This window comes from Medicago sativa, chromosome 2, assembly GCF_051527215.1.
Source record: "Medicago sativa cultivar Bolivia chromosome 2, Bolivia_mono, whole genome shotgun sequence".
NCBI lineage: Eukaryota > Viridiplantae > Streptophyta > Magnoliopsida > Fabales > Fabaceae > Medicago > Medicago sativa.
Genome location: NC_140750.1, coordinates 75,690,282 through 75,761,928, shown reverse-complemented (window position 1 = coordinate 75,761,928; position 71,647 = coordinate 75,690,282). Strand labels below are relative to the sequence as shown.

At 33.6% G+C, this 71,647-nt stretch overlaps 6 protein-coding genes, 1 long non-coding RNA gene and 1 pseudogene across 11 annotated transcripts in view; 2 read left to right on the top strand and 6 right to left on the bottom strand.

Annotated features, from left to right (window-relative positions):
* The first annotated feature begins 1,279 nt into the window (after nt 1-1,279).
* LOC146950792 (auxin response factor 10-like) lies at nt 1,280-5,323 on the top strand. 3 transcript variants are annotated; one of them, XM_085746766.1, is made up of 6 exons: nt 1,280-1,452; nt 1,539-1,740; nt 1,970-3,031; nt 3,807-4,696; nt 4,808-4,873; nt 4,975-5,323. In XM_085746766.1, exons 3-6 carry the CDS (start codon nt 1,991-1,993, stop codon nt 5,054-5,056), a joined length of 2,079 nt encoding a protein of 692 aa, XP_085602892.1. In that variant the 5' UTR covers nt 1,280-1,452; nt 1,539-1,740; nt 1,970-1,990; the 3' UTR covers nt 5,057-5,323. The 3 variants fall into 3 exon arrangements, with proteins under 3 accessions (XP_085602892.1, XP_085602891.1, XP_085602893.1); XM_085746765.1 differs by having other exon boundaries at nt 1,965-3,031; XM_085746767.1 differs by lacking the exon at nt 1,539-1,740 and having other exon boundaries at nt 1,965-3,031.
* A 9,460-nt stretch (nt 5,324-14,783) lies between these two features.
* LOC146950791 (uncharacterized) lies at nt 14,784-16,362 on the top strand. Its single transcript, XR_015025490.1, has 2 exons — nt 14,784-15,005; nt 15,554-16,362. It is a non-coding gene; the product is annotated as an uncharacterized LOC146950791 (long non-coding RNA).
* Nucleotides 16,363-16,845: 483 nt separating this feature from the next.
* On the bottom strand, nt 16,846-20,298 carry LOC146950790 (protein MAINTENANCE OF MERISTEMS-like). Its single transcript, XM_085746761.1, has 4 exons — nt 20,121-20,298; nt 19,136-19,588; nt 17,863-18,594; nt 16,846-17,655 (listed from the first exon to the last, which is right to left on the bottom strand). Exons 2-4 carry the CDS (start codon nt 19,307-19,309, stop codon nt 16,996-16,998), a joined length of 1,566 nt encoding a protein of 521 aa, XP_085602887.1. The 5' UTR covers nt 19,310-19,588; nt 20,121-20,298; the 3' UTR covers nt 16,846-16,995.
* Nucleotides 20,299-21,351: 1,053 nt separating this feature from the next.
* On the bottom strand, nt 21,352-24,371 carry LOC146950789 (uncharacterized). The gene is made up of 5 exons (XM_085748670.1): nt 24,110-24,371; nt 23,202-23,623; nt 22,976-23,156; nt 22,529-22,875; nt 21,352-21,474 (listed from the first exon to the last, which is right to left on the bottom strand). The coding sequence occupies exons 1-5, from the start codon at nt 24,369-24,371 to the stop codon at nt 21,352-21,354; spliced, it is 1,335 nt and encodes a 444-aa protein (XP_085604796.1).
* Nucleotides 24,372-26,934: 2,563 nt separating this feature from the next.
* Nucleotides 26,935-27,372, bottom strand: LOC146950788 (ubiquitin-like protein 5 pseudogene; annotated as a pseudogene). Its single transcript, XR_015027699.1, has one exon. The product of XR_015027699.1 is annotated as a ubiquitin-like protein 5 pseudogene (transcript).
* Nucleotides 27,373-28,506: 1,134 nt separating this feature from the next.
* LOC146950787 (uncharacterized) lies at nt 28,507-37,506 on the bottom strand. 2 transcript variants are annotated; one of them, XM_085746763.1, is made up of 19 exons: nt 37,280-37,506; nt 36,354-36,457; nt 35,515-35,601; nt 35,343-35,418; nt 35,169-35,243; nt 35,004-35,057; nt 34,788-34,847; nt 34,574-34,690; nt 34,062-34,156; nt 33,774-33,982; nt 33,504-33,601; nt 33,036-33,139; nt 32,727-32,892; nt 32,379-32,501; nt 31,744-31,826; nt 31,101-31,242; nt 30,904-30,933; nt 30,655-30,725; nt 28,507-29,605 (listed from the first exon to the last, which is right to left on the bottom strand). In XM_085746763.1, the coding sequence occupies exons 1-19, from the start codon at nt 37,316-37,318 to the stop codon at nt 28,783-28,785; spliced, it is 2,556 nt and encodes an 851-aa protein (XP_085602889.1). In that variant the 5' UTR covers nt 37,319-37,506; the 3' UTR covers nt 28,507-28,782. The 2 variants fall into 2 exon arrangements, with proteins under 2 accessions (XP_085602889.1, XP_085602890.1); XM_085746764.1 differs by having other exon boundaries at nt 28,507-29,602.
* An 8,879-nt stretch (nt 37,507-46,385) lies between these two features.
* On the bottom strand, nt 46,386-51,786 carry LOC146950786 (homeobox-leucine zipper protein REVOLUTA-like). The gene is made up of 18 exons (XM_085746760.1): nt 50,739-51,786; nt 50,472-50,631; nt 50,220-50,311; nt 50,039-50,129; nt 49,809-49,904; nt 49,587-49,700; nt 49,426-49,509; nt 49,181-49,336; nt 49,015-49,089; nt 48,816-48,922; nt 48,527-48,710; nt 48,230-48,418; nt 48,022-48,096; nt 47,791-47,925; nt 47,365-47,696; nt 47,166-47,271; nt 46,909-47,058; nt 46,386-46,784 (listed from the first exon to the last, which is right to left on the bottom strand). Exons 1-18 carry the CDS (start codon nt 50,963-50,965, stop codon nt 46,638-46,640), a joined length of 2,520 nt encoding a protein of 839 aa, XP_085602886.1. The 5' UTR covers nt 50,966-51,786; the 3' UTR covers nt 46,386-46,637.
* A 17,161-nt stretch (nt 51,787-68,947) lies between these two features.
* The window catches only part of DRB2 (dsRNA-binding protein 2), a 4,307-nt gene continuing 1,607 nt past the window's right edge, over nt 68,948-71,647 (bottom strand). Inside the window, exons 2-3 of the mRNA XM_085746762.1 lie at nt 70,881-71,100; nt 68,948-70,016 (exon numbers count right to left, since the gene is read on the bottom strand). Coding sequence (XP_085602888.1) covers nt 69,256-70,016; nt 70,881-71,100 — 981 coding nt within the window. The 3' untranslated portion in view covers nt 68,948-69,255. The remainder of the gene's footprint in view (nt 70,017-70,880; nt 71,101-71,647) is intronic.

Sequence of the window (71,647 nt, the reverse complement as noted above, 5' to 3'; positions counted from 1 at the left end):
TCAATGAATCAAAATCAATTTTACTGCTGACAAAATTTTTACTAACATAACATCACCAAATCCCACCTTTTTATTTTCCTTTAACTTGCGACATTTTCTGACAAAGTACCATCACATTATGGTAATTTTCTCTACCTATCTCTTTCTATTTTGGAAATTACCCACTATCTTTATCATAACATGTCATGTCATCATAATTACTGTATTTTTGTTTTTGTTTGGATGGTCAATCAATTACTATAAGGGTAGCGTTAACTTGTGCTCTTAGGACACATGTCAAGAAATCTCAAAAAAGAAATATTTCTTTAAATTTTGTGCATTCAACTCATTAAAACATTAAAGATTATATTTAATGCACGCATTTCAATACATTATTTCTACATTTGGCTTCTAAACTTGTGCCTTAAGGGCACAAGTTAACATTTCTCTTCCTATAAACATATGGTTAAAAAAAACTATTTTAAATTTGGAGGATGCTAGTGTTCTAAGGGTATAGGTTAAGTATACAAAACAAATAAGTTTTTATGAAAAAGTTGTGTAATAATTATTTGATCAAAAATAACATCTTATATTTTTAAGACAAAATTTATATTTGTAGATTCATTAACCATTACTCGCACTCGTTAGTAAAACCCTTTAAATTTTTGTTTGTCAAATGAATATCTTCAAAGCGCAACTATAGTCACTAATTTCTCAAATCGATTGAACCACAATTAACAACAACATTTTTGTAAGTGATTTAACATTGTCACAATTTTTAGAGTTGAATTTTTTTGTGATTTATTGTTAAATTAAAAGAGATTTGAATCATCTTATCTAAAGGTTTTTGATAAAGACTATTTCATTTGATCGTAAAATGTAGTTCAGCTGACAATACCAAAATTATTAGATTTAACACATTCATCTGAAATTGATTTTGAAACAAAACTTCGAGTTTCGATGATTATTTACCACTTCATTTACATAATAAAAAAACTATCTCATGAATTTTACTAAATTAATTAATGAAAAAAAATGTTTGGTTTGGCTGGCTTAGGAATAGGATTGGTTTGATTAATTTAAGGCATAATAGGCATTGGAGAGTGTCTAGTATGAGAAACACTTGTGTGGACTAGGATCAAGAATTTTGGTTTGGTCACACACACAAGATTTTCTCCTTCTCTCTCTTCTCTTCTCTCTTCTACATTTTCTCTCTCTTCTCTCTCTTCTCTCTTCTCTCTTTGTGTGTGACCAAACCAAAATTCTTGATCTTGGACCACACAAGATTTTCTCGTCTAGTATCCGTGTGACTTGTGAAAGACAAAAACTTGTCCCTTTCTTCTTTTTCTCTCTGAGATCTGAGAGAAAACCAAAGGATAAGAGACAAAGAAAACAAGCAGAAAAAAATCAGCTTAAAAAGTTAAGTTCTTTTGCATGATGAAGCTCGTGAGCCTTATTGATGAAGTAAACAAGGTATGATTCAGAATCTCTTGTACCATAACAATAGTACTGAATTGTTTGGATTCATAAAATTGAATACTCACTATCTCATTTTTCAGGTTCTGCAAAATCAAAAGACATAGAAAACCAGTTGAAAAAAGGAAAATTCAGAACAGGAAAAAAAAAACTTAAAAATCAAATTTTTCTCTATAAACAGTTGAAGTTTCTGTCTTTCTTTTGTGGGGTTGGAAGAATCACTTTGTGTAGCTAAAGAAGCAACCAACACACTTTTCTACCGCACTTTTTTCACTCAACTTAAAGGTAAAAAAAGTTAAAAACAGAGCACTCTGTTTTGCTCTGTTTTATTTCAATGGTTTTTTGTTTTTATTTGAAATCAAAAGCGATTATATAAAGAAGTGTTTATTAGTTTCTAATTATTCTTTCAACCCATTTTAGATCTTGTTTGATTTCATCACAACATTCATTCACTGAAAGTTTGTGTCACTGTTTGACAACTTTTTTTTTTTTCTCTCTCTCTGCCACAGAACAGAGTAATCAAAATTTGAAACCAATGAAAGAAGCTGAGAAAAGCTTAGATCCACAACTATGGCACGCATGTGCTGGAGGGATGGTTCAAATGCCATCAGTGAACACAAAAGTGTTTTACTTTCCACAAGGGCATGCAGAACATGCACAATCCAACGTTGATTTTGGAGATTCTTTCAGAATTCCACCACTCATCCTCTGTAGAGTGGCTTCTGTGAAATTCTTAGCTGACCCTGAAACTGATGAAGTATTTTCAAAGATAACTTTGATTCCCTTAAGAAATTCAGAGCTTGAAAATGATGATTCTGATGGTGATGGTTCGGAGAATTCAGAAAAGCCTGCATCTTTTGCAAAGACTTTGACTCAATCTGATGCAAACAATGGTGGAGGGTTCTCTGTTCCTAGATACTGTGCCGAAACGATTTTTCCTCGGCTTGATTACTCGGCTGAGCCACCGGTTCAGACGGTGATTGCGAAGGATGTTCACGGTGAGGTTTGGAAGTTTAGGCATATCTATAGAGGAACACCAAGGAGGCATTTGTTAACAACTGGTTGGAGTAGTTTTGTGAATCAGAAAAAGCTTGTTGCAGGTGATTCTATTGTGTTTCTGAGAGGTGAAAGTGGAGAACTTTTTGTTGGTATTCGTCGCGCGAAGAGAGGGATTGTTAATGGATTGGAAACACCTTCTGGATGGAGTTCTGGTAATGGAAATTGTGGTCTTGGACCTTATGGTGGTGCTTTTTCTGCTTTTTTGAGAGAGGAGAATAAGTTGGGGGGTGGAAGAGTGAAAGTGAGTGGTGAATCAGTGAAGGAAGCTATGAGACTTGCTGCTAGTAATCAAACATTTGAGGTTGTTTATTATCCTAGAGCAAGTACTCCTGAGTTTTGTATTAAGACTTCAGCTGTGAAAGCTGCTATGAGAATTCAATGGTGTTCTGGGATGAGGTTTAAGATGCCATTCGAAACCGAAGATTCTTCTAGGATTAGTTGGTTCATGGGAACTATTTCTTCTGTTCAGGTTGTTGATCCTATTCGTTGGCCTAATTCCCCTTGGAGACTTCTTCAGGTACAACTACTACTGCTACTACTCTCTTGTCCTATGTTTGGAATTTGTTTTTCTGTTTTTTATTTTGTTTTGGAGAACATGTTTGTGGTAATAAGTTTCATTTGAATTTTGATGATATTTTCAAGCTGTTTTGTTAAGGTTCATTTCTTTGAATTGAAAGACTCTTTTTTAGAGTTTGGTTATGTTAATATGTGTATAATATGTATAATGTATAACCAATGGTTTTGCTCAAATGCTTAACCAGTTTCTAGTAAATATTGAATTGATCGAGAGTACCCAAGTTCGAACACTAACTGAAATAATATTTGGTATTTACCTACCGGTCAAGCTCTTGATAGCCAAGGCTTAATTCATGAATATCTAAAATACTCTTGTTTATGGTTGTACTTATCGCTTGTTTCTTATTTCAAACAAGCGAATGGTTAAAACAAAACAAAAAAATTATGTAAAATAAAATTCTTGGAGCTCTTAATCCATGAATATATTTATGGTTGTACTTATTGCTTGTTTCTATGTAAAAATACTCTTGTTCTAGAGTTTGGAATACCTAATGTTTGTTGTTTACTCGGGTTTGTATTTAAGCAAACATGCATATGTATTTGGTCTAAATATAGATCAAATATATTTATATTATTGTTTATATTTAAGACTAGAGGGGATTTCATTTGGTGATTTGATTGTATTCAAACCTTAGTTGAGCTCAATTTGATCATAAAGAAATGCTTGTCATGCAACAACAACCTTGATTGAATTTATGGCAATAACACAACTGCAGGTCACTTGGGATGAACCAGATTTACTACACAATGTGAAGCGAGTAAGTCCATGGTTGGTCGAATTGGTATCAAACATGTCGATGATTCATCTCGCACCCTTCTCACCACCAAGGAAGAAACTCCGTTTTCCACAACATCCGGATTTCCCTCTCGATGTTGTCCAGTTTCAAATACCAACATTTTCAGGCAACCCTTTTAACCCTTTGTGTTGTATATCTTCTTCGGATAATTATAACGCTCCTGCCGCAGGCATTCAGGGAGCCAGGCATGCTCAAATTGGAATATCTTTATCGGATCTTCACCTTAACAACAACAAATTTCAGTTAGGTGTGTTTCCAAATAATCGAAAGACGATTTCTAATGTTAGCAACATAACTACCAACCATGATAATAAGAGCAAAGAAAGTATATCATGTCTGTTGACTATAGGAAATTCTCACAAGAGAAGTTTGGAGATTAAATCTGATAATAATGATAAGAGACACCAATTTTTGCTTTTTGGTCAACCAATTCTCACTGAGCAACAAATCTCTAGAAAATTTTCTAGTGATGATGTGTTGTTGTCCAAGAAAAAGGACAAAGAGAAGTGGTTTTTCAGTGATACTACTCAATCTTCTATTTCTGAACAGTTTTCACCAGCAAAATCTTCTACCACTAGTGCTAGTGCTGACTTTTGTTGGCAACTTGGATTAGATACTGGTCATTGTAAGGTTTTCTTGGAGTCAGAGGATGTTGGAAGAACCTTAGACTTGTCTTGTGTTGGTTCTTATGAAGAACTTTATAGAAAACTGGCTAAGATGTTTGGAATAGAAAGATCTGAGATGTTGAGTCGTGTACTCTATCGCGATGCAACAGGTGCTGTTAAACAAACTGGTGAAGAACCCTTCAGGTATTTTTCTTGTTTCATCTTTTTATCCATATGAATATGAATATATTTCGAGTTTAATTTATATGCATCGTCGACGTAAACTTTTTACATTGTCGGTTAATTACATTGTAGTGACTTCATGAAGACAGCAAAAAGATTGACAATTCTGATGGATTCAGGCAGCAAAGATACTAGAAGGTGTGATTAAAAAAAAAAACATTGTTATATTTAATTATTAGTTAGTGTCTTTAGATGTGTATGAAGGTACTAAACATTTTTTGTTGAATTATTATTTGCAGGGTTTGTATCACAGGAACTAGGAATGCTGAACGTGGATTAGATGCATCAAATAAGACAGGACCTATGAGCATCTTTGTTTAAGATGTGTTGCATTGCATCTCAGTTATTATTATTGTTATATGATTTCAGAAGTTGAAGGATATATAATCTTGTTATATGCACAATTACTATTCTAATGTTAACCAGCATTTGGTTTCCATCTGCAACTTTTTCAAATTGAATCCATTAATTGGGTTTTGTGTATGCCATGTGTATCTTAATTGTGGTTCATCGAATTGCTATCACATTAATCACAATGTTGTTTAATACATTATAATAAAAAAATAGAGTCTCTAAATTTACTTTCAATCTACCAAGTTGGTTCATGAATTATATATATATATATATATATATATATATATATATATATATATATATATATTTTTAGACGTTCATGAATTATCTTTATAGATGCTTTAATTTTTCACATCTATTCCCATGTGGAAATTAGTAGTATGTAGCCACAACTTTAATTTTCTAAATCATATCATTTCAAAAATATTTTCATGTAATGAAGATGTTTTTTTTATTCATTATTAAAAATAACAAGTCATGAAGTTAAGATTGTAGCAAAATGTCTTTGATATTTACAATGAAATTGATGTATGGTGCACCGACGAAATTTTGTTGAGATTCAAACTTATGTGACAACTAATATAAACATAAGGTTTGGCTATTTGTGCAAATTCAATGGGAATTTAGCTAAAAGAAGGGAGGATTCATAGAATGATATTGATGTGAAGAGAAGGCTAACAATGTGATTATTTTACTAACAATGTTACAATAAATCCTTAATGGGATCCATATTCTAATTGTAAGGTTTAGGAATTATGGTTTTAGAAATTGGCTTCTAGTTTTAGGTTTTGACTTTATTAGCACTTGGTCTAGCTTGCATTTGTAGCTTGTTTGGGTTTCAATTTTTATTATGTCATTAATTTGAGGTATGCCACTTCTCATGGTTTCCTATTCACTATAATGACATATGCATTTGATGAATAATAAAGGCACATAGTAAAAGGGTAAAAGGAAGATTTTGTCTCTTGTGAAGATATAGTAACTATGGTTACGTAATTATTTTTTGGTATTTGGAATTATGTGTTCCATCAAAATAAACCCGACATTGAACTCTTTGACTATTGACTCCTAAATTTTCAAATTCAACCAACACCAAGAAAATGAAATGAAAGCATCCTTTTTTTTAAAGTTGTTCTGAAATTGTATACACCTTCTCCCGTGACAACAGTATTATCACACCTTCTCAAAGCAAAAATAAATAAATAAATAAATAAATAAATAAATAATATATATATATATATATATATATATATATATATATATATATATATATATAGGTCTTGTTAACGAGTGCCCCCGGGGCACTCTTTAAGCATTCCAAATTAAGAAATCATTTATTAAAAAAGTCAAATAGTTCAATTTCTAAGGCGTTGAATACACAACTTTTCATAAAAAGCTTACTACTTTAGACCCTTAAAGAGTGCCCCGGGGGCACTCGTTAACATTTCCCTATATATATATATATATGGACAGATGCATGTTGGTACAAGTGTGGGTTTGTGCCTACACAAAATTTTTTGAAACAGTTTCTCTTTTTTAGTAGTATAATGTATCAATAGTTGATATTTTGACCATATGACCCACACTTATCAGAAATTATTTCTCTCTTAACCCACACATATCATCATATATCTCAAATTCTTTCTTGATAATATTCATATTATCAAGAATCAAATATGAAATTGTGTGAGAGATGACTTGTTAAATGATTGTTTAGTTATTTATATATAAAAAGATATTTTTATTGATATTGAAAATGAAAAATCATTCAAAATTTACATAATATAAAAAATGGCAAAGGATAATTTTATATATGGTGCCCCACTATTTAAAAATCCTGCATCCGTCACTATATATATATATATTAAAAGAACAACGCTACAAAATTAAATCATTGCATTGTTCATATTTTTATGTATAGAGTATTGTATGTTTTAATCAACAAGACATTATAATTTATAAATTTTATAAATATAATGGTAGTCCCGTCCCATCAGTGATTAGCCGTCAATTTATTAATCATCTAGAAATTGTTTGATAATAATGTCATTAAACCTAGTGTTTGCCTAGTTGGTGCTCTGGTGGCAAATTGATGAATAAACAAGAAGTGTTTGATAATAATGGAGTGTTTGATAGTAGAAATGGAGTGTATTTTAATAGTAGAAATGTTAATTAGTACCTTTAGATAGTTAAGAAGTTTAAACAAGAAATTTTGTTTTGGAAATAGTGCATTCAATGCATTGAAACTTTTATAAATAATTTTTTCTTCATAAAATTTACAAATTATTTATATTTTTGAATTCTTAGGACATTTGTTAGTAAGGCCTTTATTTTAATTAATCTTGTGGTATTTCATTTTTTCATTTTTTTTAACTAGAGGGTTACAAAATTAACTTTGTTACCACCCAAATAGTGTAAATCAATCACTTTATATTAAAATTAGTTTTAGCTCGAGTCAATTATATATACATATATATATCTTGACCGTTGACTATTTTTACATAATTTGAGGTTGTAGCATATCTCAATTGTTGATTTCAAACAGTTCATATTTTAACATCTCAAATGCTTATTTTGGTCCAAGACTCAAAAATATAATTGTGTCACACAGATAAGGTAGGAAATCCAAATATAAAATTTATATTTAGCATTGAATATACTATTATTCAATCCTTTCTTACATAATATAAGTAAACATATGTCAGTGTCACCTTACATTTAAGTTATTATTAGCTGAATCAATCATATATATCAATTAGTTAAAAATAATTTTAGTCATTGTATAACCAAACACACTTAAATTTAGCATATCCAAAACCATGATCATTGCTTATTAATATTATAGATGCATTTAAAATGAATACTTGTGTACATTTCTTTTACTATACTTTTCTTTTATTTATGAATTCTTTTAAGAATTGTAATTTGTTTCAAATTTGACGTGTATGAGAAAGTGGGCAGTGATAGTATCTGGTGGGATTTAGTATGACAAAGGAGAGTTGTTTCCCACCATGTGAAAATTAATGATAAAAACAACTTTCTCATGATGGAAAACAGCTCTCCTTTCCCATACTAAATCCAATGGATATCCATCCAATTCATTTTTTTTTTAAGGGATCCATCCAATTCATTAAAAATTGAATCGTGTGTTTGAAGAAAAAAAATAAAAATAAAAAATGAATGGAGTGACATGAGCATGATCATGATGAATTGAAACCTGTTTGCACGTGAGACATTGAAGAGTGAGTTAGTAGAGACAGGTTGTTGATACCAATCCCAAGAAAACCACCCTTAACATTAGGATTAGGTCATTGTTTAGTCCTATACCAATCCACACGTGGGAGTGGGACCGGACCAATAATACCAATGTTAGATGATTTTGACTTTTGAGAGCTGAATATCAAATGAAATTAACACAACAAAATTTCACAAACACTTTCACGTGATGTGTTGCCTTTTTGATGCCTGAGCCTTTTTCCTCATTTTTATGTCGTTGCACAATTTTGCAATTTGACATTTTTTTACTCCCTCCGTCTCACAAATATTATCCCTTTAACATTTTTTTTTTAAAATAATTGTCACTTATAATAGCAATGCAATATTTATTATTTTTTTCCACTATCATACCCTCATTTATTGAATTTCATCCTACTTAACTTCTTCACTAACTACAATTAATAAGGGTGTTTTAGTAAATGTTCCTAATTTTACCATTGAAATCAACACAATTAATCATTTCTTTAATAATCGTGCACAAACCTTAAACGACTAATATTGTGAGACGGAGGGAGTAATAGATAAGTTGGTTCTCCCTTTTATATTCTTTTTTAGTTTAAAATTTTTCTACGTAGTTAAAAAAATACTATTAAATCATATGGATTTTTACACAAAATATCATTTAACTTATTGCAAGCTACTTATTGAAAATTGTTGTTGACACATTCCATATGGCTGTGGCACACATGTAAAATACGTTTTTGCCCCTTCGGCAGTTAACTGCCGAGGAATTCAAAATCCGGCTGCAGTTAACTGTCGAGGATTTCCTCGGTAGTTAACTGTCGAGAAAAACTGTTTCATCAGGTGAAACAGTCATTTGCTCCCCCTACACACTATTTTCATCATCTTCCATAGAACTTCATTCAATCCACCCAAATCCAACATTTTTTTTAATCAAATCTTGCTCCAAAATGATCCAAGCATCAAGCATAGGATGTATCAACACACTTTTGACGTAAAAAAACAGGTATTGAGCATTTTAATCGGTATATTTTTTTTATTATGCAATGAGTTTCTGTGTCAGTTACGTAGAACCCTGTTATGGGGAATCTCGGTAGTATACTGCCGAGGAAAACCTCGGTGCCTTACTGCCGAGGGAAACCTCGGTAGTTAACTACCGAGGAACTCTTGGGAAAAAATTTTGGAACGAAAAAATGGCAGCTACTGCCATTTTTTCCAAAAAAAATTTTCTTTGTTTTTTTTTTGTTTTTTTTAGTTCATTATGGCATTGATGTTTATGCATTAGTAAGTTGTTAATTTATATTTTTGTGTTGTTTAATTATAATAATGACCGAGAACGCGGAAGATGTTTCGGGAGAGACAAAACGTAATTTTGTCCAAATTTTCGGAGATGTCAAACCGCCTAAGGTTGAAGTCAAACCAAACATTGATGGAGCTTCCGTCCATGTTGATGCTTCTAAATATGTTAGCCCCGGTGTCGTCCCACTTCAAGCCCACGAAGTTGACACGGCTAGGTTTTTTTCTGACGACATTAAGTTTCAAGATAGAGAAGAATTGCTTGGGTGGGTACGTTGTCAAGCAAATAAGGCGGGATTTACAATTGTTACACAAAGATCAAGCTTGATCCATCCAATATTGCGCCTAGTGTGTGAAAGGAGTGGAGCTCACAAAGTGCCTAAAAAAAAAACTGAAGCATGCGACAACGGGCTCAAGAAAATGCGGGTGCTTGTTCATGATTAGTGGATATCAAAGTACGCAAACAAAGGAATGGGGATTGAACATTCTTAATGGAGTTCACAACCATGCGATGGAGCCGGCTTTAGAAGGACACATTCTTGCCGGTAGATTAAAGGAGGACGACAAAAAGATTGTACGTGACTTGACCAAGAGCAAGATGCTTCGAAGAAATATTTTGATACACTTGAAGAACAAAAAACCACATTGCATGACAAATGTGAAGCAAGTGTACAATGAACATCAAAAAATATGGAAGGCAAATAGAGGTGACAAGAAGCCGTTGCAATATCTAATCTCGAAGTTGGAGGAGCACAACTATACTTATTACTCAAGAACACATGGTGAAAGTAATACAATCGAAGATATCTTTTAGGCTCATCCAACATCCGTTAAGTTGTTTAACAATTTTCCAACGGTTTTGGTTATGAACTCCACCTACAAAACCAACATGTTTAAGATGCCAATGTTTGAGGTAGTTGGGGTAACTTCGACCGATTTGACATATTCGGTTGGGTTTGGATTCTTGATGCATGAGAAAGAGGAAAACTTTGTTTGGGTTTTAAAAATGTTGCGTAAACTTCTTACTTCAAAGATGAATATGCCTAAGGTGATTGTTACCGACAGGGATGGGTCTTTGATGAAAGCGGTTGGAATTGTTTTCCCGGAAAGTTATGCTATGAATTGTTACTTTCATGTGCAAGCAAATGTTAAACAAAGGTGCGTCTTAGATTGTAAATATCCTTTGAGAAAAAAGGATGGGAAAGAGGTGAGTAATCGCGATGTTGTCAAGAAGATCATGAGGGCATGGAAAGATATGGTTGAAATGTCCACTAAAGAGTTATATGCAAATGCATTAGTGGAGTTCCAAGATGCTTGTAGTGATTTCCCACCTTTCCTAGCCTATGCCATGACCACCTTGAATGAAGTGAAGGAGAAAATAGTGAGGGCATGGACAGACCGTGTGTTGCATCTTGGTTGTAGATCCACCAATAGGGTAGAATCGGCTCATGCTTTGGTGAAGAAATATTTGGACAATAGTGTGGGTGATTTGGGTACATGTTGGGAGAAAATACATAACATGTTGTTGCTTCAACACACAGCGGTACAAACAGCCTTTGGTCAGAGCGTTACCGTGTTGGAACATAGATTCAAAGATGTCACTTTGTACTCCGGCTTAGGTGGTCATGTGTCTAGATATGCTTTGGACAACATTGCTATGGAAGAGTCACGTTGTAGGGAAACATTGTGCATGGACAAGGAAATTTGTGGTTGTGTTCAAAGGACATCTTACGGCCTACCATGTGCATGCGAAATTGCAACTAAACTCCTTGAAGAAAAGCCAATTTTATTGGATGAGATACACCACCATTGGCAAAGGTTACGCATGGGAGAAGAAAGTAATGAACTTGGTTTTTCTGTCGATGATGAGTTGAAGGGTATTGTTGAACGTCTCAAGAAACTCCCTTTCCAAATGAAGCTTGAAGTCAAAGAGGCTTTGCGGCAATTGGCATTTCCTGAAACCACCATGATGTCTCCACCACCACAAAAAGCAACAACCAAGGGAGCCAAGAAAAAAGTGGACATTGCGAGGTCTAAAGGAAGAATTACATCCACTAGTCGGATCCCTTCTTCTTGGGAGGTTGTTGATTCCCAAAATCCAGAAAGTCAACCGTCACCATCGCCAACAACATCATCATATAAAAGGAAAAAAGGTGCTCGTCTTGGTAAATCACCAATTTCCCCACTTCCACCACCTTCTCGGTATCCAAAGCCTAAGGTTATCCCGGTTATGAGGCCTATTGATTATATGCCACGCTTCATGCTTCCATTTATTGAAAAAGTGGTGGATGTTATTGGTGATGGACATTGTGGATTCCGAGCTATAGCCGAGTTCATGGGCTTAATCGAACAAAATCATCTCATGATTCGTACACATCTTATTCAAGAATTGAAAGATCATAGAGATGATTATGTTGAAGTATTTGCGGGTGAGGATCGTTATAACTACATTTTAAATGGCTTACATCCTCCCGCAAATACAAAAAGTTGTGCACATCTTGTTGATAAGTGGTTGACTTTTCCGGACATGGAGCACATTGTTGCTAATTATTACAAAAGGTGTGTGGTCGTGTTGACAAATCTTGAAGTTGGTAACTCGGAATCTTTTTTCCCACTAAGAGGGCCACCATTGCCGGGTAAGCAAAAAACTCCCATCATGTGCCTTGGGGTAATTCCGAATCACTTCGTGCTTATATATTTGAAGGATGGTTGTCCACTACCTCCATCATCTACGGAGTGGCACAATCACAAGAAACAAGATGCAGTGACTTGGGAAGATGAGTATTTGGATCAACATGAGTTGCTCCGAAAGCTCATGGCTATTGAAAGTGGAAACAAACCGCCGAAACCACAAAATGAATCAAACAAAGCGGCGCCTATTTTGTTGGACACTCCCGAAAAACCAAAGCAACAATTTGAAGTTATTGCGGAAGATGAGGAAGATTTTATGTCACTTGATCTTCTCCAATCACTTGGCCTTTAACGAGTGATTTTTTTGTCGGTGTTAGTCTTTTTTTTTGGTAGAAATTACACCGACGTATATTTTGGGGTCAAAATTGTAATGCCAATTTTTTGTGGCCAATATATAAGTAACATTATGTAATTTATATTGATATATATGATAACATGACTTTTATTGACTTGAAACTAGTGCAATACTTATTTATAGCTTATTAATGTTTACGCATTTGATTTATTCGTAATTACATTCCATTTAATTTTGTTCTAATCTATGATTATTTTGTTAAGGCTTTTGTCAAGTGAAACATGTCTGAGGTTGCAAGAATTGAAGGACGTGTTAGGTACTGCGCGTTTAAGAAGACGGTTAAGGTTATGATAACACCGACGGACTCTGTTGATGATTTGAAGACATAACTTAACACTTATTTTGAGCATCTTGGTGAAAATCAATATACACGTCACTTGTCTGCTCTAATGCCATGCATAGACCTAGGAGAAGATAGAGATGAATTCGCATGGAAAACGGCAAGCTATATGCCTTGGCTTATTAAAGACGATAGCGACGTCGGATTTATGTTTAGGAATATGGTGGAAAATAATGTATTATATATATATATATATATATGTTCGTTCCATATGCAATTGTAATGAATGTAAGTAGGGATTTAATTTAATGATGTGTAATGAGTTGTAATGTGTTGTTTGATTATGGACACTATGTTCCGTTTTGATGAATTTCAAACTTTTGTGTGGTTTGAACCAAATGTCGGTTTGATTTAATTATGGACAAATGTAAAATATATTGTATTTTTCTTGTTTATGACCGAGTTTCATTGTTGTATAATTTGAATTGCCTATGGAAATGCTCTGGTAAAATTACAGGTCAAAACTGGCCTAAAAACGGCTTGGTAAGGGTTAGCATTAATGCAGAACCTGCTGTCTGCATAAATGTTTTCCTCGGCAGTTAACTACCGAGGATTTCCTCGGCAGTTAACTGCAACCGGATTTTGAAATCCTCGGGAGTTAACTGCCGAGGGGGCAAAAGCGTAATTTACATGTGTGCCACAGCTTTCTCAAATGTACGAACAGAAATTTTCCTACTTATTTTATGGATTCTCATTTTGGAATATAAAAGTTTGATCAAGTCGTAAAAAGACACGCATTAGGTTATCATCCACACACTCTAAATTTCTGCAACCTAAAAGACATGCATTAGATTATGATACATCCACTCTAAATTTCTGCAACTTAAAAATTATATAAATATTTTAGATGGAAAACAAATACTATTTATGTATTAAATTTTTAAAATAGTTAAGCAAACATAAAATATTACTAATACTATAAAAATTTTGGATTGAAGAAAGTACTCTTAAAAGAGTCAATGTGATTGTTTATTGTGAACCAAAACTGAGAACACATTAATTGGCTTAATATTCATATAGTACCAGTGTTGTGACTTTGCTTGTTTCAACATATAGGTAACATACATGGGGATCACAAACTTTTTTTTTTTTTATGGGCATGGGGATCACTCTCTTGATTAGTAAAACCCTAATTTCAAGCTTTACCATAATCAAAGTACATTGCGGAAATTTATGGGTGATAAATTAGGTAAACATTAGTAGTACGAGTCAATTGGTCAAGGGGGCAAGCATTGGAAGTGTGTGTCCAAAATAGTAAGAAAATTATGGAAGCATGCCCAATACACAAAGTAGTACTACAAAGACAAAGAATGCTCGTTCCGAGGAGTTGAATTTCCTTGTTTTCAGTTACAAAGCCATGTAGTAGTAGTAGCTTATGGAGCTTGTTTTCTTTGCATTGGAATAAGGAGGCATCTTCCCATTTTAGCATCCAACGTTTCCTTCATCATGTTTTTCCATTTCTGCGGCATTGTATATTGCTCATCATTAACGCCAAAAAAAAATATTGCTCATCATTAATTTCAATTTTTATTATCTTTCATATATTCTAGCCTTTAACCTCAAGGAATCGGCCAAGTACAGCATCACATGTCTTGTATTTCAATTTTTTTTATAAACAAATATTAATAATAAATTGTTATAAGTATTTATTTTTAGGAAGTTTTGCACTTGGGTTCTTTACCTACTTCAACCATTTGCTCAAATCAATTGTAATAAGAAAATTGCTGTTCACACATTAGAGAAGGCTGGGACACACATGTAAACTACGCTTTTGCCCCCTCGGCAGTTAACTGCCGAGGAATTAAAAATCCGGCTGCAGTTAACTGCCGAGGAATTCCTCGGTAGTTAACTGCCGAAGTTTTCTGCTACAAGTCTGGCAGAAGCTTTCTCATCTCCATTATTCATCACATCTTCAAATTTTTTTTCTCAAATCTCTCTCACAAATCTCTCTAAAAAACCCAACCAAATCCAACCAAATTTATTCAACAAAATCACAAGTAAGTAATTATAATGCTATTAACTTAAATTTTAGTTGTTATAAATGTTTTTATTTTTTAGTTTTTGAGTATATTTATTTTATTTTAGTTTTTGAGTAGATTTACATAGTATAATTCATTTTTAGAGTAAAATGTTTGTATGATGTTTATGTTATAGTTTAAAGTTTATTGGTTATATTTTAATTTGGTGTTTTAAATTAATTTTTTATTTTAGTTTTTAATTAGATTTACATGTTATAAATAATTTTTAGATTAGATGTTAGTTGATTAATTTTGTTAAAATGTTTGCATGATGATTATGTTATAATTTAAAAATTTTAGGGTTATTTTTGAATTTGGTGTTTTATATTTTTAATTTTATTTTAGTAAGACTATATGATTTATTTTAAAAGTAAATATAATTTGAATAATTTTGCTATATTTTACGTTAATTTTTTTTTTTAGACAATTACATTTTAGGGTTATTTTTATGATTTTTAGAGTCTATGTATAATTTGCAATGTTTGAACGAGTTTTTCATTGATTCTTTTAAATTTCTATGTGTGTAGATTTGAAACAATGGCCGGATGGATCGACGTTCATGCAACATTCAACGGCGGAGAAACTCATAGGTTGAAGGTTCGGTGCCTTGATGTAGCGTTAAGAGGTCTCAAGGATCAACTGAATGAATTCTACCAAGGAGTCAACCCCAGAGACACAAGGAGGTTGCAAAATATTCTGTATAAACGTCCAAAGCTCGACGAGGGGAGCGTATCATTCACTTGGGTGGAGTTAAAGAACGACGAAAACGTGACGAGCATGTTTTGGGAGCACACCAAGTTCCAGTGGATCGATATGCGGGTGACGTTGCTGAGATCAACTAAAGATATCATCAACAGCTTGATTCCGCCAGAAGATCGTCATTAGTTAGGGTAAGGTGCATTCAAACTACAACATTTGTCTCACCTCTGAAATGGGGTAATTCAAACTTGCCAAACAGCGAGGACTCAAGCATTTCGCTCGCTATTCATGTTTTTCCTTTGAAAAGATTAAATTCTTGTTAGGCTGGTTTAGATGAAGGTATTAGGTGTCAAGGAATGGACCTCATTTCGGTGGCACTTGAATACCTTCATCTAAATCAAGCCTGACAAAAATTTATTCTTTTCAAAGGAAAGCATGAATAGCGAGCGAAATGCTTGAGTCCTCGCCGTTTGGCAAGTTTGAATTTACCCCATTTCAGAGGTAAGACAGTTGTTGTAGTTGGAATGCCCCATTTATGTAATGTAACGAAACCTGTATCGCAATATTTATTCGAACGAATTCATGCTATTGTAATATTTATTCGAATTCACGCTATCGCAATATTTATTCGAATTCACTCTATCGCAATATTTTAAATAACATAAAATAATTTTTAAAGAATTCCTAATAATATTCTAAACAAAATAAAACAAAAAAAATTTTAAAAAAAAAGACTCGGCAGTAAAGTGCCGAGGAATACCTCGGCATTTAAGTACCGAGGAAAACCTCGGCAGTTTACTACCGCCGGTTTCATAATTTCCTCGGCAGTTAACTGCCGAGTCGTTCTGAAGCCAGAAATTGGTAGAACTTGTTGAAGGCAGAATTACATGTGTTTTTACACATTGTAAACACATTGTTTGGATGCCAAAGCTAGTCAAAGAAAATAAATTTGGCTCAATTTAAGTGGCGCAACTGTGTTTAAATGGCAAAATAAATTTGGCTCAATTTAACAAACACTAATTAAACGAACAAACTAATGAATCAAATCATCAAAATGTCATAAACAAAAAAGAACATAATGTCATCAAAATACAAACATAATGTCATCAAAATACATACATAATGTCATGAAAATCCGAAATGTAAACAACAAGTCCTAATCCTACTGCTGGTCCTGGTCCTGCTGGTGCCTCCTCCTCGGTCTCTGGGCTCTCCTCCTGGTAATGATCGGCGCGATCTGCTGCCTAACATCCTGCAAGGCCGCATACAACTACTGAGGGGTCATGCTCATCACCTCCTGACCCAAAAACTCATCAGCATGGGCAACAGCGCCGCTAACCATGTCATAGGTGTCAGGGGAGCTTCTCGCCTCGTACCGCTCCCACTGCTCTGCAACGATCTGCTCCTCGTTTGGAGGCCTCGGAACATCTCCGGGAAGAAGTGGCAAAATCTGAGGGTGAGACATAAGCGTGTACCATCGTACATAGCCCTCTGCCATACGCCATGACTGCTCTCCTGCCTGCTCACCCCAATCAGCCTCCTTAAGTGTGTGAGTGCGGAAGTCCGAGAAGGCCTGCACAATCTCAGTCGGTGTCAGCGCTGGAACATCCGTCGGAGGTCTAGGTACCGACTGGACGTATCCGTACTGCCTCAATACCCTCTCCGGCAGGTGACGGTACACCCTACGGTCGCCGCACATGATCCAGCCAGAATACCAAAATACCTCCTCGAAAGGCTGGAACTCCCTGTGCCCTTCGTACGGCCTCCAGCATACGTCATCAAACGTAATGCGATCAAGCAATGACCGATACGTGGCCCCCTCTCCATGACCCTTCTGAAGAGTCCACCTCGCCGCAACCGGTAAATTTTCAATGTAGTCCGGGTTTGGATCAACAGTGTAAAACTTAGGGAAGTGCGACAAAAACCATGCCTGCATAAACCATACAAATCACATATAAATAAATTAAAGTTAACTAAAAAAATAAAATTTACAATTAACAAAAAAAATATAACAAAATATAACAAAATAATAATAGTTAACAAAAAAAAATTAAAGTTAACGAAAAAATATAACAAAATATAACAAAATAATAATAGTTAACAAAAAAAATTAAATTTAAATTTAATTTTTACTTACAGTGAGCAGTGTCACGCTTCCCCCAAGCTGCCTGTCTCCGGGCAAACAAGCCTGAGCTAACTCATCGTACAGGTATGCAAGTGCCATCCCTCCCCATGAATAAGCACGCATCCCCGCGTAGCCGTCCGCCATAGTCGTCAAATAAATCAACTGGATGCGCTTGTTGCTTCTATCCCCAAACAACAGGCATCCAACCAAGTATAGAAGGTAGGACTTCACACAATAAGTCCTAACCCTCTCCAACTCCTCCAGCTCCTCTGGATCCTGTGTATCCGCCAAAAGGTTGGCTCTACCAAGGTGCGTCGTATAAAACTCCCTCAGCTTAGGATAACTAATGTATCCACCATACTCAGTATTGCAGATTTTCTCTGCCTGCGACCTCGACGCACCCAAGTGAGTCATCAGTAGTGCCTCTCCCTCATGTCTCAGCATCTTCTTCCGGTGGCCCAACATCCGCCCTTCAATCGGGACATGCATAAGACATGCGACATCATCCAAAGTCACAGTCATCTCCCCCATAGGCATGTGAAAAGTGCTGGTCTCGGAATGCCACCTCTCGCATAGAGTCATCAGCAAAGCGTGAGGCACAGTGGCGTAGCCCAAGTATACCAAATCATGTAACCCACTCTGCATAAGCGGATCCCAAAACCATCTCTGATTGGGGTTTGGACGTCCGAGACTCAAAATCTTGGGGCCATGATTAATTGGTTTTACAAAACGCTTCTTGCGGCACTGCAAAAATAGAAAAATAAACATAGTTTAAACAATGTAAACATTTAACTAATAAATATTAAACTTAACAAATGCTAAAATAAAAATAAAGAAAACATATAAAGAAAATCACATATAAAGAAAACATATAAATAAAACATATAAAGAAAACATATAAATAAAACAATTTAAAGAAAATCACATATAAATAAAACATATAAATAAAACATATTTAAAGAAAGTCACATATAAATAAAACATATAAAGAAAACATATAAATAAAACAATTTAAAGAAAATCACATATAAATAAAACATATAAATAAAACATATAATCTAAACATATAAATAAAACAATTTAAATCAAGAAAGGAAAAATAAAGAAAATAATTAAACATAAAGAAAGGAATTAAAAAAAACATATATAAAAGTTAACTAAAAGAAAGAACACATAATTGTTTTTACTTACGTCATCCATATAAAAAAACACATATAAAAAAACACATATAAAAAACACGTAATTAAACATAAAGAAAGAACATTTAAAAAAAAAAAATACTTACGTCATCCTTATTATACCAAAGCGGCAATGCCACATGACTGGCATAAGAGTGAAGCAAAGACATGTCCTGCGGTCCTCCAGGAAAGGGAGCGTCCGTAGGCAACACCTCCGGGGCAGCCGCTGCTGCAATGTCATCCTCGTCTGGCTCCTCTGGCATATGCGGCTGCTCTGGCATATACTGCTCGTCGTACCCACCGTCGGTCACATCATGGTGATCCTGATAATTCAGGTACTCCACCGCCTGGGTCGGGTCAACCACCTGCGACTCTTCAGGCGGTGCCTGAGAAGCCTCAGAAGGCTGAGAACTCCCTGAACCATCCCCCCCCCCTCCGACCTCTTCCCCTCTTTGGGATATGTGCGTTTCTCCTCTCCTTCTCCTTCCGGTAGCTTTGTGTCTGAGCACGCCTACCACCTATCATCTTAGATGGATCAATGGGCTCCTGATCGGCCATATCTACACAAATTTTTAATAAATTAACATCAAGTTCCATAACATAATCAAACACATTAAACACTTACAATAAAATAAAATCATTCATACAATCATCATTATGTCCATCATTTCCATCATAACTTAATCATTTCTATACACTTAATCATTCACATCATAACCTAAATACACTAAAAAATCAATATACACTTAATCAAACTATAATTAACATCACTTCTATCATTTCCATAACCTAAACTAACTAAATAATCAAAATAATTTTCATTGAGGCATTTGATCAAACACTTTGTGTGCAAAGTATAAAACATATTCAAATTGTGTTCATTTGCCACCATTCAAAGCCACATTACCATTTAAACAGCATAGGCAACATCTACATTCATTTATCAATTCAAAAACTACACATGCAATCACCAAATTGTCTATTTTAATCATCAACTCATCATTAACCTAACCACATGCAAACTACTCTAATTTTTAAAAAAAATAAACCTAACAAACTAACATTAACATTGCAATGATTAAGGGTACTTACTTGTGATAATGTGGTGATGATTTGCTTGCAATTCGTGAAAATGTGATTTTGGAGAGAATTTGTTAGTGTTTGAAGCAAAATATTGAAACTGGAACTGCTTCTGTTTCGATCTGTTTATGTTCAGAAAACTTCGGCAGTTAACTACCGAGGAATTCCTCGGCAGTTAACTGCAGCCGGATTTTTAATTCCTCGGCAGTTAACTGCCGAGGGGGCAAAAGCGTATTTTACATGTGTGTCCCAGCCTTCTCTAATGTGTGAACAGCAATTTTCTTGTAATAATCATCTCTTCATTTCGTATTCACTACAAGTGAAGTAGGTTTCTAACCGTGGCTAACATAAAAAGGGTGTTTACCATTTTAATATTAATAACAAAATTTTATATTTTTGTTTTTATTAATCTTTTAATATTAATAAAAAGGTTCATCTGAGCTTTGCTTAGTTGGTATGGACAATGCATAAAATATGCAAGGTCTGGGGTTCGAATCCCGACCACCACAAAAAAAAAAAAAACTCTAGAAATAGCAATAGTCATTATCAAAACAAACAAACATTACAAATAACTTAGGTATGTTTTGAGGACGTTGGTTGGAAAATTAATTTGGATTTTGAATCAAAACAAACAAACATTACAAATAACTTAGGTATGTTTTGAGGACGTTGGTTGGAAAATTAATTTGGATTTTGATAATTGTTGGGATTTTGATAGCTAAATGAGTAATTAGAAGAATTTTAAGTGTTGAAAGGATTATTATTGGGATCCATTTCACTAAAAAGAAGATTAAAACTTCAAAAGAAAAGCTAATAGAAAGATAATAATATTAAGATAATGAAAATTTTCGTTTTCTTCTGTGTCCAAATCAAATGAAACAAGATTCTATTTATAGAAAAAAAAAATCATGAATTTTGGTAAAAAAAAAATCATTTGCAATGAAATAATTGAGTTCAGATAATTAAGATGAGATAAATCCAGCCAGCCAACCAGCAAGCGCCACGTGGCATTTCTTATCCACCTACCTTCTTTCTCCCCGTCTGGGGAACGCCCACTCGCGCCTGTCTGGCGCGTGGGCTGCACGCGCTCGGTCATGCAATAAAATGGCGCCACGTCGCCTGCTGTTGCCCCATCTTTGCCGATTTCAACATGTTGAGTCCTTTCAACATCTCTCTCTTCCACCTCATTTTTCCTCAACATTCAACACACCATTGCACGCTTTTTAAGAGTTGAAAATGACATTCAACACATCATTGTAAATGGTTGCGGTGTACTAGATCCACTTCCCTCAGATTGCTCAAAATCGGTCCAACGTTGAGCATATGTATCTCGTTCATCCTCAACAATCATATTACAGTAGAAACTCTATAAATTAATAATGTCAGGACCGGAGAAATTTATTAATTTAGAGAGTTATTAATTTATCGATAAATTAATAATTATTAATTTAAAGAGTTTTTAAGTAATTATACTGTACATACCAAACAAAAAGGCAAATTAGTCTGTGCCTCTTAGAATTACGTTGTAGCGAACCTTGGGACTCAACGTAAATTAGTAACTACTGTGTTCATATGCATTGGAAATAGGCATGGCAATGGGGCGGGGTGGGGACGGGTTTTACATTCCCCGTCCCCATACCCGATTCTCATATACTTACCCGTTACCCTACCCATATCCAACGGGGATGAGAAATTGAATCTCATCCCCGTCCCCGACGGGTTCGGGTATCCCCGCCCCATCCTCGTCCCCGCATTGAATATTTTTTTTTAATAAAAAATAGAAGTTTCTTTGCAACCCCTAGAGAAATATTGTAATGTTTTATCCAACATTATGTCCACTTTAACATTTGTTAGACCGATTGATTTAATTGCCCCTTTAAATATCAATGATAGTTTTTATACCACGACAATTATCAAACAAAATAACATGGCAAATCAACATAAAATAGTTTTCTGCATTCGAGACGGGTTTGGGTATGAGTTCGGGGTGGGTACCTATATACCCGTTACCCGTCCCATGCCCGTGTTTTGGAATCGGGGAAAACCCAAACCCATACCCAAACCCAGTCAAAACGGGGGAAACCCGTCAAATTGGGTTTGGTTCGGATGGGTAACCACGGGTATGGGTTTTGTTGCCATGCCTAATTGGAAATCAATAATGACTTTTGAACTTTAAAGGAAAATAGACAACTATTGAATCATATTTCAATAGAGTGTAATATATTTATTTCAGTTTTTATGAATTATTAATTTATGATTTTCTTGGGACCGAAAATTATAAAGGGATCTCCTGAAAAATTATTATCTTATTATATTATCGAGTTTTTCAATTTTTTACATTGGCCCAAGTCAGGGCCGGACAAATTTATTATTTTAGAGAGTTTATTAATTTACCGAGTATTAATTTAAAGAGTTTCTACTGTATGTAATATGATGCATGACCTCATGATGATACCCAAATCGGCTATGTCCCACAAGCGAGCTGGTTCACGGATGATTTTAAATCGAGCTTGAAGTACTCCAAATGCACGTTCGATGTCCTTCCGACATCCCTCCTGATGTTTTGCAAATAACTTATCGGGTTCACTTTGAGGAAGTCTAATCGATTTGACGAAAGTTGGATAAGAAGGGTAGATACCATCAGCTAGATAGTATGGCATATTATATGGACGTTGATTCACAAAGAAATTCACCCTTGGAGCCTTTCCCTGTTCCACATCATCAAACACCGGTGACCGGTCTAGAACGTTGATATCGTTCAACGTTCCTGGACATCCAAAAAAGGCATGCCAGATCCATAGATCATGAGATGCAACTGCTTCAAGAATAACTATGGTGGTTCCCTTCTCCCCCCCTGGTAAATTGACCTTCCCATGCTTTAGGACAATTTTTCCACTCCCAGTGCATGCAGTCAATACTCCCGATCATCCATGGGAACCCACGCATTTCACTAACATGTAGTATTCTTTGAAGGTCATCTTGGGTTGGTGCTCTCAGGTACACTTGCTCATACAATCGTATGATTCCTTTACATAATCTACGTAAGCACTCCAATGCTGTAGTACCTCCTATTTTGATGTATTCATCGACCGCATCTGCTGCCACACCATATGCTAACATTCGCATTGTTGTTGTACATTTTGCTAAGGGTGACATACCTTCTTTGTTGGCAGCATCAACTCGCTGGGTGATGTAGTTATCACTACTTGAAAGGTCTCCAATGATTTGAAGGAAAACATGTTTTTGCATCCGGTACCGACGACGAAACATTGCATCGTCATATGTAGGCTCATTGGCAAAGTAGTCGTCAACGAGTCTTTGGTTTGCCGCTGCATGATCTCTATTTAAATATTTTCTACTACGAGATCCACTACCTTCCTCTATTTTTTTTCGACGCTGAATAAATCGGTTGACGATATAAGTGTCTTCAATATCACGTTTTTGTTTGTAGGCTTCGATATCAAAAGGATCTATTGATAGTTTTTGGTGATATTGGAAGTAGATATGAATGAGATCTGTGATATTGGAAGTAGATATGAATGAGATTTGTGATATTGGAAGTAGATATGAATGAGATTTGTGATATTAGAAGTAGATATGAGTCCCTATATATAAGTACATTGTGTGGTGGACATTGACGGATTCAAAATAAGTTATTGTATTGTATTAAAGCAAACAGTGGGGATAATTATTAAAGTCACGGATAGTATCATTTTATTAAACAGTGGGCACACATTCCAACGAATGGAGGAAGACCTTCAAATAGTATGTGAAATAAAAGTCACGGATAATTATTAAAGCAAACACTGGGGACTAGACAACACTGATAATTATTAAAGCAAACACTGGGGACTAGACAACACTGATAATTATTAAAGTAAACCTTGGGGACTAGACAACATTGATAATTATTAAAGCAAACACTGGGGACTAGACAACGTTGTTAATTTTGACTGAATACAAACAAATATTTGATTGAAATTAATTTTCAAACAGCTCACGCTCCAACTTTCCCAACAACTCTTTCTTCCGCTCATCGAGATGCTCTTCGGAACTTAACTTTGGATACATTTTCATTTTCTTAGCTTCAGTCTTTTCTTTCATCAACTTGTTTTTCTGTTGTTTCACCAAGGTTAACTCTTTCAATTGTTCAATCTCTTGCTCCTTTAATTCTTTGAATTGAACCCACTCCTTTTCCACCTTCTCCAAGGTATCGTCCTTGCTTTTCTTTTTACCTTTTTTTTTTGCTGCCTCCCTACCCATTGGACGAGCACTAGATCCTACAGAGTCCTCGTGAGATCTCTTAGATCCACTACTTCCTGAGCCAACATTTCCTCCTACTTGACTACCATAACGTGGTTGATCACGGAGAGCGTGTCATTCTTCCTTTAAAGTAAATTGAACATTCTTCCCACATGCATATAATTCCTGCGCTTTTGCCAAAACATCATCTTCCGACCAACCGCTTCCTTGCAAACGCTTAGCGCCTTCATAAGCACCAACCCATTTATTTATTAATTTGCTTATATAATTAAAACGATTTCGGCATGCAACTACATCGTGCGGAGAATCGAATGAGCAATGCTCATTACAATACTCAGCAATTTTACCCCAATATGCTTCACCGTGGTTTAAAATGTTACTGTTTGTGAATCCGAACATGATGGAACCTTGGGGGAGTTTTTAAAGAGGGGAGTATATGCAAAGGATAGTCTAATGTCCCTTGAAAAAAAAACATCTTAGAAAAATCAAGGAACACAATCAGGACACACAACACAAACAAAAGTAGAGAAAATCTAAATTATTATCTAATGATATCGAGAGACACCACTATGCGTGTGTTTGGCCTAGCGGCTATTTGGACGTTGCTGCACATTTAGTGAAAAGCTTGAATATCCAGCTTCAGCAAATCACGGTTAAATGGGCACCGGGACGCGAGAATTCCGGTTTCAATGTGAAACCAAACAGGCCATATGTGAAATGTGTAATCAAAGGTTGGTAGGAAGGGAGTGTGATGAGACAAGTGACCCGCATATCAACCTGCACACTGCTTCCTCTCTTCACCAGGGCCAAGCCTTGGATGACCTTTTGACCCAGTTTTTGTGGGTTCACGTCAAACCAGACTCATTGCTGCATATCAGGACATGTTCGCAATGAAACAACGGTTTTTGTTCATCCATAGTTAGAAACAACGGGTTTCAAACAAGATCGATGAACCTGAAAAATCAAACCAAACTAAACTGAAAACTATTTTATCTCTTTTTGGTTGAGTTAAAAACATCGAACGAAAAGAAACAAGTTGGATTGGTTCAATTTTCCATCTAATTTTAAAATTTAGGGGAAATTACACTAACCTCCCCTGAGGTTTGTTCAAACAACACAAACACCCCCTCTAGTTTTATAATAGGCATTAACCTCCCTTAAAGTCTTTTAAAATATATGTGTACATCCCTTAGAAACTTAACACCGTTTGTTTTTAGGTTAACAGTAACATTTGGATTGTCTGGCCACGTCCCTCCACCTTCATGTGAAGGTCTTTCAATTTCTTTGCCTCTGGTACTGTTATCGGAATCAAAATAACACTCGCTACAAGTAACTCATCAAGACTATTATTTCCCGTCTCTTCTTTCACTAGTACCACCGTCGATTACGCAATGATATTTCATTACTGTGTTTGCCGCATCGAATTTGGTGGCTTCAAAATCAACAAAGTATCTCAATCATTTTACATCTTGTTCCCTCCCTCTCCACCTATCGTGAGCAAGAAAGAGAGTGTGGTTTATCTTAATTTGATTTCTTTTCAATCTACTGTTACTTCCATTTGTATTTCATTTTAATTTTTTGTCATGTTTGTTTTATCTTGTTATGTCGATTATGTATGTCTCTTTTTCTGGAAGAATAGGTAGAGCTAGTTTGAACTTTGAAGATGGGTCTTCTTATATATTTTCCCTTTTCGTATGTTTTAATTAGGGGCCTGGTTGTTGTTGTGGCTTCTATGTCTACGTGAGTTTTGTTTTCTGGGCAATCATTTAATTGCATTTGAGGCCGTGGGTGTACAATAGATTGATTTATTGTGGAAATGGATGAAAAGCAATTTTTTAATTGAAAATGATACATTTGCATTTTTTTAACGGAAGGTGGATGGAGACTAACAGTAGGGGGTGTTGTTGCTATTTGAGAAAACAGAGGGGAGGTTGGATATATTTACATAAACCTCAGGGGAGGTTTGTGTAATTTCCCCTAAAATTTAATAAAACTGTAATAATCGATAGATTTACTAAGAACACTTTGAGCTAGGAGAGGTCCGACATTTTACAAACATTATCACCCAAACAATTTCTTCGCGTCATCAAACGGTTCAAATTGTATTTTCGCCCTTGTACCCTCATATGTCTTGTATGCTAATTTATCACTCTTCTATTTCCTATTCCACCTTCTTTCTCTCTACACCTTAAACCTGAAATGCATGACAAAACCGTTCTCTCTGACCCTAACACTAACCTTGTTTATGTTTCACTTCACCCAAAATTAAAAAAAAAAAAAAGCCTGATGGATCTTCCTCAGGTTACAAAAATTATATTATATTATATTATTATTGGAGGTCATTTATGACACCATTGTAGATGTTCCGAATGCTAAGAATACTTTCTAGTAACGAAAATTACTTATTATGTTTTTTCTGAGGAACTGAATATTAGTTTGATTCGATTCCACTTATGAAAAACGCTAAAATCTGTAAATTTGGTTGTTTGTTTTTGACCGAAAATAAACCAAACCAAACTATTACGATAATAAGAATATGCAAGATCAAAAAGAAAGCAAAGAGTGAAAATGCATGCGTCTTACAAAGACACACTTTTGGTGGATAGTATAATAACAAAGAAATTAAAAATTATGTCATTCTCTACAAATAAGAGGGGAAATAAAATAATTAATCTACAAATTAAACATGAAAGTAATAATAAGAAGAAGAAGAAGAAAATTAGTTGTAGTAGAGTTCGAGTCCCATGCCATCATGAATCTCGTAATCAGAGAGTGTGATGTGATCTTTGTAGATTGTGTACCATTTCTGAATCCGAATTTTGTCAGGTCTTGTACCTGTTTGTGCAGCAACCAGTTTCTTCAAGTCACCGATGGTATCATCTTCGTTGCATTTCACACGTACTTTCTTCCCTAATCGATCGTTCAAAACCACCTCTATCATCTTCTTCTTCGATCGATTTCTCCAATGTTATGTTTCTCTTCCGCGTTCTGTTACGCTTGCGTTGGCAGTTCGATTTTTATACTAAATAAATATGTTCCTAAATTCGAAGGTTCTAGTTCTCTTTTCTTATTGACTGAACGAGATCCTATTAGAACCTTCTAGGGTGTACACCATTTCTTCCCTTTCCATTTGTGATTTTTTGGATATACACGTATTTATTTAAAAATTATACCATGACCAAAAAAGAAAAAATATACAAAATTTGCACCTTCAAAAGTATATTTACATGAGTAAAAATAAGGATATTTATAATCGTTCAAATAAACTAATTTCGTCCAAATCTAAACACATTTTTTAGATCAATTTATTACTCCAACTTTTCTTAGTAACTATGATTTTTGTGAAGTAGTCTTATAAAAAAGGATATGGAAAAAGTGTAATGTAATTGAGATTATTTTCAAACTGGAGCTACAAAAGTTCGTCATCTCTAAACTGAATTCATTATTGAGCTACATAGAAACTAAATATTCAGAACATACAGTTAGGCGTATTAAATATGTCTCATGAAGACTTAATTACTGAATGTTTGTTAAAACAACTTATCGTCAAAAGCTTCCAGATCCAGATAACGGATGTGCTTATAGCATGTGATGGGGTGCGGTTATGGTGCATAAAGAAATCCTTATGCACCCTGCATAAATCCAGAAATGGTTTTGGAGTACAACTCACAGAAACCATTTCCACAGTAAAATGGTTTTGGAGTACAACATACTATAATTTTATGCAGGGTGCTGGAAACCATTAAGTACATCTAATGGTTTTGGAGTACAACTCACAAAAACCATTTTTGGATTTATGCAGGGTGCATAAGGATTTTCCTTATGCACCATAACCGCGCCCCATGTGGTGGGCGGAAGGGTATGGATAGTCAATTGAAAATATACTGGGGAAACCAATGTGACAAACAGAAGATTTGGCAAACTACATAAAAATACACTGTTACATCAAAAGAAAATTTTAAATAATGTTGGTAAATTGTTTCAGACGCATTGTATCTTTACCAATGTTATGCGGAATTTCAGTTTAACCATACAAAACGTACAAGTCACAGAGAAGGTAGAAATAAACCCTCCGCTCCAGCGAACATTTAGGACCAGCCAAATACACGAGGGCTTATTAGCATCAACGTGGAAATGAGCCAAAAACAAAGAGCAGAGCGAATTCGATAAATGTGGGAAACCCCCATAAAATTAAATCACTCACTTACAGGATAAAAGCAAAACTTAGAATAATAAACAAGGTCAATATCTAGTAAGCGTGAAAAGAAATAGGACATAATTGAAACAAAATTATACTGTACATTAGTTTGCTGCATATGCGCCCCTGCAAACCAAGAATCAGGTCCATCGGTGTTGTTGATGTCCAACTTTCCATACAGCAATAAAGCATGATTTACCACCATTATGCTCATCACTCCAGAGCAGCAACCTCTTGGTCAACCCTCCAGTAATTCGCATCGTTGAATTCCTTCATCCCTGGGTTGCCGTCTTCAGTATTTTCCTTTTCTGCCGCTTTAGGGGACACGTTTCTTTTCAATGGTCCTGCTTCCCCGACTATTCCCTCTTTCAGAGCCTGTTCCATAGCTTTCTCAGTACCTTCTAACTCTACGCCTACAAATTCAACATCTTCCTCAAATAGTGATGGTACAGCTGCTGATCTTTGAGTTGAGTCACCAACCCCGTCAATCAAATCTTTACTAGTTGGCGAACCATTAGATAAAACAGATTCTGCTTTTGGAGAACTAGAATTAGGGCTACCTATTTGAGGCTTAGTTGAAAGGTTGCTACCAGACTCATCATGATCCACAAAGGGATTCATGCTTGCACCAGTAACTTGCATATCTGAAGGTTCACCCCATCCCACCCAATCAGGCAAAGGCCTATCACCAAAACTCTCTTCCTTGTCTGATGCCTCAAATCTGAAGAAACCCATATCATTGGCAGCACTTGCATTTTCACTTTCAAAGTTCAAAGCGCCTCCATTCCCGGAATTGCTACCTGGTAATCCACTGAAGAAGTTTGTGCTAGAGCTAGATGTGTCATTCATAGTATTTTTGCTTTCATCCAATTCTTCATCCTCTCCAACCACTACCTCATCGTCACTGTTGTTACCACCATTAGCAGCACCGTTCAAGTTTATCTCATCCATCATCTCAGATGATGTTGTGCCTCCGTTTGCATCACCCATTCTGTCGTCTTGGAATGCAAACCAGTTGGAGTTCGTAAACAGACTACTGAAAGAAAAAGTGTTATTTTCTTATATTGAGAATCAAATGTTAAGTACTCCACATCAAAATATTCACATAAAATTTGTGTAACATCCATACAACAGAAATAAGTGGGCAAATGAAGCTATTGAATATTTTCTAATTCTCAATAACATGAAAGAATAAACAAAAACATGTCCATATGTAGATAGCATGTAAAACAGATACATAATTATTATTTTGGTTTAAGCAATATTTCTGTGATTCTCATTATTAAAACTGTCAACAATAATTATATTTCTAAATTGAGTACATCTATAAAATTCTAATGTACATCGAAGCACCAATTGAAAACTAAATTGAAGTGATTCAAAACATGAAACCTGTGGTGTCCTTATGCTGTCTATTTTGATTGCATAGCCAACCCATGATATAATTTTTTAATATGATGGATAAGAATAGCATGAGAACAAAAAGTTACCAACGTGACAACATGAAGTAGAAAACTAAAACCGAAACATCTTCGGTGCTGAAAGAAATGAAAGAACGTGTTCTACTATAACCAAATGTGAACATTTTTAACCAATTAATTTTCTGACAGCTATACTAGAAAACTGGAAATATGATCAGGTGATAATCAAGAAATCACCCATTACAGGATCTATAAGCAATTTGCAAGTTAACAAAGGATCTATTAGAGTATGTTGTCTATTTGATATCTAGTACAAAACTCATTCTTACATGGTTGAATTTGAAGTGTATTTCTCCCTCTAATCAGTGATTAATATACATGACCTACTACTATGCAGTCATCTTGAAGTTTTCCATACAATGGATTTCATGTGGAAGATGCAGCATTTAGGAAACCAGGAATTTCACTCATTAAGATAGTGTTGAGAAGAGTATTAGAGTGAGTGTTGCTAGCCCTCCACTGATATTATTTCACTTATTTATCAAAGACAAACACCAGTTTACAACTTTACTTGAAAATAATAATATTACTCTGGTTGATTAATCTGCATGACAATCATAATCCAACAAATTTACCAATTATGCGACAAAAGAAACAGACTCACCTCCCCTGGTCATCACCGAGTCTTAGGGACGATATGACTACTTGGGCAGAGTCGTCATCAAAGTAGACATCCTGCATTTCATACAACAGATAAATTTGCTATCAAATTAGTAACCAAAAAGCCAAGTATTCCCAGGTGTTTTTGTCCCAAGACAATTTGGCTATGACTTGGGTGACACAAATTCTCAAAAAAACCAGAGTCAACCAAATGAATTTAAAACAGCTTCCGAGAATAAACCAAAATTAGTACCTCATCATCTCGATCATGGTTGCCACGTTCCTGCAACAAAGACAATCAAAACATTGGTCCAGCATTTAAGTTGCAGTGCTCAACTAAAAAGGAAAATAAGAGAAGCTAACTTAAAAAGTACAAGATTTAAAAATGCACATATGAAATTAGTAATATGCATGAAATGCAGAGGGAAGAGGAGGCAAACTACTACAAACCTCTTCATTATCCTCGTTCCCATAAATTTTATATCTAAAGGCCTGACTCAAATTATTGGCTAAAGCTGCAACATCATAGTCCCTGTCATGAATGTCGTCATCATCACTATCCCTCATCCTATCTTGTAAAGCAGTCGGGCGTCTGCACAGGAAAAGGAAAAATGAAAAGAAAAATCAAAATAAGACAGAACTCACAACAAAGAGATCACAAAACTAAAACGTAAAAGGATCAACCAAGGATTGTGACTTCCCTTGAGTTACTAAAATGAAAAAGTGGATAGTCCATATTATAGGTATTACATCTTTATGATAGAAACATATCATATATACGCATCATTATCATAACTAATGGCTTCTCACATCAATATAGTTAAAATCATGTATAACATTACAATTACAACTACTACTCTATATTTCTAATGTTATTTATTGAATATCAAGTCCAAACCTTTATTGGTCAAGATAACCGGGTCGCAAGACCAACCATGTAAGGGTGTGGCCTAGCCGCTGACAATTACAGTACTACAGCCAATTCAACACTTCCAACAAAGACTTTATGCATGAGAAAAGAGAAAAAAAACTCCAACCTCCTTGTAAAACGTTGCTAAGGATTTAGATCAAAATAAATGAGAACTGAGCTTACCCACACGCCCAACGGTTAACATTCTCAACCACATTACGGTCCTGAAGCACGGTAGCTTGCCATTCACTCCACTCACTATTTTCCTGCATGTTAAGAACACCACATTGAAATATATAAGAAAAAATCTATCCCGACAAATTAAACATGGAAGTTCAGCCTCATGGTCCTAGTCTCTATGATGCAATGCAAGGTTAATTCAACAACCAGAGGCTTTATCTTTAGATGCATGAAAATTCATTTGTTTTTAATTACATGTTTGCTGGTCCACAATTCAATATATGAAATAAAATTAAGAGATAAAAAAACAGCATGGGAAGAATGTTAACACGAGACACACGAAAAGCTTGATAAGGTGTATTGCGTGAACTATGATGTTGATGTCAATGTCAATTAAAGAACAACTAAGGTGTACTGCATATCAGGAACCCAATCCTTGACAAAACGAGCTTTAGAGGAAGAATATTAATAACAAGAGACACCACCACAAGCTTACTCCAAACAAGTATATAAGCAAATTTAACAATATCTAAGCAGAATGGTCAAGGATAGCAATTCAAGGCATTATTAACATTTTAATATATTAACGCCAATAGTACAAAATAATTGTGAATCGTGAAACTTCATGAACAGCTAACCTGAAGACATGTCAGTACGTGGCTTCGGCTGTGTGCCAAGTGAATAATTTTGTTAACAATTCGTGTAATATGGCCAATGTTTCCCGCCCGTGGTGCCTGTTTTCCAGCAGCAGGTACAGTTGGCTGAAAAATAACACAAGTTCAGTGAATTGGTTCCGGTATACTCAATGTCAGTTTAGAAATGAAAAACTGTGAAGTGTTACATATTGGTTATCTCCTTACATTTTAGGAGTGTTTTCTTTTCCATTCTAAATTCATTAAAATATTAGGAAAATCAAGATAATTTAATCTCAATTACAGAAATGACAATGGAAACATCAAATTTATCAGTTTGAAGCATCCATGTACCAGATTTCTGTCGGAAGAGAGAACAGATTGTTTATCTGCTTGGATAACCCTTCCAATTAAATCACAATCTTGCAGAAGATGATCAACAACGGCATCAGTTTTACTCTCCAAACATGATAATACAATACTTTCTACATGATGGTGTAGTGAATTATTATATGGATACCTGCATTAATAGATCACACACAGAATAGTTTAAAAAGTATGTTATCAGTAAAAATAAGTAATATCCATACTCACAAAAGATATAAATGTTTTTTTTTAACATCCACAAGTCTGTCAAATAAAAGAAATTTAATATTTGCTTACTCAAAAAAAAGATCAATAACTCGTTGAATGGTTCCTGAGTTGACCATTTCCTTTTCTGCAGCTTCATTTCCGGTTTTTAAGAGGACTGCCATGAACTCGACAATCTGAAAAGAAAAAAAAAATGTACAGCTTAGAAATATGGGCAAACAATTCACAGTAACAACTAAGAAATATAGAAACTAATCCTGAGAATAAACAAGATACTCAGACATAATATTAAGACGTTATAAAAACATTTTCTTATCATCTAACAATATTCAATGAATTTGTAAACAATAAGGATATACCAAAAAAACACTTGATGGGGACAATGTATAATATATGCAAGGTCTGGGGTTCGAACCCCAGCCACCACCAAAAAAAAACAATAAGGATATACCAATAAAAGATGTTTGAAACCATGGATTACGTAAGGTGGGCACCATAGCAACTCCCCAACACTTGATGGGGGAAATCATTGAAACTAACCTTTAATCTATGCTTCCCAAGCGGAGGTCTCAATTCTCCATATGTTGTAGGCAACACTTTCTCATCGGATGACACATTCAAAAGCATTAGCAACTCACCTGCAGAAAGGAAAGCCCTGATGATGTGATGTGGACAATAAATTGACAGATTTTGTACCATAACATTTGAAATAACCGGTTTTACACCTAAATCGAAAGCTTGGGTAATGAACAATTGAACATATAAACTTTTGACAACAGATATTAGAAGACAAAATTAAATCCCACTTACTGAGTTTAGGGAGCATTGCACCAATTGTCTCTGGATTTACAGGAATATGTGGCTCATACATGTGTTGGCTTCGGAATGAATGAAAAAGGGGCGATGATACAGAAGATCTTTTCGGATCCAACAAAGAAATACACACTGAAAGTGAGTTCACAAGGCTAGACTTTGATTGCGAATCTTCCAATGCATAGCCCAAAATTTTTAAGACGGAACTGCATGTTCATAAAAAATATATATAATAATTATCTCAGAGACATCAAAAGAAAAACCATGAAGCTTTTCGATGCAAACCTCGGGCTTGAGAGTTTAATTGCTAGAGTAGATGAGGCATTTCGTGTTATTGTACATAAAGTTTCAGCTGCATTGGCATTAACTTCAGCAGGACACTGGTTTAAATAGGGGAGAAAAAAGCTGTGAGATAATATGCTTAAAAATACAAGGCATTGAATAGCCTATGTAATTCAAACACATACAAAAAGTGAGTCACTACATTGAACTTTTCATTAATAACTTCTTTATGGAACAGAAAAATGAACTTCCGGGGGCAAACTCATGATGACACCGTTAGTAATCATTAATCTGAACAATTTAAAGCTTGTAGAGTAGAGAAAACCCAAAATCAAAGAGTGTGACCTCCAATGAGCTCATTAAACATGTTTTGATGGGGTACATCTAAGGGCATATGCATCATGCAGCTAAAACATGTCTGGATGGCTTACAGCTATGTGCAAATGCATCATATCATATGGCTAACATGTAAAGCTGGCTCAAAGAGCAAAAACTTGGATAGATGGTTCACTTACAGATGGACTTAATTTATCAACAATCATCTCAAGCAGGTTGCTCTCAGCCAACCATTGCATCACATCCATAAAATTGGGATACACGTGGTCATCAGCGCCTACTAATCGTACCAAAACCTGTCCATTGATCGAATCTCAGAATCCATTTTTACATATCAGCAAGATTACAGTATTGTTATAAATTATGATCAAGAACAGAAATATAAAAGTTTACCTCCATAATGGATGTGATTCCAATCAAATCAACCAATTGGCGAAAAACATTCTGATGGGCCTGCAAAAAGTATACTGAATCGTGAATGAAAAGTTCACAAAGAGACTATGTAACACACATGGTAATGGTTGAGTTTTTCTGTCTCCGTAATATTATAAATATCAAATAGAATAAGCAATATACAAATGTACTATATAAGTGCGTTTTTTAACTTACCTGAACATAATTCATAAGTGACACCGTCTTCCGAATCATTAGGCAAACAACAACCTGCAAAAAGGCATAAGAAAGCAGCATCAAGTAATTGGTTACATATTATCAGATAAGCAAGGTTGACAAAATTTCATGCAAATTAAAGTTCTGCTTTTATGTAACATGTACCTTGCTAAAGTAGCCAGCCAACAAGGCACTATGGGAACGATTAGGCTCCAAAAAGGAGAATAACAAGTTCATCAGCTGAAATTGCAAGAATAAAAGGAGGAAATCAATACAAGCAAAGCATATGTATACAGCTTCAATCACAAAATAGAGTAACAAACAGAGTGAAGTATAAACCTCTTCTTCATCAACCAAAGTCTTCAAGATGACATCAATTTCACATGTAAAAATCTCGCAGGCAATGAACGGAAACCTAAATTACAGTCAAATAATAATCAGATAGTACCAAGAAAGTTGAAATGATTAATTAAAGTTCTATTGCAGAAAAAACTATGTAACAGCTGCATACTTGAAGGTCCGTTTACTTTCAGCATCCTGTGGTGGTTCTTCGATAATGTAGCGTAACAATTGCTCAACCTGGGCTGGATCTCTCAAACTAAAAGGGAAAATATTGCAAATTATCAATTATTTTTTGTTGAATCGTCTTGATGATTGCCTATCCATCTAGTGCTTTGTGTACTTATTCAATTCCAACTATCATAAACATATAAATTGAACAAATGCAAAGGAGAGCCTTGACACGATGGTTGGATTTGCTATGTGACTAAGATATCACAGTTTTGAATCATGTAACAGTCATAAAAATGCCAACAATAAACCACAATAGATCTGGCCCTTTGACGGGCATTGTTGTGGAAGTTATCTGACGACACTAGGTTTGCCCTTTTTATAAAAATAGGACAGTTGCAAAAATAAAAGTAGTAAATGAGCATTTCAATCCCCAAATTGTAAGAACCGGACAATTTAGTCCCTCAAATTTTTGAAACATCGATTAATCCCTTAACTAAAGAACATCAATCAATTTAGTCCTTCCACCAAAATATATCTTTTGCAAACATCCATATAAACCAAGGAATGACTTTATTGATTTGAATAGTCTCTTGGTGCATCAAGAGACAAACATAGAACCCTTAAAACAATGATGCTAAATTTGGAATGGGGGCTAAATTGACTGGCGTTCAATTTTAAGAACAAAATTGCTAGTTTGCAAATTTGAGGAACTAAATTAACCGATTCATACAATTTCAAGGGCTAAAATGTTGATTTACTCAATAAAATGCACAAAACTGTTAATCTTGTCAGGAAAATGAATAAAATATTATAGGTTCAAACCAAATGGAAACATACAAGTTGATAAGACGACTGTTTAAGGCCTTGCATTCTTGGATTACTTCCTCTTCATCTAGAAGCTCTTCTAAAGTGAAATTATCCTTGTCTAATATAGCCTCCACCTGCACAACACAAGCAATGTGAAAAGTGCACTTGAACAGTAACAAAAAAGAAAGGAAACAGTGAAATAAGAAAATAAGCCGTGCAAGTTTTGAGCTACGTGAGAGTTAACACTTCAATTCTCAATTAAGTTACCCTCATAAAAAACTTGGACATCAGTTTCAAGGTGTTCAATCATAAAACCCCATTTAATGCAAGGAGTAAAAAACTTCTCTAGCACGGACACTGATTTAAGGTGTGAGCGGTGTCTGATACGTGTCAGTATCTGACACCAACACAACACTGACACATGTGGTTACATTCAATTATGTCCTTTTCTTCAATTACAATTGGTGTCAACGTGTCAGTGTTCATAGTAAATTACAAATACTGTTTGCATAAGTCGAAACTTAGGCAAAAACTTACACAGAACTAGATTTACCCCAAATCATGATTAATGAATTTTCAAACAGAAATCACCCAAACACTACTTAAAGCTCAAGGGCTTTTCATTGCTTAATATGCACATTATAATTCTAACATCCCATAAAATATGACAAAATTAAAGTACCCTTTACTGAAGAAAATAAATGAATCAATTAATTTGCTAAAATGGATCAAAATTTTCCAATTAAGATCCTCTAATCATCTATAAGTTGCTATAATACAGTTAAAATCGATCCAAAGAACGGAAATTAAGATTAATTAAGACGGGGCAATTAGCATGATATTAAAATAAGAATGAATTAATCGGTAATTAGAGAAATAAATGAGATTGAAAAACTGAATTTGGGAAAGTAAGTAAGATAATAATTGAAGTGGCGGAAGCAAATTGAAGTACTCACGGGGGAGGAAGCAGAGAGAGAAGCGAGTTTCCAAAACATGAAGGAAGAGATCTGGAATTAGGGATTGGGAAATCTAGGTCAGGTTCTGTAAACCCTAATTTGGTGGAAGAAGAGATCGAAAAGAAGCGAGGCCGTGAAGATCGAATGAATTATGAAAGAGTAGAGAAGAGAGAGAAAATTGAAACGCTAAAGTACAAATGAGGTGCTCCGGAATTGCCACACTGCCTGCCTAGCCTATCCCACGCTTAACAATAATGTTATTATATTTATTTAGGGATGTATATGGGATATGGGTTGGGTCGACCCAAAAAAAACCCAGTCAAATTTACTGGGTTGGGTGATTGAGTGAATATGGTTTTAAAAAATGAAAAACTCGTAAAAAATAATGGTTTTGAGTAAAATTGGACACAAACCCAATAAATCCATTTATCCAATATTACCAACATTTTTTTATAGGGAAAAAAAAAAGACATTCTTTATATGAAAATCAAAACATGTTAAAGTTACAAATTGCGATGTTGCAGTTTTTGGTTATTTTGATGTTAATGCAGTTTTAAGACATACAACTTTAGTTTGTTGCAAGTATTTTATGATCAAATTTATTATTTAATATTGTTATTTATTGAAGTGTATGTAAACCAATATCTAATGGATGAACAAGCGGGATCTTCAACCAGAAATGAAGAAGACACAAAAAATTATTGAATAAATTACACTAAAAGGAAAGAAGATTGATAGTTTCCCCTTTCCCGCAACCATTTGAACACAACAACGAACGTGAAGGCATCACTCCATGATGCATCAATCATCGTTTGTTGGAATCCTTTTATTAATAACTCTCGAAGCAAATAGCAACACTTTGACACGCACAACATTGTTTTATATTAAGTCCTAATGCAAGTCGTCACCTAATTGGTCATTATGACCAAGAATGTGATAATCACACTTGACAAGGTAGTCGTCATAAGGATCAAATTTCCAAAATCACTTATCAAATTATACTGTTGGTTGGATAAGTTTTGCAGGAATTCAAAAATGTTTAGAGAGAGGGAAAGCTAGAGAGAGTGGAAACTCTACGCCCGACCAAGGGTGGCCACGTCGTCGGTCATTGGTCATCGACATCGATGAACTTTGGGGGAACAAGATTTTTATGGTAAGCGAAACACCAGAGGGAAAGAGAATCGTGGTATGTGGTGAGATCACAATGTCGGAAAAGCAATGCAACCGATTTCAATATGATAAGACAGACAAGATGGGGTAGGTTTGACAACATGGGTAGGTTTTAAGGATTCCACGACAACAACAAGGTAAGGTCTGAGGATGGTCTGGGTCCGGGTGCGCATGAGTTGAAAGGCACGGTGAATTTATATTTACCAACATACCAAATGATATATCCCATAAAGAACTAAAAACGACTTTCTTAAACCTTGATGTTCCGATTATTAACCAAGTGTTAATCATTGCGATAAATAAATAATAATAATGTTATAGGTTTATAATGAAGCATAATTAACTTCTTCTTTTTCTGGTATAAGAAGCATAATTAACTTGATATGATGTATATAATATTAATTTGATAATGCAATTAATTAGAAAGGAGAATAAATTAATTGATGTTACATGAAAAAATATAAAGTGAGATTCATTCTAACATTTCTTTTTAGCTAATGTGACATTTAATATAGAAAATCATAAATATTATGGTACCAACGAACGATGGATCTAGCGGAAGAGAATAGACTTTCACAGTGCATGGAACTAATGTTTGAATTTTACTTAAAAGAGGCATTACTTAAAGGAGGCATTCCTATTTATGCATGACGTGCCTCACAAAGTAATACCTTCCATAGAGGGAACATAGGGGAAAAAAAATATCATAGTAGTGCATTGCTAATAATAATGTTAAATGCATTTTCGTATTTTTTACGATTTTTCAAGGATCATATTTATTATGATTTTTTAAGGATGCATTGTTAAAACTCTCACATTGAGTAGATAAAATTATAAGGTTATCTCGTTTAATGGATTAGTTTTTTGGTTGAACTCTTATTGATTTAAGTTCAATAAATTGTGTTTACATTGAAAGTTATACATAAATATGGTTGAACTCATAAGTTCTACTCCTAAGGTTGGAGTATTAAGGTCGGATTCCCCACTTTTCCTAACATCAAAAGTTATACAATATAATTGAGATCGAAAGTTATACAATATAATTGAGTTATTTAAAAATGAGTAGTGATATTTGAACAACTCATTTTAGACAACTTATGTGACAACTTTTTTCTCTCTCTTTTAATTGGTCAAAAACAATGGAGAGAGAGAGAGAAAGGAAGAGAGGGAATAAGAGTATAATGTGAGTATGAGAAAGAAAGTTGTCATAAAGTGATTGTACAAATATCATTTCTCTTTAAAAATATGGTTTTTACCATTAAGGTTGGATATTTCCTAACGTTGTGGTATATGGTTTTTACGATTTAAAATAGTATGATGATATAAAATTATTTATTGATAAATAATTGATGAGCCGTATTTAATAAATTTGTATGAAGCGTCAAGTTTAAGAGATTGAATGAGTACAAAATACTATCGCTAAAAGATTATACTCCATCCGTCCCGGTATATCTGAGTCAGTTTAGTTTTTCACACAGATTAAGAAAAATGTATAAATAAAGGGGAAAGTGTAATATATTGAATTGAGAATGATGAAAGTAGTATTAATTAAAGTTATATTGTATTGAGAATGATGAAAGTTGTATTGAAAATTGAAATGACTCAGTTATTTTGGGACACTTTTTTTTAGTAAATGAGTCAGATATTACGGGACGGGTGGAGTAAATGAATAACTTATACGACACAAAATTGGATTTATTTTTTTTTTTTTTAAGACAAAATTGCAAGTTTTAACGTGCGTACTGCGTAGACGTGGAGGAACATAAGTCTCATGCATATGTCGTCACCATCATATTCTCTGTTCTCCGTGACCCGTGTAGTCATGCAGTTCAATTTCAAGTTTTCTCATTTATCATTATTACAGTAAATTTTAAAATAATGTCTCTAAAATCCATTAAACCAGGAGTCTTTTCAACACCACAGCTATCTATAATTGACCTGAATTATTGACAAAATTTTAAGACACATATGTATCATTGCATTTATTTCAAAAAAAACATGTATCATTGCATCTCTCATTAACTTTACAACAATAATAAATGAATATTTCTAAATTATACAAACTCATTTAACATTTAATTATCTTTATATCTTTCATCTAAGTTAAGATTATCATCATATCTCTCATCTGAGTTAAGATTTTCTTCATTCGTTAAAAATAAATGGATAATCGTCCCGTGAGCATAGCTCAGTTGGTATGACAATGCATTATTATATGCAGGGGCCGAGTTTCGAACCCCGGACACCCCACTTATTCACCTTATAAGGTGAATTCTTGCCACTAGGTTACCTGACCAAAAAAAAATGGATAATCTCGTTTGGTGAAAGATAAATACTCCTCCGGTCCTATTTAAAAGAAATATTTTACTTTTTTGATTCATTGCATAAATGATGTATTTGGTCTATATTTTAGACAAGATACATTAATTACTCAATGAATCTAAAAAGTCAAAAAAAAATATACTCCCTCCGTTTCGGCTAATACTTTGGTGACATAATGTCACCGTGACATTAAATCTGGGCCACACAAAGAGTTGTGTTGTGTGGCCCAGATGTGTTGTATGAGTGACATTAAATCTGGGTCACACAAAGGTGTGTGTTGTGTGGCTCAGATTTAATGTCACGGTGACATTATGTCACCAAAGTGCCACCCCTCCGTTTCAAAATGAGTGTCGTTTTAGGTGTTTACACACATATTAAGAAATGCAATGATTAAGAGAAAGAGAATGGTTATTTTACCAAATTATCCTTATTAACTATTGGTTAGTTTTAATAGTTATACTTTTGAAGTAGTGTGCAGAGTATTAATTGGAGGGTACAATTGAAAAAAAAAAGTTATTATTGCATTGGAAACTGAAAACGACACTCATTTTGAAACAATTTTTTTTTGGCTAAAACGACACTCATTTTGAAACGGAGGGAGTAGTAAATAGAACCGTAGGGAGTACTGTAATAATGATGAGAGAAAAAAATTAAATAATGGGTCCTACACTAAGTGGGTCCCACTATTATTATTTATTTTCACATGTTTTTGTGTCTTTATATTTTCAAATAGAAGAAATAGAGAGACTAATAAATTGAGGGGTTAATTATGTTTCTAGTCCCTATAAAATAGCGACCTTGTAAGTTTAGTCCCTACTTAATTTTAATAGCATTTTTAGTCCCTAATTTTGTTTTTCTGCACTGAGTATTAGTCCCTACTCAATTCAAATTTGTTTAATTTATGCTTAAACTCTTAAATTTTTGAACAATTTTTTGCAGACATGTTTAGAACATTACTAAAAGTTCGTCCGCAAAAAATTATCGCAGAATTTGATTTCTACATCCAGATTTTATTACTTTTTATCTTTAACTTTTGTCGTTTTAAAAAATTCATATTTAATTCATTTCATGTCAGAAAATTCTAAATTTTAGTAAACGAACCTTTCATAGTGTTCTAATCTTGTCTCAAAAAAATCGTTCAAAAATTTAAGAGTTTAAGGATAATTAATCAAACTTTGTTTTAGCAGGGACTAAAATTATAATTTTTTTTATAGGGACTAAAAATGCTATTAAAATTAAGTAGGGACTAAACTTACAAGGTCGCTATTTTATAGGGACTAGAAACATAATTAACCCTAAATTGAGAGAATCTTGACTCCTCTGCTCCTATCAAATTTTCCTCTCTTTTGGATACAAATATCAATTGTTGCATTAATAACTTATAATTCCTTCTGTCACTATTATAAACAAAAATCAACTTTTTAGGTTCATTCATTAAATGATGTATTTAGTATATATTATTGACTAAATACATCATTTAATGGATGAACCTAAAAAGTTGATTTTTGCTTATAATAGTGACTGAATTGGAACCTTATTATTACCAAAGTTGATCAATGCAAATGTTATTTCTTTTTGCAATATAAGTAAGATATTAGCTAACTGAATCTCACAATAAATTGCAAGTGTATCATTGTAAGAATATTTTTATCTATAGTTGCTAAAGATATAACAGAAGATGACTCCAACAGTACTTATAATGATGCAACCATAAACATGAGCTGAATTTCAAATCAAATTATACATACGTAAGGAAAAAATATTTTTTGAGGAGGGGATTTTAATAGTCATGTGAGTAGTGAATATTGGTTATGAGAGTATACGAGCATCTTATTACATTCAAAAGTGGAGTGCAAAAAGAACTACTTTTTGTTAGGAAATAAAAAGATTTATTTTGATTGTTAAGGCATTATTGGAGAGTTTGGCTTTTTAACAGAATCTTTGTTGTGCATGTAATTATAAGGAAAGTGAATATAAGAGAGTTTGACACGGTCACAAGGATCAAGTGGTGGCACTTTAGGGGTGAAAAATGATATTCCAGTACAAGTAAACCTCATCAAATGATCTGAGAAAAAAGATAAAAGACTCCTTACAAATTGAAATTAAGTCTAATATTCAGTTTGGTCCTACTGAATATTCTTTACACTACTCATGACGTAGTTGAATCCATCTCTAAATGTGATTAAACCATGCTCCATTTTTATATGAATAGCATATAAGAGGCTTATGATTATTATTTTTCCGTTCTCATGGAGTCTGCAGGGAGAATACCAAAAAGATTAAAACGATCTCAATAATGATTGCAACTTTATAGTCAAAGGACGTGTCAGATAACGCCCTAGACAAATCACTGAAACAGTTACATGAACCGTTTCAGTGACTTTGGATGAGAACCAGGCAAGCCCTAGTCTGAAGAATTAAGATGCCGCTGAGTTTGGGAGCAGTCATGGTAGATAGCACTTTGACACTAGGTCTATTGCGGATATGGATGGTGTATTTGTTTGTCCTAGTTGTATGGAAGCAACTTTTATTTAATGTGACATCAAATATTACAATGGTTGAAAAAATAAATTTATTGCTCACTCCATAAAATGAAGTGTTTAAAATTTTAGATTTGAATATGGTTGATATTATACTCCATATATTAAAATTTGTTGAAACTTTAATTTGTTATAGAAACCGGTATTGATGTTCTTGAGGTTTGTAGTCTTTTTAGTGTGAAATGAAGTGGAACGTGTTCATAAATATGCTAGCAATGTGTTTCCGTATTTGGTGAGATTTGGACTTCATTTGACACAGCAAATGGTTAGAATATGCATCACTGCCCAGCGCTTACCAGTTTTCTAGTAACATAAATTTCATTGTTTAATTTTGCATGGTTCTAATACTAGACTAGAAGGATGTATAAAAAAAAAGTGTTGGTTTAAATAGTAGATTGTGTTATAAGTGCATAAAAGTATTTGGTTTAAGTTTTGTTTGATTTTCAATGGAGGAGGTATAAGGAGTGCCTTAATCCACCCAGCTATCGGTAGAGCGCCTTAATCCACCCTAGAAATAGCCATTAGTATGGCCCACCTCGCAATAAAAGCACCAATTGTTAGGGATGGTTGTTCAATAGGCCGCTCAAATTGTTCACATTTTATGAAAAAGCCAATCGTTGGTTACGATCAGATTGAAGTTTACACACAAAATTGCTAATAAGAAATTACCACCCGATTAGTTCAAGGGTTTGTGAGTAATCCAATGAGCCTATTGAGCAACCATCATTGTCAGGACTTAAATACGAAAAAAAATTCAACATAAGAAGCACCAAAAAGCAACACTAATTCAATGTTAGGTATCAAGTACTTTCATAAAAGTACATACAAAATGTCACTCCTTTGATAATAGCCTTGAAACCAACATGTTCGTAGATAAGTGAACCCTTAATCTCCACTCATATTTATGATTAGACAGGATTTGTTACATTTTATCTTTCCATTACTATAGTTTTGAAGAGGTTTTTTTTTTTTGTTACAACGTTTTGAAAAGTTTTTAAGTGTATAAAGAATTATCAAATATCACATTATTACATTAGATAATGAAAAAATAGAGGGTAAAAAATGGAGAGTATTACTTTTCCCACTCTATGCCTTTCCTCGCACGCCCTATTTTTTTTCCAAAATTACCCTCGGAGTTTTTCGGATTTTATAATCCGGAATGATGTTTTTCCAGAATTTTTTTGATTTTAAGCTTTCTATTGATGTGGAATTGGTTATGTACAAACTACAGATTTTAAAAATAACGGCGCACTTAACATTTATGGAGAGAGGTATATTCTGCAATATGATTTTAAATATAATATGAATGATATTACTGAGTTGTCTTTCTTAATTTCTTTCTTCCAAAGGCATCAGCACTGAATGAAGTTTTCAAATACTTGTTAGGTCATGATTCTAATGCTTTGAAGTGAGTATTGAAACTTTACTTGTCTCATTCATCACAAGAGTTATGGATATGTCAACTTCATACTTTGAGCATTGTTATGTAGAGAAATAAGTACTCCAACACCGGGTTCCAAGGATTTATTCTTCCCGACAAAATATCCCAACCATTTTTTATGCAATTCAAAGCTTGTTTCTGGAAAAAAGTATTGGTCATACTAGAGAAATCCTCCATATAATCACATTCCGGATTACAAAATCCGAATTGTTTAACGTATTCCGGATTATGTAATCCGGAAACATCATTTTTCACCCTATTTGTTGACTTTCAACGTGAGTTACGGATTTTTCCGGATTTTGTAATCCGGAAAGCTCAAAAAATAGGGCGCGTTACATGATTTTTCGGATTACATAATCCGAAAACCCCCCAAACACCCTTTTTTCATGGTGCTAATGCAATCCGGATTCTATATTCCTGAATGCACCAGCACCAAATTTTTCATATGTAACAAATCTTCTAAAATTCTATGTACATCTAAACTCTTAGAACCAGGACAAACTTTAAAAGTAAGAGTCCTTAACGATGTTGAATTTGCAAGTACGAACTGTATCAAACTCATTGCATGCTGAGAAATTCTACATGCTTTAACATGGATATTCACCATCTGCAGATTATTAAGGCAATCACTACTGCATTCCAACTCTTCTGAATGATCCGACACTTGTACGGTAGAAACATCGATGTAACTCTGAAGTGTAAACATTAAAGTGTCAAAATACAACAATAAGAAATAAGCTAAGAAGCTTAGGTAATCATGTTTACATGTATAATAAGTTCAACCAAGTCATGAGCACATTGGAGTGCACTAACAATATACAAAAGTTCTCTTCTATCATTTGCTCCATGATTTTTACACCAAAAATTCAAAATTCCATCATTTATACTTTTTTTCATGGTGCTAATGCAATCCGGATTCTATAATCTGGAATGCACAAGGGCATTTTTGGAAAATTTACAGGGCGCGGGAGAAGACCATAGGGTGGGAAAAGTAATACTCCTATTTATATGGACACCAAAGAAGTTTAAAGGAGATCTAGGATTCAACTTCTGCTCTAAGCGATTCACTCCTCCCCTAACAAATCAACCACAAATATTTGCCTATTATTTGAAGTAGGTATGTAAATAGGCTTTCAGGCCAGGTGTGTGCGTATCTCTATATATATATATATATATATATATATATATATATATATATATATATATATGAAAATGGATTTCCATGCCTCAAAGTTAGTCTCTAACTTAAAACTAAAGAATGTGTTGATTTCGGCCAAAAAATAATAATTAATAACTTAAATAAACTTATAGAGGAGATAGCTACTTCACTTCCAACAATGACCAGCAAAACGACATAATGAGGGTCATGGTATATATGGACTTGCTAACAAGTACCCCCCCCCCCCCCCCCCCCCCCCCCCCCCCACACACACACACACACGCGCACATATGATTGTAACACACGTACCCTACAATGCACAAGAAGACAAACTTCTTTAGCATCATCAAGTTAATTATCTGTTTTTTAAGTTAGCACTCACTTTATTAGCATGCATCACCCATGTACTATGTTCTTACATGAGTTGTCAGATACTACAACAAACAAACGAAACACAAGCAAACAAAATCTATGTCATCAAAATCCCCACTTCATTTTATTAAATTCTAGTACGAACAAAATTTTACAAGATCAAATCATTTTGGTCTAAGTACCAAAGTAACAAAACTAATCCAATGAAAATGATCCAAACATGATCTTGTAATGTGCATTAAAAAAAAAAAAACTGAATTCTTTTTCCCTCTCAAAATTCTATCCTGATTGTACCCTTGTTTTTGTATTCAACATGTGGGAAAAAAAAAGTGGGGATTTAAATCCTGCAATAGGTCATATAAATGACCAATTAATGAACGAGAAAGCCAAGCAATGAACACTGTTGTCTTCAGCATGCACTTTCCACGCGACGGCTTGATCATATGAAGCATGTCGCCCCATTGTTGACATGCAGATCCCAGCTGGCATACAAGCAAACCCCTGAACCAAAAAAATGCATGCAACAATTCAGCCATCTACTTTAAGAGCATAGCGTGTTGTTTAAAACAAATTTGAGGTTGTAACGATAAAAAAAAACTAATGATGCCAAACTCGAGGATATTACCTGCTGCATTAACTTCGCAAAATATGCAATCAAATTCTTGCGTGCAGATTCATCAAATATTTTGTCCAGTGTGATATCCTGTAGAGCCACTAGAGTTGTTTCCAACATGTCAAGGCCAGCCTGGTTAGCAAAGATGAATACGGGCACTTGCTGCAAAACCAAACAGGATAGAGAAGTTACATTAAAATCTTTGAAGGACTATATCATTTATACACTTCCAGATTCAATTGTACCCTAAAATGAGATCATGGACATACCTTCAAAGAGCAGCATAAAATAGCATCTGGATGATGCCACAAATGTTTCAGTAGCATATCACCAATAAGAGAATCAGATCTCAGCAGTTGCGCCCCCAGATAATGACTGCTTTCAGACAAGAGATATAGAAAGAGAGGTGAATAGAGAATCATGTTAGAAACTTTGAAAGAGAACATTAGAGATTCATGCACACTTTACCTATAGCTCTGGCAGATCCATTGAGCTAGTGTAAGTGCTTCTGGAGTGCCAGGGGAGAGTTTTGCTCCACCAGAAGTGTTAACGCTGGATGGAGATATAGCCGTTGCAACCGCCTGCACAGCGGAAACTACACGCCGGACATACTGACGTGCCATGGCTGCAACATTATCCTGCAAACCGCTCTCAAAAGGAAACTGGAAGGCAACAGTCAACGCACATCGATTGTTAGAACACGATGCATCTCCGTTAGCATGAGCTGTTGCCTGGCTTACTTCAAGACCAGATGTCAAATCCAAGGTTCGATTTGCTGCTGTTATGTTCTTTGTATCACCCTGAAACACAATATGACGTCAACTAGATTACTATGCTTCATATATGAACGGTACCGGTTAGAGAAAAATCAAATACAAAGAAACGTGACTCAACTGGTTGAGAATTCAACAGGACAATGCGGAAACCAGAAGGCACCAAGGGAGCATCTTCTGGGAACATGTCATCAATTGGAGCAAATATGAGCTCGGAACAAGCCCCCACAGCATTCTCATCAATTCCAGTACATAACTGTTCAAATGATGATGATGGTGATCATAAGAATTACGCAACAAAAAACCAATAAACATGCAGGTAAACAAACCATAACACGGGTAGAGGAAGCACCTGTAAGAGATGAACATCCCTAGAAACAAAAGAATCATCTTGAGCAAGACCTTCAAGGCGGATAATTTCTAGCATCTGGAATTTCAACAGAAATCAGTATAAACCAAATCATAGAAAGTACATAAACCAAATCTTAGCCAAAAGCAAATATGCATCTACCATCATAAAAAGACATGGTCAAGGTCAAGCAAGCAAAAAACTCTCATACCTCTTCATGTTCAATTGTATGTCCAAGAGGCATGATTGCTTGATTGCCGGTGAACCTCGTAGACCTCATTCCAGGATAGCCATAGGAGCCAGCTTTGAGTGATGCAGCAGAAAAGGCATCAACACTAAAATCAGCCCACTCCGAGCGATGCTCCCTCAGAAAGCGAACTAAAACAGCAGGAGTGGTGTTCTGCAAGTAAAGCAAAGTGAAAACTTTCCGTGTAACGATTAGAAGAACTAAATGTAAAATTATAGAAGGACCATTTACTGCACCGTGCCAATGGATTTACGCACTTACTTGGAGTAACATAGAAGCTTTTGCACAGACAATTCCTCCAAGGAGTGAAAGGGAACTTGCTGGATTAGAAGTGCCACTCAAATTCTTGATTGAATTCACTGAAATAGTAACACCCTCGGCACCATCACAGTTCAGAACAGACCAGCCATCATCATTGAATCCATTGACAGCGTCATTGAAACCTCTGCAAGAATGATGTTTAAATTTATTTTTACCAACACAACAGATCATTCTGCAAAAAGCAGGCTGAAATAGGTTTCGAGGCATAAATTTATTTCACGCGACGTACCTGCTCAACCGTTGGCTAAAAGTTCTAAGAACTGCAGGTTGCCGACCCATGCTATACACCACTTCACCACTTGTTTCTTGAGCTACTTGCCTGATATAGCGAAGTGCCTGCACAAAAGCCATAGTATTGATCACATTAGTCTACCAAAGCTTGCAATAGAATCCTACATCGTGAATTAATAATACTATACTGTGCTTACCGCAATTGTCAATCTCTGAGCTACCATTTGCGACGATTCATAGAGCGGCCGCAGCACTTCTGGCACACTCCATGCCTAGAAGAAAATATTAATCATGTTAATTAATGTATATGAAAAGAAAATAAGAATATAGTAGGCATTCTAGCTAATGGTCAAGAACTCAGACCTGCAGGTTTAGGTGGTCTACAATGTGGATGATTGATCCTCCACCTTCACATGGTCGAATCAAGTAGCCACTAGGGAGCATTTCACCCCTCGCAAACTGTGAGGCAGCTGCAGCATTAGGACCAGCACCAGAACCAGACAGTGACCTTTCACAAACCTTCCAAAGTGAAATTATATTAAATCGATGCAGCTAGATATATAATCCCATGCAACAATAGCAATGCATTTGACAACAAACATACTCACCACAACACTGCCGTTTTCCAAATTTGTAGTGTATCTTAGAGTCCAGAAGTCGCGAGCAGCAGCCAGCGTCATTGGAGCATATGTCTGCAGCAAACTAAACGTTTATGCACAAAGCTCAATAAATGATAAATAAAGGATCCTATTCACGTTTGATTCTTCACCTGTGTGTAAACAAGTTCAATTGTTCCTCCATTTCCAGCTGGGAACATTGTGAAAACTTCTGAACTCCGACAATCACGATACCAAGTTGGGCGATCTTTTAAGATCTCCACAATCTATTGAAATTTTTCAGCAATTCAAAATTCAGATAGCTTACAAACTTCATAAATAATATCAAAAGAAATTACTGAAAATATCCATCCATATGTCCCCTTTTTAATTACCTTAGTAGGTTCTAAACTAACAAGACCACAGGCTCGAGCTGCCACTCCGTTGCCACCTTGAGAAATGGCAAATATCCCAACCGAATCCGGACCAGGCTAACAAACAATGGTTGAAAGTAAATATAGTATGAGATATTGGTGGAAGGAAATTTACCTCCATGTCATAATCATCACAATATCAAAATTGTAAAAGCAAAAACCAATTGTCCACTAGAAGCATGATTCTCTACCTTCATCCCAGGCATCTGGACCCAATCGACAGCAGTTCCTGTAGCCTTTGAAAGGAACTCTGCCAATGTCTCCTCCGCAATTGATAGGAATCTGCAAAGATCAATCAAAGAAAGCTCAACAAGCGAAATAAATAAAATAAAATAAAATAAAAAGCACTCAAATCAAGAACTTCAAAATTACCCAGCAGGGCTATTAGCATCTCTCAATGAATTCATAGGAGCAGCAGCCGCAGAATCAACGCCACTACCGTCAGCATTTGGAGCTGCTGGGGTCTGCAATGACATGACAGTAAGTAACAACACAAATTAACATTTGAAATAATTCAAATCATATCATACAACAACTACATGCCTTAATCAAACAATGACAATTATCAATTTGCAAAGAAAAAAACCATAATAATGAATGAAAATGAACAATGATGGGGCTTACAGTGTGTAATTGCTGGCGCATAAACCCATTCTCATTCACCAGCTGTGAAACCTGCTTCTGCAGCCTCTCATTTTCCTCCATCAACAGCTTATTCATCGCAGAAAGTTTCCTGTTCACACTCTGAAGCTGAGAAGCCTCTTTTCTCTGCTTCTCCCTACACCTGCAAACCAAAAAAGCCACAAATCAAATCACAACTAAAAAACCCAAAACTTTTCACACAACACAAATTCAAAACAAAAACAAAGGGTGAATCAGAATCTCTATTACCTCCTATTCTGAAACCAAACCTTGATCTGCTTAGGCTCAATGTTGGCCAAAACCGGGCACTCCCGAATCAGCTGTTGCCTTCTCAATGAACTAGGCTTAGGGCATTCCACATAAACCTTTTCCAAAGCTTCAATCTGTTCAGCAGTGTACCGCACATATTTGCCAGACGAATCAAGGTGTCTCTCAATGCTGTTATCTCTTTGTTGTTGTGCAACAGCCATAGCCATCTTCTTCCTAATCTCAAATTAAAAACCTTAAACAATCACACCCTAAAATAAAACCAAAAGAGGCAACACAACACAACACAATACAATACAATACAATACAACACAACACAAAACACTCTTGAGACCCCAAATAAGGTTTGTGTTTATAGTACACTACACACACAAAATACAAGTACAAATACAAATACAATTACAATTACAATTACAAAGTATCACAGAAACTTGAGAAGTGAAACTGAACTAAACACCAATAGTTCCAACTAGTGAAACATGAAATCCTTGTTCATACAACCTTAAAAACCGTTACTTTTTTTTTCCTCTTCTGGTTTTCAACAAAACCAGTGGCAGCAAATGTTTTTTTGTCTCAAAAAAACCGGAATTTTTTTGCTGTCTTATCTCTAGAAGAAGTAAAAAAAACAGTTTTTTTTTGGACTTGGAAGCTTCTCAACTAAATTTACGCGTTTTTCTTTTATTTGGGCAAAAGCCCAATGTAAAAGCCATAAAAAAAGTCGTAAAAATTTGAACTTTGAACCGACCCTTTTAACTTAAGTACTTCTTCTTCCTCTATGGAGCTTGAGGAAGAAGAAAGAGAAAGATGGTATGAAGAAAAATGAAGTTTTGAACTAGTTGGTAACTATAAGAAGAAACGATGAATGAAGAAAGAAACCCTAAGCTAAGCTTGTTCAAGAACATCAACAACAACAACTACTGAGTTCAAAAAACTTGAAGAGAGAGAAAGATGAGACAGTGATCTGAGCTGAAACAGTGGGAATAAAGTCAGGGAAGAGAGAGAGAAGAGAGAGAGTTTGTATTGCACGCATATCGATTTCTCAAAACAGAGCTTTCTTTTTTAGTTCAACTCATTTACGTAATTGTCCTTGTTGTTTGTTTCTAATGACATGTTACATATCCCTACACTACTCATGTCATTTTCAACATTCACCACCTTTGTTTTTGTGGATGTTTTAAAAATCCAACCGAAAATAGAATGGATGAAAAGTTTAGGTTATGGTTCAATCGATTGAATATTCTTTTAATTATGTTTCCATCGATTGAACCATATTTGAATTAGATGCTTAGCGAATAATCAATAAAAAAGATGAATCATTTGAATCTTAATTCAATTCAATTAAATTTGGTTTGATGTCGATCTCTTAAATTTATAACAAATTATGATTGAACCAACCGTTGAAATGGACGGTTTTTCGTTGATCCCTTATTCAACCAATTGAATCAACCAGTATGGTTTTGAAAACCTTGGTTTATAAATTACTATGTGATTCGATTGGTTGAACCATATTTAAATCAGTTGAGTATTAATAAAAATTTGAAAAAAGGAACAAGAAAAAAAAATGAATCGGTTGAATTGTGGTTCAACGTGTTTTGATCTAATCAAAGTTTAGAGTGAATTGTGGTTGAACCAACCGATTAAATGGTAGATCTATGGTTCAACAAATCAACGTGACCCGATTTTGATAACAATGCCTTTTGCATTGCTATGTGGTTCACTTGATTCAATCGATCAAACCAAAGTTAAATCAAATGGCTAATTAAGAAATAAGAATTAATAAAAAAATGAAAAAAAGAGAAAGCAAAAAAAAAAAACAACAAATCTATTGAACCACGATTCAACATGTTTTGATCTGATTCAAATTTAGAGTAAACCGTAGTTGAACCAGTCGAAAAAAATGACAAATATGTGGTTCAAGTGATTCAATTAGTTGAACCACTGTTGAATCATATGACTAATAAAAAATTATAAATAAAAATTTTGAAAAAAAGAAAGAAAATGAATCGATTCAACCACGGTTCACCATGTGTTGGTCTAGTTCAAACTTAGAGCAAACCGAGCTTTAACCAACTAATGAAATGACAAATTTCTGGTTCAATTGGTCGATTCAATTTGATTTACAAAATATTGATATTTGTATTTTTCTTTTGATTTTGTTGTGAATTTTTAAAAAAAACCTATATTGAGAAATTAGCAACCAAAATGACATCAACTATCAATCAATAAAGATTATCAAGAGAAGAATAAACACTATGGAGTATAAAAAAAAACACAAGATAAAGTTGAAACCTAGAGAATAGAGATATGTGCACACCTTTTTCTCAAATAGGGTTTGAGAAACTAAAACAAAGACGGTTGTGTGTGAGTAAAAGATGCTGAGAATGGCCAAATTTATAGAGAAAAAATATAATAAAATAAGTATATAATATCGTTGAAAATTCAAACATACACTGTTTAATTTAATTTTTAAATATTAAATAAATTGACCTATGAATAAAATCACCCTCGTTCGAGAAGAGTCTTGTGTTGAAATTCAAAATTAAAAGTTAAAATAATGTTGGTCAATTAAAAAAATATTAATTATTAGTATAATTACTCTCGAATAGAAACCGAACTTCCTCCCTCCGTATAACTTTGATCTTTTTTTTTTCTTTTCAAATAGTCAAATTTCAGTATTAAATTAATGATATTTTAAGATCCTATGAATGAGATGTCATCGAAAAAAATCACTTAGAGCATATGCTTGTTAAAAACAAGGACTAAATTGGTAACTAAAATTTTAGACAAACCAAAATTTGAAGGAATTTTTTAGATGGACTAAAAATGAAAATTGGTATATTTATAGGAACAAAAAGCATATTTAATCATTTATCTTTTAACATTGTCCACAAACTATCCATACAACTCCTAATTCTCATCACTTGGTTATATTTCTTCTTCTATTCAGATAACCTAATTATTGTATTAAATTAATGATATTTTAAGATCTTATAAATGAGATGTCATCGAAAAAGTCATTTGGAACATGTGACATAAAATTTTGTTAAAAGCAAGGACTAAATTGGTACACAAAAATTTAGAAGGATCGAAATTTGAAGGATTTTTTTAGATAGACTAAAAATGAAGTTTGATATATTTACACGGACAAAAAACATTTTTAATCGTTTATTTTTTAACATTGTCCACAAACTACCCTTAGAACTCCTAAAATAGTGTTAGATACGAGTCAATGTTTTTATCTTTAATTTCTTTTAACTTTGTTTGTTGTATACAACTGGTGCTTATCCATCAAGTATTTTCCATTAAAATTTGGAATGAAACAGAGTCCGAGAAAAAAACAATAAAGAGAAAAACCAAATAATCAAATTTATTGAAAATTAAACTAAAATAATTTTATGGTGTAGTTGCAAAATGCATACTAACACCTTATTATATTTTATTTTTATTCAATAAACAAATTCATTTATAATTACAACCATCATCGTTCGACAAGAAACTTTTGTTACAATATTGTTGATTATATTATAAAAAATTTTACCTGTTATTAGTATAATTATAATTTTGTTTAGAGTGGATGTTTAACATTCTCTCTTCTTATCATTGTACTCTTTAAGCATCTCACAACAATTATCAAACTATCTTTATAATTTTTAAAAGAGTGTGGATAGTGCCCTTAAAAAGAAGTAAATGTAAAACCAATTATGAGTATTTTTAAAGTACGTACCTAGGTCTTTCTTACTTTAGACGGGAGCACCAACCACTTACTATAAACTTTTATTATAAATGATATTGTGCTGAATATGAAGCAACATTATTAAAATTATTTTTCTTTTAATTTTATCGTCAAACTATCTTTATAATTCCTGAAATAGTATCTAAAGAAACTCCAAAATAGTGTTGGATATGATCCCATGTTTTTAACTTTTGTTTATTTTAATTTTGTCGTCTGTGCATAATTGTTGCTTATATATCAGGTATTTTCTATAAAATTCTACATTGAGATAGGGTTTGAGAAACACAAATGGAGGAGAGAGAGAGAGAGAGAGAGAGAGAGAGAGAGAGAGAGAGAGAGAGAGGGAGAGAAAGGGGCGACCAAGTTTATCAAGACTATATTTAGATTGGTGGAATGAGACAAAATGAAATGAAATAATGTTATGTTCTATTGTTTGGATTGTAAAAAAAATTTGTTGAATGAAATGGAACCCAGTGGTACCTATTTCATCTTATTATATCGCTTACACCGATTTTTTTCCCCTCCAATCAGAGAGAAATAAGAAGGAATCACTAATCATATATTTTTTATGGTTATAAAATTACTTATTTGCCTTATATTTATCTTTGCAATGTTTTTTATTTTGTTGTTTTCTCTCATGGTCTTGCATCTTCCTCTTCATGCAGAATCACGACAACAACTCCTCATTACTTTGTTTTTTATATGTCAGTATATATTTTCTTCATGTTGTATTTGTATTTCGTTCTAATGAAAGGTTTTCATCTGGAACAAAAATATCTAATATGATTGATGCCTTGTGTCGTCATCTCTTCTCTGTTTAACTCATTTTAGTAACCATTTTTCCTTTGATTATTTTCAATTACATTTTTGATGCAAGTATGACTAGTAACACATTTGTTGTTTGTGTAGTGTCTAGTTGACGACATGTCATCTTACGTTATTCTTAACATGTTATTCAGCCATTTTCAGTAGGTTTTTCATCTAGAATATAGGAGTATTAGAATAATTTCTTATGATTCTCGGATATTTGTAATGTTTTATATATTTGAGTCATTTAATTCTATTCTTCCCGAAACATATCAATTTTAGGGCGTTTTGATGTAATTCACGAAGATATCATGCAAATCAGCAAATCAAGACATATTAAGACTTCTGAAGATCTTGGGAAGATCAAGAATGAAGATTTAAGAGGCCTCATCAGATATTACAAAGGGAAGAATTTTGTTTTCAGGTCCCAAGACATCTTATATGGAAGCAAACATCTAAAAAGGTGAAGAAACAAGCATTTCTTCACCGTAGAGCACTCATGTGCACCCCGAGCATGGCTATGCGTCTGGCGCATGGTCTAGGCGCCTGGTTTTATGCACTCACATGCGCATGGCACATTGAGTTGTGCGCTCCGAGCATGGAAAAAACGGGCCATAACTGGATTTTGCTACTTTTAATCGGGAAAAAACCCGAATTTTTAGCTCAACTTCATATGGGAACTCTCCTTATAAATAACACTCCTCTCATTCATAAATGTTCATTCATAACGAAGTCAATCAAGAGGAAAGCAAGCACTAGGAGCTTCCAAGGGATGAGTTTCTCTCATCACTCTGAGTCTCTATGGTATGTTTTAATTCTTTTGTAATTTGTCTTTAGTTACCATGTGTAACTAAATATTTTTATGTTAGGGTCTTAAGATGAACCTCTATTCTGATTGTTGGGTATTTTATTTAATTTAAAGTCTGTATTCAGTTATTTTTTAATGCTATTTAATCTACTGTCGTGCGTAAGATTTGTCTCATTTGAAGCATAACCCTGATACATAAGCACTTAAAGAGGTGACATACTTAATACTAGTGTATATGTGTAATTGAAACTAGATCATGGACCCGTGCGACGCACGGGTCTAATGCACTATTTTATTATCAAAGTCAATTGTTATTTGTAAGTCAACAATCATCAAACAACACCTATAAAACCGATCTTTAAACAAAACATTAGTGAAAATTCCTTTAAAAAATAGTAAGAATTATATCAAAATTAGATTTAATAGAAACAATCAAGTAAAGATACTCTCAACATTATTATTATTCCGGAAATTTTTTCTCATATACCATTTTTGAAGTTTCATTAGTAATATTTGCCTAAAAAAAAAATTACATTAATAAGAGCTTGATCGTGGGATGGACATCTTGTGTAGTTCCCTTGTTGGGTATCATTGGTAGAATATGAAGAATTATTACCACTAATTAGCACAACTGAATTACAATTAGTGACTCTTAGACCCATTCGTCAAATTGGGGACGACATGGAAGCGCCATGATACATAAAATTCCAAATCGACCAAATAAAAAAAGATTGTATGCAAATTCAATGATATCTAAACAAACAAACAAATGAGAGTATTAACCATAAGATTAGTGGATAAATCAATTCCATTTTGCCAATTGCTTGAAGAGCTACTCTATTATAATTATAAACATTTATTCAAGTAAATTGAAAAATGACGACAACATAAAAGGTATGGGAATCGTAATTCATTGCCATATTCTTCCAACATCGAAGGTGATGAAGTAATTTCTCCTTTTCCTTTCCAAAATTCTAATACTCAAGATAAAGCAAAAAAACATAAAAAAGTGAGCAATACTTACAACCTACAACAAATAAAATAAAAAAGTAAAACCAAAAGGAAAGATAAAAATAATCCACAAACACTTAAATTTAACTAATTTACTCCTTCAGCTGTCACATATATACTATTTAAGAGTATTTGGAAGCATTAACAGAGTACATGAAATGTTCTTTGAATGGTAGTCTACATGTATTGTGCAGTTCAAGAGCATAATTATAATGAGATACGGTTGCTTCCCAGTAGAAGAAATGCCTCTTGTTTCTATAATAACAAAAAAAAAAAAAAAACAAAGATGACTTAGAAGGGAATGTCTTGGGTCCTGGTAAGAATTAATTCAAAGAAAGGAAAACCATGTCAACCCAAAGTTTCTTTAGATTGAAATGAATAATAACCACGCAAGGTACCTGTAAGACACCAAGTTTCGTGTTATATCCTGAATCCAGCATAGCAATTTGAATAGTACTCTCTTATACTGATTTTTGAAGAGGCATGCATGCAAACAAAAAACGACAATAGATAAGTGCTTATTTTTAATAACATAAAAAGTATTTCCAACAGTCAATCCTTCAAATTCCAGAACATGAACTCAATGACTCCTCAATTACATCCAAAAATAACTTAAAAAAACATGGAGTAAAAAATAAAAACGGATCCCCATTTCTTCCTCATGTGAGATAATAAGAAAGCAATACATCTTTCATGGAGAAAAATAAATGTCTAAATGAAAAGAAGGTAGGACCTACTCTAAGAAGCAAACAACAATCAAAGGTAGAAAATCTAGACATGCAAACCTTTGTTAGGTCTAGCTATTGCAGAGTGTAAATAACAAAGATATTTAGTATGAGTAATATTGAGATGGCAGCATGTATATATAGGAAATAGGAAATAATTCTGGCTATGTAACCGATGCATATGCATGGGAAAAATAAGAGAAGTGCTTAATGGATAACTGTGTAGTTTTCATGGGGTATATCAATAGACTTAATTAACATCAAATTACACCAAAAAACGGAGGCAACTTATGGACAGATACCAAAAAAGCCACCGAAATTATTTGGAATGACTCAACACAAAATTTGAAATTCAAAATAGCAATGACTTTGGAGGGGAATTTTTTAGGGCTAACATTTAGCAATTAATGATGGCTAATTAGAGGGAAAAAAGCTAGGTTTAACAATTGCTTAACGTAATAAGCTTTAAGAATAAGGGATAAAAAAGGATCTAACCCAAAATCTACTATTTTCTTTATGTATTCTTATAGATAATAATGTTCCTATTGCAGCGAGTTTGTTTTCATCTTAATGAGATTTAACAATTTTTTAATTAGTAATTTAACTAATATTAAAAAAAAGATAAAATAGTAAAAAAAATAATTGTAATGAATCTTCTTCAAAAACTTTCTTTTTAATAAATGATACAATTGGAAAGTGAAAAAGTCAATCCAATTGTTGTATTTTCTTTATATATAACTAACGTTTAGACGGGCACCCTGTGCCCGTCTGTTCCGTCTTCTGATTGCGTTAATGTGTATAAATTACGAACAATAATTTTTTTATGAAATTTTAATTAAAATTAATTTAATTTTGACTAAAATTATAAGGACTAGCGAAAAGACGGGCACTCACGTGCCCGTCTTTCCGCTCTTTTATTGCGCTAACGTTTAAAAATTATGAACTGTGTTTTTTTTTATGAAATTTTGATTTTGATTAAAATGAAAAATATAAATGTTTGTTGTTTCAAGCTATAACAAACAAAACTAACCATCGTTATCTTTTTCAATGATACCAATAATATAACAAAAAAATATAACATAAATTCTTTTTTTAATGACACCAACAAACATCTTTATTATAGAAAAAGTTGTTTGAGGGTATAAGTGAGATAATGAAAAAGTAAGTATAAATATACTTATCAGACGTACATAATGTTTTTTGTTACATTTTTTTTAATATTTAAATTTATTCTTATACTAAAAGATATAAATTTATATTATATTTGTTAAATTACCATTGTTATTGAAAAAGATAAGCATGAGTTTTTATGTTTGTTGCAATTTGAAAGTCACAAATATTTGTACTTATAATTTTAATAAAAATGAAAATTATCTCTAAAAAAAAATCAAAATGAAAATTTAATATAAAATAATGTTCATAATTTACATGCATTAGCGCAATAAAAAGAGTGGAAAGACGGACACATGAGTGCCTATCTTTTCGCTAGTAAATTATAAGTACAGTTGATATTTTGTATTGACTAAAATGAAAAATTCTTCTCTCTCATCACTTCACTCTTTAAATTTCACGATAATTAACAAACTATTTTTATCAATTATAATTCCTAAAATATTGTTGTATATGAACTAATGTTATTAACGTTATTTTTCTTATACATAGTTTTAAAAAAACATTATTTTTTTTTTTAAATTTTTCCTCAAACTATCCTTTGAACTCTTAACTTGTTCTTAGATATAAATAAATATTTGCTATTTATTTTAATTTTTCCCTTTTTCTACAATGGGGATTATATATCAAATATTTTGTATAAAAAGCTATAAGATTAATAAAGTCCTTAAATTAGATAGTTTGAGTAATGGAACATTAAGTGAGACTTAATTGTGAAATTTCATTAACATAAAAATAATATTATTAGAAATATCCGTAGTCAAGTTTTAATACAAGTTGGGATAGTAATAAAACATATAAATTATTATGTATGTGGACCGATGACCACGTCTCACGTGTCATTTTGATTAGATATTAAGTCTACACATAGGTATACATATTTATTGGTCTGCATTTATTTAGACAAAAATATAGATGCAAATCGGTTTAATAATATGGTTGATCGATTTTAAAATCTATTCTCCGGCAATTCAGTTCGGTTCCTTCTTTTAAGAATTGCCTGTTAACCATGCACATCAAAGTTAAGGTAAAAAATAAAATAAAAGATGGGATGGATAATGCTTCGTCCACTTCAGGATCATCCTCAACCAATTCTCCATCTTTTTTTTTTTTATCTCAAACGAACATATCTCGCCCAAATCTAGAGAGAGGTAAGCAAAGAACTTGCCAAATTACGATCAATACAATCATCAAACACTTCATTTTTTTTGTAAATAACCTCATATTTTAAAATGCTTCAAGATGGTATGAATTAGTTAAAGTGCAACGACAAAAATCATCAAATTTCGAAAGCATTGTATAAATAAAAATACAAATACCTCTCGTAGGTATAAACCTTAGTCTTGGGAGCTCGCCAAGTCTTTGAATTCACAAGTAACCACTTTCATATTACTCGCCTGACACACACCAGACGAGGTATATACTGATGTACTCATCACAAGTACAGTTGGCATTGCTAACGCAAACTAACGAACAATACACAAAAATATATTAAATATAAAAGAAAAGATATAAGAAGTTGGAGGAACATAAAAACCAAGGGCAGTAAACCTAAATATGGGGGGGGGGGGGGAGGGAGAGAGTATTCACAAAACTGTAATATATCCAAAGACCTGACCCACTCTGGTTCTTGTGATTATTGTACACACAATTTAAGTCAAATAGGATGGTCTGACGACCCTCTCTTGTTCGATCCAACTAAATAAATGAGCTATTGGCCGACTCACTTGGTTTTTGACGGTACATTATTAAGTTTGGTCTTACCACTATGGGCTATGTGGGTTAATCGACTAATCAGACCCATTTTATTTTTTCTCGTTACTTTGATATACTATTAGTTTCCCGTAATTATCGATTAAGTTAAATAATTTTAAACTTTAAAAAAATTTAAGGTAAATGTTTTTTCTTCTGTTAAGTATACATATTTAAATATTTTTTAATTAGATGATAATTTTAAAGTTTTTATTGATATTAATTTTAAAGTTAAATTCTAAATAACCTAAATGGAGTTTAAAGCCCCCACTATTTTTGAGCATATGCTTTTTTATGACCGAACCCGTACTAAAATATGGGATAGAGACAATTCAGAATACAACTTGTTTTTGCTGTTTGATTTTTTTCCCTAATACATGACAAAGAAGGAGCTATGAATCGAACCGTATACATATTGCTTTAGAATTTAGATTCAAAGACAAAAGAACAAGTATGCATGACAAAATAGGGTATTTGAAGGGGTGAAAATAAAAATTAAAAACAGTCAAGATATCTTTGTTGGGATATGAGAAATTTTTCAATATAATGACTTTGGGTTGATTCCATAGTCCATACCAAGCATGCTAAATTAACCAACAGCTAATGTCCATATACAAAAGGTAGATGAAATTGACTTCCAACATGGGAAAACCCTTTCACGTTTCCATGTATTTTGTCGGCATTATTTTGGATTTTCATTCCTATTTCGTTTTTTAAGCAGTAGATAAATTTAGGTATTATTTATTAATTCTGCATATTTCTTTTAGGAATCTTTCACATGCAACTATATTTATATAATATACAAAAATCAACATTTTTTATATTGTTATATTTGTTCATATTCAAAAAGTGAGTGCATTGTTTTTTTTCTTCTTTTTTTTTTAACTCAAGATGTATTAGTTTTCAGATGATTTATCAGTAATTGGTGTACAATATTTCTTTTTTTTTTGACAAATCAATATTATAGTACTATATTCCTTTTTTTTGACACCGTGTTTCTAATATTAGTTTCTAAAATATTCATATAAATATCCAAGTAGCTGTGATTTAATATATGTTTAAAACTTTTTTTACACTATCGATTGATGCATATTCAAAAAGTGAGTGCATTGTTTTTTTTCTTCTTTTTTTTAAACTCAAGATGTATTAGTTTTCAGATGATTTATCAGTACTTAATTGGTGTACAATATTTCTTTTTTTTTTTGACAAATCAATATTATAGTACTATATTCCTTTTTTTTGACACCGTGTTTCTAATATTAGTTTCTAAAATATTCATATAAATATCCAAGTAGCTGTGATTTAATATATGTTTAAAACTTTTTTTACACTATCGATTGATGCATATCAATTAAATTCTATATAATATCATAAACCGATTATTCTCTACTGCAAGAGTACACGAATGATTGTGAATTTATGCATGTTATGAATATTGCCTCAAAGCATTTTTAATGATATGAAGTGTATAGTTTATAATAATTTGAGGGTTACAAATAAACTTTAGTTCTTTAAGAGAAGATAGAAAGAAAGGAAGAAATTAAATAATTTCCTTTGTATTGTAATTTCGTTATTTTTTTGAGCTATTATGTTATGAAGATAAATATCTATCCACCGACTTGACATTTGGTAGACTCTGGACGATACAGCCTATTATAAAGACAAACATATACGTTTTCACCCGCTTGATGTTTGGTGGAGTGTTAACCGGTACAACCAATTTATAATGAAGACAAACGATCATGTCTTTACTGCTTGATGTTTGGTGGCTTGTGGACTGATACAATCGACACAAGCATCCACACTTTTATTAGCCGGAGAATGGTTGGACTGTTCGAGTCAGAGCTGCGTTTAAAGGACCGTTTAGATCATTTGCACACTTAACTTACCATTCAAGTTAGAGTCAAGGTTGAAAGACTGTTGAGGACAAAATTGAGCTCAAATACCATTCAACTTCCCATGACTATACTAACTGTGAATATTTGTAATCAATCCGATGAAAAATATTTTTCTTTGAAAACATAAATTAACTTGATATAGAACAATAAATATTTCATTTCTCCTTCCATCTTACAGTATAAACATGACATTCCAAGACTCTACTCTTTAAAAATGATACAACGAAGAGAAATCACAAAATTTGAAAAATAAATAAATTGTAAAACGACATATGAAACTAAAACCAGACATTCCAAAACTACTCTTAACATGCACTTATACAATAAAATAAAATCTGTTAGATTGTGTATCAGTAAAAATAAGGTTCCATTTTTTTTTCTTTTAGTAATCTTTTGATTTGAAACCTATGAAAAATGAGAGTACTCTTGTTTTGTTTCAATGTTTTAATGATATGAAAAAATAGTAGCATTAGATACCGTCATTTTTTTTTCCTGTAAGAAAGATAACATCATCTTTTTTATCCAGAGATAACTTCAACTTATCTTCAAAAAAAAAAAAAAAACTTATACAATTGATCTTATTACAAGTCACTCAATAATTCAAAAATTTAATTTACCAGAGAGAGATTAGCGCATGATAAGGAAACTTTTTTAATTATTTTAGTCAACCCTAAAAAGCCAAAAACAACAGAAGTAGTGGAATGTGGATGAAAAATGCTTGGTCAAAAATGAATAAACAATGTAAATGGTATTCTTTTACTAAATATATAGGTACAATGAGATATATATATATATATTTTTTTAAGAAGCAACAAAGAGATATACTTAAAGTCAAATGAGAATATTTTCTTTTCTAAACTTTACAATAATGGGATTAACATCCTTCCACTTTGTCCCCCTCCTAATCTGATTGCTTTTATCTTTTGTGTTTTCTTTATGATTTTCAATTCATATCGATCTTCTTATTCTTTCTAACTGGAGGCTTCCCATCTTCTTTTGCTTTTTAGGTCACAGCTTTTATCATATAAATGAAATATTAGTCATTTTCTGTGACTCCCTCTAAAAAAAACCTTTTGGGCCCCATCTTTGGTCCAATCATGTGGGGTCTTCGGTATGGGCTGACTTCATGAACACACCCCGCTCATTCTTTTGTTTTTCTTATTTAAATTTAAAATTATTAATTGGTTAATCAATACATAAAATGTTGATATGAGTGTGATATGGCCTTTGCTTTGATAGGTTGGTCATTTGGTGTCGTCAAAGTGGAGACTTGGTCCCATTTGGTTTGAGTCACTTCGATAAGCAAGTTTTTACTACTAGCATTCTTGAAATATTTATTTTCTTGCCCTAGAGTAACTTTTTATTTACAATTTTCTTTCTTCTTTTCCACATAAAACTTAAACATTTAAAATATAAAAATGCTATTTAAAGCGAAAAATAGCTTCCCGACTGTATCACGACACATGTGACATGTATGTCATTCATCCACTTCACCTCCTTTGACATCCGTTCAAAGCTGCTTTTGATTGGCTTGTTTTAATTCTTGATAAATCCGGGATGATAATTCTCGCTATGTATAGCATGGTTGCTAAAATATTTGTACATATTGACTTGACATGAACATTCCCAAATTGCTTAGGGTTGTTGTCTCCACAATCACACAATTAGGTAGAGCATCATATTCACACGATTGAGATTTGAGAGGCACCAAAACCCTATTACTTAATAAATATATTTTATTTTACACATCCAAACATTTGGGGATGTATAGATAATGAGTTGCAATATCTTACTATAGTTATTAGCTATCTACTATAATAATTAATCAGATATTATAACTATCTAATTTTTCATCAACATTTGATATAAATTTTGTGTTTCAAAATAACACAACTTTGCTTAATTATTATTTATTATTATCACATCCTATATGCTAGACACACATTAACCTCCTCAATCCAAGACATGCCAATTTCTTAATTATTATTACCACTACATAAGAGGCAAAATAATTATTACTTCTATAATAACCAGATGTAAGCCACTACATTGTCAAAAAGACATGTTTATTTAGGGCTTAGGTGAAATGCACAAGGGACCCATCGTCACTTCATGTGAGTGATTGTAATCAAATCACCGATGCTTGACAAAAAATTAAAGTCAAAATAATTCAGCAGCACCAAAAGTCTTCGTATAAGTTCCCTTCAAAAAAAAAAAAAAAAATTTGCCTTACTTTTTATTTTTTGCGTTCTTGAATTCAAATTCACTGTGAATTTTGTGAAGTAACTCCATACCAATAAAAGGTTCCCAATGAGGGTGCAAACAAACAGCCATTGATTACATTTGAAGAATGGTACCTACAATTGAGATGCCAAAAGGAATCTTGAGTTGTTTCATGACCATTTTTCCCGCTGTTTTTGTCTTCACTATACCATGATGGAAATGAAATGTTTTACTATAATAAGTTCCTTTTCATTTACTGTTTTTTCTGTTTATAAAAATTTTATGCTACTCTTTCTTTTGTTTTGTGTGAAATTTTACATGAACAATTAGGCTATTTATGCATATTTTACATTGTTATATGGCTATAAATAACTGGTGTATGGTAGGTTGAAGGAGAGATGATAAACTAGTATAGGCTATAGCCATTATTGTTAAGTGCTGTAAGATAGATTATTCAAAATTAGTTTTTTAATGCTATTTTTAGGCAAATAAAAATTAGTGGCTGATAGAACAAAACTATTTTATCTTGTATTTTAAGCACGTTTTTTGTGCTTACCAAGTAGACATTTGTTTTTGTATTTTTTTAAGCAAAATTGGTATGCAAAGGCTTCACAATAACTCAGTTGATCATCTCAACTAGATTGGTATCAATAAAGCAAACAAACGATCATCAGCAGCACGCCAAAAATATTATTTAAAAAAAAAACAAAAGAAGAACAAACATAGGAAACAAGAAACAAAACCTCATGTGTAAAAAAAAAAAAAAACCTCAAACAAATTAACAAAAGCCAAAGTTGGGAAACCATATTATATATGGAAGAGCTTCTCAAAGGGAAGCAAGGATATCGGCACAATGATTATCATATGTGAAAAGATAATTCATTTTTAGGGTTTTTCGAGTCTTTATTTGGTTATGTACTAGGTCTTTGTTCGATTTAAATAAACTGTGGGTTTGTAATTATAGTCATTTAGGTGTGTTTGCTTTTAATTTCTACCCAATCATACAATTCGTGCAGTTTTGTATCTATTTCCTGTGTTTTAGCTAAAGATATTTTCTCGCTAGAAGTGAAATTTCGATAGGAAAGTAACAAAGTGATTAATACACCCATGATGATAGAAAGATGTCAAAATTCAAGCAAACTCATTTGATTAGGATTAGGTGAAACTCCTTGAAATTGTGATGGAATTGAATTTGCGTATTATATTTAGGATTGTCAAAATCGAGATTTTGTTTCATATCGAATGAGGATAATAAGATCGTAAAACCTAAAATCGCAACCAAAATTGAAGGATTTCTACTCAAATAATATCAAATATAAACTATATAGAGTGCATACTTAAAATTTAAAATATTAAAGCAAACATAAACACAACTAACACTCAAATCTTAAACATAAACAACTCAAAGTCTCAATCTCAAACATAAAATAAACTAATCACAAAACTCAAACATAAACGACTCAAAATCTCAAATCTTAAATATAAAAAAATCAAGTCCACAAAATACACAAAACCTAGATGTTACAAGCCTGCATCAATCACAACACTATATTTTTATTTTTTACTTACCTACATTTACATCTGCTTTTTTTATTTTATTATTATTTTGATGAGGTGTTGTGTTTTAATTGGATGAGTGTAAGGATGACATGTTGGGTGAGAGTTCACCTAAGAATTTCTCCTTAGATTCAATAGGATTCGAGAATCATTCTTGGAAACCCCTAAAAAACTAAGAGTTGTCTTATAATGATTAGATTATATATACACTTAGTTCGACCCCCTCACCCTATTTTTTGTCTATTCTTTTATTCATTATTATCCCATATGGATCAAATTAATCTAAATCAATTCGAAAGACCAAATTATTACTATGGATATATTCGAATTTAATTTTATTTAGGAAAATCAAATAAACTTTGGTCAATTATTAAATGTGAATGAATGAAACGGAAATATTTTTTAGTTCGATTAAACTTTGGTCAATTCTACTAAGAGTGTTTTTGGAGGAATTAATTGAAATTTGTTGGAAAATTAGAAATTCCCTTCATTTTTACATTCTGTCATTTGGATAGAGTAACAAAATTCTTCGTTTTTCCTGACAAAAAAAAAATTATTCATTTTTACAATTTTACATTTTGTTGTTTGGATAGAGTAATAAACTCCCTTCATTTTTACATTTTTGAGTGATTAATATAAATATATAATAAGAACTGATCCAAAATAAAAATTTAAAAGTCTTGGCTCAAATGTGAAATTTTAAATAGGGACCAATTTCAAAATATAAAAAAATTAGAAATCAATTTATAAATTATGAAAATTTATAAGGACTAACTTGCAAATTATTTATTTTGAAAATTTATAAATCTATTTGCAAAATTTGTAACAAAAATATAGGGACCAATTCTCTAAGGGTGTAGTCCATATATTGTTTAAAAATTTTAAATTGGTCCTTATAATTTTCAAATAAACCCCAAACTTTTTAACGAATTGCAGATTAGTCCATTTTTTTTTAATTTTCAAATTGATCCCTAAACTATCTCAAATTTTAACTTTGACCTAAAACTTCTAAAATTCTCATTTAAGCCACTTTTCACTATATAAATTTATGCGCTTAATTTAATTTTTTATTAGACCAAAAAATTTAAAAATAAAGAGAATTCAATTGAAACATTCGAAAAAATTTCAATTCAACAAAAAATAACCTTTATATCCTCTAATTCTTTTAAAGTGTTCACTTTTATATCCTTCTCATAAAGTGGACCGTAGAGGATATATTTTGATGTCTTATTGGAGGTGGTGTTTAATACTAGCAATACTACAAGAAGAGCCGGACAAAACAAGGTTGGAATGCAATAAATGAATGGGAATAACCAATTGTATGTTTTTGGGACCTCTGGCCTAAATTATGACAATTACTTGCACTTTGTGATGGTTATGTTTATGGAAAAGAGGGTCTGCTAACTTCATAAGTAATTATTGACTCCTCCGTATGTAGGAAACGTGATGCAGCTTAAAATTCTGCCCAATTCAAACAAGCATTAAACAAACACAACTACCTCTCCATAAGTCATTCTGAAGTTCCATTTAAGTCTCCGACACTGTTAAGGTTCCAGATTATCAGTCTGTACCTCTGTTTGTTTAATTGTAGAATCTCAAAATTGTATCTTGTAAGATTTACATAATAAAAATGTCCTCATCTTTGAATACTATTTCATACAGGTAAGGGGTTGTAATACAACTACTATAGGATGAAAATGACTTCACATGTAGAGGAGATGTTTTCTTTTTCTGATTCAATGTAACTTCACATTCCAACAACTTGAGTGCCTGTTTCAATTAGTTGAATAGAACATGACACAGATGATTGAGAAAATGGATGACAATGCAAGTTCGTAAACAAAATTAGTGGTTCCATACAAGATATAGGTCTATTTCATGTGACTATTGTGTATGTCCCTATGCACTAAAACTTTATGAATATCAGCCTGTACCATAAGACATTGTAAAGGAAGATGGATAAAAACAACTTAAATCCAAATGAATGAAGACAAATGCTAACATTTGCTGAGTGCCTTAAGATATTAACTAAGAAACGTAAATAAATTCAACCTCAACCTCACGTATGCTGAGTGAAAATTTTGAAAGGAAAACAAATATGCGTTGATACAGACTTAAAAGAGCTTACACATATAGTCATAAATTGTCTTATAAATACATCTCAACAATAGTGTAAATATGGTGTATAGGTCTTGCAACCAAAAGACGTAAAGATATTGTTTACGGATTTTAAAACAAGGTAATTCTTCATTAAAAATGCATTAAGCAATAACAGGTAAAGGTGCAAAGCTAATAAACGAATAAAAGACCGAGTTAACCTAGGAACCTGTTACATAAGCCATGCTATTGTCTTGTCCGTTTCATGAGCAAACAATTCAAGAGAACCAGCATGTGCAAGCATCTACTTTTCTTTTCCATGTACATATTCTCATAACTCAGGCCGGTTCACATTCACGTGGGGCAAAGAAAAGAAGAATAGCAATACACAATTGTGGAGCATTTACTAATCACAGGATAAAGTGAGCAATAATCATTAATCATGCTCACATACTTGCTTAAAAGGTATGATAAAATATGACATAAATACATACAGTACAAACTAGTAAAATTAATGCCAAACTGCTTTGAATTTTACAGAAATTGTACTGCTGATGCTAATTAACATGTGCCAACCCTTGAATTTAACAGGACAAAATGGGGTAAGGAAGGAAAAAGGAAGGGATAATTTTACATCACTTGTTATAGGATGCGAACCAAGCTATCACAACAAAAACATGATGGTGTTCTGATGAATTCAGACCGACTCAAATAAATTTCAAATTTTCAACTGCTCCAAACTCTGCAAAGTCTCTGGTTGTGGTGGTGAATTGTTCTCAGTCTTGTCCATCTCAAGAATTTTAGCTGGAAGCTTATCTTGCTCGACAGGGGTACTACTGGCAGGTAGATCTTTTTGGACGGGGGCAGGTTCATCTTTTCTTAGTGGTGGGGCAGCAAATACAGGAACAGCTTGCCGAATACTGACTGGAGGAGCAATTCGTACAGGAGGAGCCCGTATTATCTGATGCACTGAGGTAGGTGGTGGAAGAGGTGGTGCAGAGAACACAGGCATTACAGTCCTAACAGACACAGCAGGTGCAATCCCATGGCAAGGTCTCATTTGTCGAATAGGAACATAAGGTGGTGCTCCTGCTGCAGGGAATCTCAGAGGACGGGTCACCCGGCTTTCTATTGCAGAAGATTGTGGCTGCTGCAAAATGGACTTGTCACTGGTTGCTGCGGCTGGCGGATGCCTGCTTCGATGATTTTCATTGGCTGTTGCCGATGAAGGTCTGTTTCGAGGTCCTGTCTTTTGGCAAATTAGAGGAAGGATCTTTGATGTGGTGGCAGGAGATTGGGAACTAGTTGGCCTGATATTTTGAATCTGAAACTTCTTCTGAAATGGAATCCGAGCATTTGGATTAGACATTGACATCTTTTCCTTCAGACGGTAGTTCAGCAAAGCCCGTGCTATAGTGATCTGTTCTAATTCGTCATTGTTCTCCAGTTCAGTTGAAGAGCTAGCGGTCTCTTTTGCCACTGATGAGAAAGGAAATTATTGTCAGTTCATATTCAGTCCTTTCTTTACAAGGGAAATAAACTATCTGACTCGATTACACAGAAAATGCGTAAGTGGTTTAGATTGTGACAAATGTAACAAACTATATGGTACATAGTGATAATATCATGTTGTTAAATGAATTAAACTTGGAGTAAAAATACTTAGGCATCTACATGGAAATTATTCCCCATTCATATTTCAGTCTGCAACACACTTGAGGCACTAGCTGGCAAGAGCTTAGCATTGTAAACCTCAATGTAGTGAGTTCAAATCCCCTCAGGACGGTTGTAAAATGGCTACTAGTGCCACTTCAATAATATTCCCTCCTTCCTGAATTTTTATTTTTATTTTATAAAAAAATCCAGTCCTTAACAAGGGAAATAAAAAATCTGACTCCGAGAGAAAGAAAATGATAAAATGGCTTAAATTGTGTCAAAGGTAACAAGCTTTATGGCAGGCACATAATTATAATATCACGTCTTTAAAGGATTTAACTTCGAATAAAAATATGTAGGCGTCCAAGAAGGTTTGTTATTACAGTGTTGAAGATCATATTGGCCCTGAAGACAAATAAATTATGGAAGCACAATAATTTCGAAAAAAGTTTAGTTTTGTTTTAGAGCATCACCGATTCACCACAATACCATAAGATAAATTTTTCAGCCAAAATCATTGGCCAAATGTCCTAAAGACCTAAACAAAAATCGGGGAAATAGGCTTGAGTTAGGTATTGTGCTTTTGTGGCCTATGTATATTCAGAAGACGAGACGAGTTGATTGAACATCCATATATTTCCATGAAAGTAATTAATTTTTCAAACAAAAGGTTAGCCACCCACTTACATTGCTTTAAAGATGACCAAGCTGCCATAGCTGCATTTTTCTCGGCTTGTTTCTTATTTTTCGCAGGTTCACCAGTAAATGTGATTCCAGCCAATTCTACTATCCCAGTAAAAACAGGTAAATGTCCAAGGCCCGATCTGTACGTTGTGTACTGAGGCAATGGAGCCCCTACTCGCTGTGCAATTTCTTGCAAGAGGTTCTTGTAGACTCCAGTCTCATCCTAAAAAAAAAGTTGAGCGTGATAAGTATAAGAACAAAAAGCTACCGTGTAAAGAAGACATGCCAATCAGTGTTGATATATAAACATATTAGCAATGGTATCAGGCGAAAAGAAAAAAGAACACATTTAGAACAAGGCTGCCTAAAATAAATGACCCATCAGTGGATCAATTATCCTTTTCTAAGAAACTCTCTTTTGATTTGAATATATATTGGATACTTGAAGGAGACATAATTCATACAGCATACATAGGAGAAAATATAGTGCCCTGCATCATGTGCAAGATTTCTACATATTCCACTTTAGAAGATAAGGTGAAGACCAAAGGTGATATCCCTCGTATTCCACTTTTAGATCTTTCGTGTAGGTTTCTAACAAAGACTATATATCTGTAATGGGCCTAACCCTTCCCTGTATCCCCTCACCATGAAAGAAGATTTACAGCACTAGGTTGTCTTCGCTTTTCATTAGGAACAACAATTAACGGTAAGATCGTTAGTTATATACCTATCAACACCCTATGAAGCACAAACATTTCTCCATCTTC

Excerpts from the sequence above, each read along its gene's own strand:
- LOC146950792 (XM_085746767.1), top strand. The coding sequence starts at position 1,991 with ATGAAAGAAGCTGAGAAAAGCTTAGATCCACAACTATGGCACGCATGT. Across the intron at positions 3,032-3,806 it reads CCCCTTGGAGACTTCTTCAG|GTCACTTGGGATGAACCAGA; the intron begins GTACAACTACTA and ends ACACAACTGCAG. Across the intron at positions 4,697-4,807 it reads ACTGGTGAAGAACCCTTCAG|TGACTTCATGAAGACAGCAA; the intron begins GTATTTTTCTTG and ends ATTACATTGTAG.
- LOC146950790 (XM_085746761.1), bottom strand. The coding sequence starts at position 19,309 with ATGCCAGAGCAGCCGCATATGCCAGAGGAGCCAGACGAGGATGACATT. Across the intron at positions 18,595-19,135 it reads TTTGGTATAATAAGGATGAC|TGCCGCAAGAAGCGTTTTGT; the intron begins GTAAGTATTTTT and ends CTATTTTTGCAG. Across the intron at positions 17,656-17,862 it reads GAAGCGTGACACTGCTCACT|GCATGGTTTTTGTCGCACTT; the intron begins GTAAGTAAAAAT and ends TGGTTTATGCAG.
- LOC146950789 (XM_085748670.1), bottom strand. The coding sequence starts at position 24,371 with ATGGGTAGGGAGGCAGCAAAAAAAAAAGGTAAAAAGAAAAGCAAGGAC. Across the intron at positions 23,624-24,109 it reads GTTGTTGGGAAAGTTGGAGC|ATCTCATTCATATCTACTTC; the intron begins GTGAGCTGTTTG and ends CCAATATCACAG. Across the intron at positions 21,475-22,528 it reads CATGCATCATATTACATACA|AGTTTCTACTGTAATATGAT; the intron begins GTAGAAACTCTT and ends ATTAATTTATAG.
- LOC146950787 (XM_085746763.1), bottom strand. The coding sequence starts at position 37,318 with ATGTTTTGGAAACTCGCTTCTCTCTCTGCTTCCTCCCCC. Across the intron at positions 33,140-33,503 it reads TTGGGAAGCATAGATTAAAG|ATTGTCGAGTTCATGGCAGT; the intron begins GTTAGTTTCAAT and ends TTTTCTTTTCAG. Across the intron at positions 30,934-31,100 it reads GGAACGAGGATAATGAAGAG|GAACGTGGCAACCATGATCG; the intron begins GTTTGTAGTAGT and ends TCTTTGTTGCAG.
- LOC146950786 (XM_085746760.1), bottom strand. The coding sequence starts at position 50,965 with ATGGCTATGGCTGTTGCACAACAACAAAGAGATAACAGCATTGAGAGA. Across the intron at positions 49,905-50,038 it reads TCCAGATGCCTGGGATGAAG|CCTGGTCCGGATTCGGTTGG; the intron begins GTAGAGAATCAT and ends ATTGTTTGTTAG. Across the intron at positions 49,337-49,425 it reads TGGAAAACGGCAGTGTTGTG|GTTTGTGAAAGGTCACTGTC; the intron begins GTGAGTATGTTT and ends TCACTTTGGAAG.